The following is a 71,134-nucleotide window of genomic DNA, read 5'->3' as shown; positions in this document are numbered from 1 at the left end:
ACTTTATGCAAGATATTTTCTCTTAACTATTTTTTTTCAAACCTAAATGCAACTTTTTTTAACTTACCGGATATGAAAATCTAATAAGTTATATCTAGATGCTTTAAAATTAAAATAAGATGGGTAAATAAGTAATTTCACTTGAAAATTAAAAAAAAATGATATAGAGAAACAATGATGATATATTTAGAATCACCCATCACAAAATTATGCTTTATAAAAAATTTGATATTTTCATTTTGGACTCACGAAGAAAATGATAGTATGAGATCTTTTTATTAATATTTAATCTTTTCTTTGTTTTATACTTTTAAGTCTTCCCATCATACAAATGTCTAAGTCGTCTTGCCCCATCATTACTCTGCGAAAATAATCTTCTTAGCAATTGGCTTAAGTTAAGTTTGCCTTTTAAAAAAGACAAAAAAAGAAAAAATCAACAATTTTCTCAATGAAAGTTGTCTTTTGTCTTCTAGTTAAATTGGCACGCAAAGGATGGATTTTAAGTATATTAATTATTATTGTTATATTTTAGTCTTTTTAATGACTTAGATTGAAGCAACTGCTAAGATTATTTTTGTGAGGTAAAGATGGGGGCAAAAGGATCGACTTATTTGCATGCTTGATGCCAAAATTAAGTATAGAGCAAAGACTAAGACTTAGACCAATACATTCCTCTAGTATCTATCATTTTCTTTCTTAATCCACCATTATAAAATCACAATTTTCAAAATAGACAAGCTTGAGAAGTGAGAATGAATATATTCTGTAGATTTTTTTTTTCAAACCTTTCAGCAAAAATAAAACACAAGTTTTTAATTTGTTGATTTTTTTGGCCAATCAATTTGTTGATTAAGCAACTTCTTTCTCATGCTTTTGTTCCTAATGTACTATTAGATTTCATGGTGTGTGCATTTTTTTAGTTTTTTATTGTTAATATATTTTAAAGATATCCTCTAATTTAAAAATTCAATGAGCTAATAATTATATATTCTATTAGTAAAATGTTAAACTCTTAGTTTCAATATTTAAAATTCAAATCCTAACAATCTCACATATTAAAAAAAAAAAGACAATATTCAAATGAAAAAATTTCTTGTATACAAGATAATTTATATATATTTTTTAATTTCTTCACATATGATTAATAAAGTTGTTAAATTTTATAAATAGTATTAAAATCTCATACTTTTTGTAAGATATTTTCTCTTAACTATTTTTTTACAAACCTAAATGTAACTTTTTCTAACTTATTGGATATAAAAATTCTATAAGTTATATAACTCATCAGAAATGCATATTTAGAAGTTTTAAAATTAAAACAAGATAAATAAATAAGTAATTTCACTTAAAAAATTTTTAAACAAGGTGGATGTAGAGAAAAAATGATGGTGTATTTAGAATCACCCATCATAAAATTATACTTTACAAAAAAAATTGATATTCTAATTTTGGACTACCAAAGAAAATGATAGTATGAGATTTTTTTTATTGGTATTTAGTCTTTTCTTTACTTTATACTTTTAAGTATTCTCATCATGCAAATGTCTAAATCTTCTTGCCCCATCATTACTCTATGAAAAATAATTTTTTTAGCAGTTTGTTTAAGTCAAGTCTATCTTTTAAAAAAGATAAAAAAAAAATAGCAATTTTCTCAATAGTGGTTGTCTTTTGTCATCCAATTAAATTGGCAGACCGAGAATGGATTTTAAGTATATTAATTAATATAGTTATATTTTAGTCTTTTCAATGACTTAGACTGAAGCAATTGCTAACATCATTATTTTTTTGAAGTAAAAATGGGGGCGAAAAGATTGACTCATTTGCCTGCTTGATGCCAAGACTAAGTATGATGCAAGGACTATGATTTAGACCCATGCATTCCGATAGGATCTATCTTTTTCTTTCCTATTCCACCATTATAAAATCATAATTTTCAAAATAGACAAGTTTGAGAAATGGGAATTAATGTGTTGTTTGGATTTTTTTTTCAAACTTTTCAGTAGAAATAAAAGATAGGTTTTTAATTTGTTGATTTTTTTGGCCAATCAATTTATTGATTAAGCAACTTGTTTCTTATGCTTTTATTCCTAATGTATTATTAGATTTCATAGTATGTGCATTTTTTTTTAGTTTTTTATTGTTACTATATTTTAAAGTGATGCACTGATTTAAAAATTCAATGAGCCAATAACCATGTAATTTGTTAGTAAATTATTGAATTCTTAGTTTTAATAGTTTAAAGGTCAAATCTTGATAACCTCATATGCAAGAAAAAAAAAAGACAATCTTCTATTTTCACAAATTTCATATATATGAGATAATTTATATATATTTTGATTTCTTTACATATGATTAATAGAGTTTTCAAATTTTTTAAACAGTATTAGAATCTCATACTTTCTATAAGATATTTTCTCTTAACTATTTTTTTTTCAAACCTAAATATATCTTTTTTAACTTACCAGATATGAAAATTTGAAAATGTTATATAACTTATCAGAAATGCATATTTAGAAGTTTTAAAATTAAAATGAGATGGGTAAATAAATAATTTCACTTAAAAACTTTTAAAAATTGGATGCAGAGAAAAAAAATAATGATGTATTTTGAATCACCCATCATAAAATTATAGTTTATAAAAAAATTGATATTCTAATTTTGGACTCACTAAGAAAATGATAGTATGAGATTTTTTTATTGGTATTTGGTCTTTTCTTTGCTTTATACTTTTAAGTCTTCCAATCATGCAAATGTTTAAGTTTTCTTACCATATCATTACTTTATTAAAAATAATCTTTTTAGCAGTTTGCTTAAGTTAGCTTTATGTTTTAAAAAAGACAAAAATATATATATGTAACAATTTTCTCAATGAAAGTTGTCTTTTGTCTTCCAATTAAATTGGCACATAGAGAATGGATTTTAAGTATATTAATTATTAGTGTTATATTTTAGTCTTGTTAATGACTTAGACTAAAGCAACTGCCAAAATTATTATTTTTGTAAAGTAAAGATGGGGGCAAAAAGATTAATACATTTGCATGCTTGATGCCAAAACTATGTATAAAGCAAAGACTAAGACTTAAACCAATACATTCCCATAGTATCTATCATTTTCTTTTTTATTCCACCATTATAAAATCACAATTCTAAAATAGACAAGTTTGCGAAGTGGGAATGAATGCAAAACTCTTAGTTTCAATAGTTTAAGTTTAAATCCTAACAACCTCACATAAAAAAAAAAAAAAAAGACAATCTTCTTCTTTTGCAAATTTCATTTATATGAAATAATTTCTATATATTTTGATTTCTTCACATATGTTTAATAGAGCTTTTAAATTTTATAAACATTATTAAAAAATTATCACATATCTTACTTTTTTTATATAATTTTTTAATATATTTGTAAAAGGGTTTGTGATAGCCCTCTAACTTGTATAATCTAAAAATTTCGCTAACTGATTGCATTTTCTAAGTTATATGATTCAACAAAAACTAACCAAGTCAATTAATAATTTAATTGTTTGATAAATTTGAAGGAAAAATGAATGAAAATTTTGCAACCAATAAGGAATATGCTTTTATTACTAGAATCAAACCAGATGAAATAGATGGAGGTGAAGAATGAACTATTTTTTGGCAAGATATCACTAATATCTGGATTTCTTAAGCATCATAACATCAAGAAAATCTGACTAGAACAACTTCACATCATGGCAAAATTTCTAAGAAAAACCACTATCTTCCCAATTTCATTCCTTCTCTCTCTTCCCCAAAATTACAAATTATCTGCATCAAGTTGCATATTTACATAAGATGTTGGCATATATCTTTCCAAAAAAAAAAAAAGTAGTAGAATGAAGTCAACAAATAAAACCAACCCTGAAACCTGAAAATGTCAGTATATTTCCACCTCTATGTTGTTTGACAGTGTTCAATGTCCAATATTATTAACATCAGCACCACCTCTGTATTTCATCCTCCAAAAATCCGAAAATCTTTAGATAAGTAGGCTTCAAGTGAATCTATTAGCCATGATTTGCATCAACAAACCTAAGATTCACTGATGTTGTTAGCTGCCATATTCAAAGCAAACTCGTTATATACTGGCATTTCTAGAACATGGTCAAGAAGTCTGGTAAGTTCCCAATGAACATGGATAAAACGTATATACTTTACTAGAAAGGACAAGCAAAAGGTAAAATATATATATATATATATATATATATATATCATAACTGATCTAAAACACACAAAAAATTAAAATATAAAATCGATTATAATACAATTAGTATATATAGAAGTAGAATGATGTACTTAACCATAAAAAATTTACATATTTTGTGTATAACTCTTCAATATTTTATTGCTTATGGAAATGTAAATTTTTGTTTTTTTAATTTCCGAAGCAAAAAGAAAATAGCAAAAATCCAATCAAACAAACTCTAAATAAGGCTAAACAACCATGAACTTCATATGGTTTGCTAATGCATTAATTTTGCACAAGTAATTTTATGTTCTCGGTAGTTCCTTTTTTAGTTTTATTTATTTTTGGTCATTAAGTTATACTCTAATTTTATTGAATTTAAATTTTAGAATTTGTTTAGAAATGATTTATGTATGCATCGTACTTGAAATTTACATTTTATTTTGCAATTACACGATTTTTTTATAGAAACATCATATGTAGCATACTTTTTAAACCTATGTTTACGTATACAATATACATACATACATATATACATCCATATACACTAATATAAGTGCTATTTTTATCTCTCCCATAGACCCTCTCCCTCTAAAAAAGGGGGTAAAACAAGGCTTACACAAGAAATCAAAACTTTAATCAAAATTTAACACTTGAAAGTTGAACCTAAAATTCAACAGCTTGAACATAGTGTTAAGTATGCTTGTAATACACTATAACAACCAAGGCTCTAGAATGCAATTTCAAAAGCTAAAGAGGAAGGAGAGGAATAGTGAGGGCAAAGGGAAAATGGGAGAGAAGGAGATCAAACTCTACCATAAGCAAACCGACAAAATACTGAGACCTAGGAGGTGAACAAAGACAGGGCAAAAAATCTTTGCAGAATATGGATGCCACAAAAAAAAGATTAGATTTTAAAAACCTTTTCACATAAACATTCAATTCCCAATTTGCAAGAACAACCTGTTATGTCATATATATTAATTCATTTTGAAAACAAAAAACACTGACGAAACTTATCTAAACCAAGATACTTGAATGCAATGAAATGGAAATCCGAAAAACTCCCTCCATTCAATTGTTGGAAAATGCAAAATGTACAATTAAACAAATGATGATTGCAAGCTAGAACTCCATAAAAGGTAACACTTTCCACCCAAATATTTCATTTTATTTTATTTTTCTTTCCCTTTTCAGCCCTCCCATTCTTCCCATAATAACAAGAGATTCAAACTGCAATAATCATTCTTTTGCAGCAAGTTTAACAGCTAGCAATTGAATGACAAATTGACAATTATGTACAGTAATAGTCAGAGAAAATACTACTTGGCATAACTCAATATTCCTTTTCACGTAGTAGTTCAATTCAAATCATAAAAGTAAATTAAATATGGGTAAAACAGAAAAGACCGAACACATGATAAAGCCTAAAAAAACACAAATAATTGAAAAAAAAAAAGTTACGCTTAGCTGAAAATAGAATCTTTCTACACAGAGAAAGTCTAACAAAGATCATAGAAAAAATATTAAAAAAATTCTCAGGCTTTGCCAATGTGGGGTTTCCAAAATTAGCTACAATTGCTCCAGCTCTCTAATTACAGTGTCACTATAGAAACAGGAGATAAAATCAATTAAAAAAAGACCCATATTTTACAGTAAAAAAAAGAATTTTTTAAGATTGAAAATAAAACTGGGCATGAGGAATTTTTACCTGGAAAAAGGAAAAAAAGGGAGGGGGATTTGATTAAAACCCCGGAACTTTAAACCCCTTTTGACAACATGTTTTTTTTTTTTTTTTAATTTTACTTTTCTCAGTTAATTAATTTTTGTCTTTCTTCAATCAGTTTATGATTCCTAAAAATTGCCCAATTGTGTTTTAGTGCAAAAAATCAAAGGGAAACCCGATTTCAGTCTTAATAGACCCAGCCCATTTAAGGCCTATCATATTGTATCACAAATATGATAAATCATTTTTAAAATTAATTATAAATAATATATATAATAAATATTTTTTAAAAAAATATTATGCATATTCTCGGGATTGAGTGATTAATGAATATAAAAAAAATATAACGATTTTTCAAACTCCTAACATATTTTGTTTTCAAAATAAATTATATTTAATACATTGTCAATATATAAATATTATATGGTATAAGTGAATCACAAAATTATATTTTATAAAAAATTAATATTCTAATTTTGAACTCACAAGGATAATGAGAGTATGAGATTTTTTCTATTAGTATTTTGTCTTTTCTTTGCTTTATATTTTAAGTTTTCCATCATGCAAATGTTTAAGTCTTCTTGTCCCATCATTATAACTACATGAAAAGTAATTTTCTTAACAATTTGCTTAAGTCAAGTCTTTCCTTTAAAAAAGACAAAAATGTAGCAATTCACTCATTGAAAATTATCTTTTATCTTCTAATTAAATTGGTAGATTGAGAATGGATTTTTAAGTATATTAAGTATTATTATTATTATATTTTAGTGTTTTTAATTGCTTAGAATGAAGCAACAGCTAAGATTTTTATTTTTGTGAAGTAAAGATAAGGAGCAAAAAGACTTGACATATTTGCATGCTTCATGCCAAGACTAAGTATAAAGCAAAGACTAAGACTTAGCTTTTTTTTTGTTTTTTTTTTAAACTTTCCTTTAATTTCTATGATAAACTCATTAAATTTTGAGTAAATTACCCCACTAATCTATATTTTTGTATAATATTTTATTTTTATTCATAACTTTAAAATTTTAATTTTTGAATCACAATAAATTATTATCTTTTACATGAATAATTTGTTATTTGATCCTGATTTCTCTTATCATATTAATTGATCAAGGTTTAGCCTAACCCATAAAACTAATATATACCATACACTTAAATTTCCAATTATTTAAAAATAATAAGGTGAAAGAAAAACTTTGAGGATTTGCAAATTGACTTTACTTTTTTTCAAGGTCTATAAACCAATTGAGACGACATGGAAAATTTGTGTTCTTTAGATTTTTTTTTTCTTCAAACTTTTCAACAATAGTAAAGCACAAATTTTCAATTGGTTGATTTTTATTCTGTCAATTTGTTGATTAAGCAACTTGTTTCTCGTTCTTTTATTCCTAATGTACTGCTAGTGTTCATGGTATGTGCCTTTTTTTAATTTTTTTATTGTTAATATATTTTAAAGAAATCTTCTCATTTAAAATTCAATCAGCTAACAACTACGTAATTTATTAATAAAATACTAAACTCTCGGTTCCTATTATTTAAAGTTCAAATTTTGATAATCTCACGTATAATAAAAAAAAACAATCCTCTAATTTCATAAATTTCATGTATGCGAGATAATTTTTATATATTTTGATTTTTTCACATATGATTAATAGAGCTTTGAAATTTTATAAACGGTATTAAAATATTAACACATATCCTAATATTTTTTATATAATTTTTTAATATATTTATAAAAGGATTTGTGACAACCCTCTTGACACTTATAATCTAAAAACTCTACTAACCGAGTGCATTTTCTAAGCTATATGATTCAACATATACCAATCAAGTCAATTATTAATTTAATTGTTTGATAAATTTGAAGACAAAATGAATGAAAATTTTCAGGCAATAAGGAACATTCTTTTATTCCCAGAAACAAACCAGATGAAATAGATGAAGGTGAAGAATGAACTATTTTGGGGCAAGATATCACTAGTATCTGGATTTCTTAAGCATCATAACATTAAGAAAATCTGACAAGAACAACTTCACATCATGGTAAAATTTCAAAGAAAAACCACTACCTTCTCAATTTCATTCCTTCTCTCTCTTCCCCAAAATTACAAATTATCCGCATCGAGTTGCATATTTACATCGGATGTTGGTATATATCGTTCCAAAAAAACAAAAAAAAACAGTAGAATGAAATCAACAAATAAAACCAACCCTGAAAACTGAAATAGGCTGTGAAGAAAAAAAAAGCCGGTATATTTCCTCCTCTATGTTTTTTGACAGTGTTCAATCGTCAATGTCCATTATTATTAAAATCAGCACCACCTCTGTATTTCATCCTCCAAAATAGCTTTTGAGTTTAAATATTCCTGTACGATCAGTTGCTCTGTTTTAGAATAATTGGTCGAGGATCTTTGAAAAATAATAAAAAAAAAAGTATCCGAATTTTGTATCTGTGTGGGCTTTTGTAGATCACCAAAGGTTGTGTTTTAACTTAGGATTACATTTGTTACCATGTAGGCTTGAACCCCTGTGTGTGATTGTGTGTGGGTTAGTGAGTGCAAGGTAAACAATAGTTTTGCTAGAATATTGAGTTTATGGACATTGCTCTCTCCCTACATATGGCCCATTAAAGCATGTTGTTGTTCCACAATACATGGCCTCTAGTCAGCTTTTTAATTTGACCATGTGATTTTGAATATCATTCCATCTCTCCAATCCAAAAAGGCTTTTATATCTCCACAGAGCTGTTTTTGGAGCAATGCAAGCAGTATGACCAGCCAATAGGTTCTTTCTTTGCCCTTAAGTTTTGAAGGATGTATTAAATTGGATACTTATATGCAAGTTTGATTTCCTTAAAATTGAAGTTTAACAGTTTTAAGAAATTTTTTCATGCCTTTCTGAGCTCATATACTCATTAGAATTGATCAATATTGTAATTGACGGATTCTGGACGTCTATTTGTGTCCAATTTTACATGCTCATAATTGGATTACGGGTAAAAAAAAGTTATGCCTCGTTTTTAATTTGTGCTCCTCTGAAATGAAGAAACCTTTTGTCACCTGTTCGACGAATTAATTTGCAAAATGAAGAAACCTTTTACGCACAATATGTGCTGGATCATTTTATTAATTCTGGATCCTTGGATAATGTTTTTGAGAATACATTTATTTATTTGTTTATGACAGTAAATCTTCTTTTTGCTGAATTTTGATGATGTCCTGGTGCCTGCTGATCATGTAAGCAGGAGCTATAATGATACATACTATGTTGACTCTCAAATTACATTGAGGTGTCATACAAGTGCTCATCAAGCAGAGCTGTTGGGAAGGGGATACACTCATTTCCTTGTAACTGGCGATGTTTACCGTAGAGTTTCTATAGATTCTATTCATTAGAGTGTGTTTTATCAGGTTTCATTTTGTTGAAAATCTCTTTAATTTTGACTAGCTTTTAAAAATTTTCTTCGCTTCAGAAATTATTCCGAGTACATGTGAATTTTGCATCCCATGCTGCATGCGTAGCACAGCCATCGATATGTTGGGCCTTACAATGGGCTCCTTCGTGGGTTCACATGATGAACAGCTGTGGTTTGACATGTAACATTTGTTGTAAGATGGCCATGTTTCATAAATTAAGGTTCCTTATTTTTTCACTCTGAAGCATATGCCCTTTTACCATACAGATGGAAGGGGTTCGTGTTTTTACTCCAAATAATTGGGAGGCATCTGGTCTGGATCCCACATCATTTGCAGCCTAGGACTTGAAGAAAAGTTTACAGGGCCTGGCTTGTCACCTATTTGGTAATTTTTAGAGTCAAAGCTTTGTTGAAGGTCAACAAATTACAATTTTGCAAATGTTGAGATATAGGGATTAAGAGATCATATTGAGTCCAGTTTGTGCTTTACATCTCGAATGCACTAATTGATTTGGCAAAGAGTGGCAATTTCTGTAACAAGAAATCATTACAGATTTGCAAATTTTTTTTGGAGATACCATGGAGATATATGTACCAATGTGTAAGACATCCAGTCCTATGTGCAATAGTAAAACTTTTGGAAAAATACATCTAAGTTTTTGAGTTTTAAGTATAATTCAACTAAGGTCTATTAATTTGAAAAAAAGACATTTCATCCCAAAAATTTGCAATTAATAACATACTAAGATTTTTTTTGTTAATTAACTCCATTAAAAAACTCATTAAAAGATCATTTTACACCTAAAAAATCAATATCTTAAAGGACTCACATAAAATAATTATTTATAATAATAAATTTTTTCTTAAAATATATAAAATATATTAATAATATATAAAAAAAAATTAGGTGCAAAATATCAAAACAAAATTCACAATCATAAATAACATTTTTTTCAATCAAATATTTTTTCTTATTATATGTTACATGTTTTTATTATAACATTTTTTTGTATTATAATTTTGAATTTTATTTTTATATATTGCACGCAAAATTCTATTTATATATTATTAATAAATTTTATAAATTTTAAGAAAAATTTATTATTTTTATAAATAATTATTTTATGTGAGTATTAACTTATTATATTTACATGCTCTTATAGGAGCAATATATGAAAACAAAATTCACAATTATAAATAACATTTTTTTCAACCAAATATTTTTTCTTATTATATGTTACATGTCCTTGTTATAACAATTTTTTTCTTATTATAATTTTGAATTTTATTTTTATATATTGCACCTAAAATTTTTATATATTATTAATATATTTTATATATTTTAAGAAAAAATTATTATTATAAATAATTGTTTTATGTGAGTATTTGCTTATTATAAATAACATTTTTTTCAACCAAAATTTTTTTTTATTATATGTTACATGTTCTTATTATAACATTTTTTCTTACTATAATTTTGAATTCTGTTCTTATATATTGCACCTAAAATTATTTTCTATATATTATTAATAAATTATTATATTTTAAGAAAAAAATTATTATTAAAAATAATTATTTTATGTGAGTATTTGCTTATTATATGTTACAGTTTCTTATTATAACATTTTTTTCTTATTATAATTGTGAAGTTTGTTTTTATATGTTGCACCTAAAAATCTTTTTATATATATATATTATTAATATATTATATATTTTTTAAAAAGTTTATTATTATAAATAATTATTTTATATGAATATTTAAGGATATTGATTTTTTAAAGGTAAAATGATCTTTTAATGAATCTTTTAATGGAGTTAACTGACTGAAAGATCTTAGTGTCTTATTAATAAAAAAGCAGGATGTCCAATTTTCAAATTAATAGACCTAAGTTGAATTATATTTAAAACTCAAGGATCTAAATGTATTTTACTCAAAACTTTTTATTATGAGAAGTATCTAACCAGCTGCTATAAATTCATATCACTTGCAAAATTTTATAAAGTTAATCATGATGTGTTAGCATCAGGGGTTGATAATGTACTTTGTAAGGACTGCTATACGTGGAAGCCAATTAGCCTCACTCTGTTAACATTCCAGGTGCTGTGGAGATGCGTTGTATCAATGCCTATTTCCCATTTACCAGTCCTTATGAAGTTGAAATCTATTTCAAGGTATTCTCTTTATCCTTTTTAGAGGATATTGTTAGTATTTTCTTTAAGATCGAGTTATTCAGTCGGAAGAATCTTGATTCATTTTTTTGCCTTTTTCCTTGCTTTATTGCAATGCTTATGGTCATTTTGTCAAAAAATTCTTTTATGATTGTTGACGGCCAAATTTAGGGGTGAACACTATGCTTATTATTGTAATGATAAATTCTATTAAGATAAATCAAGATTTGGACGTTTATAATACCTTACCTACATGTTTGTACTCTGTGTTGTTAGCCCTCACTTTTATTTTTATTGATTCCTGTTCAATATGAATCTTTTTAAATCAATGGTTATTGCATGTGATAACTTTAGCACCGAGTATAACTTAGCAGTGACCTACACAATTGTCAGGAGAAATGGATGGAGGTTTTGGGTTGCAGGGTAATGGAGCAAGAAATATTGAAAAGTAATGGTAGATTAAACAGTGTTGCTTGGACTTAGATTGGAGCGGCTAGCAATGGTTTTATTTGACATACCAGATATTTGTCTTTTTTGGTGAACTGATGAGCGATTTAACTCACAGGTAGCCTCTGAATGTAGCTCCATGATTTGAGTGTTGAAGTTGATCGATTCCTAATTTAATATCTCCGCGTAAGTCTGATTAAGCTACTTGAATGCTGTTTTCCGAAGGCCAAATGGGGGTAAAGTTTAAACCCTTTTCGAAGGTATAAATTAAGCAAATGGTTTCTTTTAACCTTTCCACTGTATATTACTTTTGTTATTTAATACCTATTATAGAAGCGTGACCTGACTCCTCAACGGTTTTTGCAGTATCCTCCCTGTTGCAAAGACATGAGCTTTTGGATCAATGAATCATTTACTAAGAACAATTTATGTGAAATTATAAGAGGTTCTTACCCCACAGGTGGGCTATATGAAACAATTTAGGAGTAACCAGTGGAAATGGATATGCATGCTGATTGAGCTGTTTTTACATAGAAAAAAATAAAAAGAAATTGTCAGCTAGCCATTGTTGTGTCTCAAGAGACAGTTAAAAGGAATTTGTTCACCTAAAATTTAATGAAAATGACTAGGACTCTAACCTTTGGATATTGGAAAAATATTTTCTCTGAATCTGTGATACCAATTGTAACCATTTAAGCTCACTTAAATATTGAAGGCAGGTGTGGATGGCTGGTTTGTTTCTTAAGGTGTCTTAGTGATGTAGTAAGCATATTTTAAATTCCACACAGAAAGATCTTATGCACCATATCAACAAGTTAATATTGTAAACGTTTGGAAGTTTTGTACATGTTTAGCTTTAATTAAACCGAGGATTATCATCTTAAATCTTTCAACAATCATAATATGAAGAATTTGAGGGTCTTTGTTGATAGGTCTGTTTGACAGAAAATATTTGTCTTGTGGCTACCAGGTGAGTTTGATAGATAACTTTACCAACAAGAATGGAATGATAAGTCATTGTTATTGGATTGCACATTGCTCCATGGAGCGTTCACTTGAGATGCAGTTTGGGAAATTGAGGGTCAGAGATCAAAGACCGCCGTGGCTTGCATTACACATTTGAATGTTTAAGAGAGATTTGACTGGTATCTTCAGCAGTATATTGATTATAATATCATCAAGGAGTTGAAAGCCGGTCAATTTGATTAACTTTCTCTTCTTGATCTTTGTTTACCCTTAAACACATTGCAGCACAGAAGGTTGAAACTTACAGCAAATGCTGAAATAAAAGATGTCAATGGGACGGGTATAACATTTTTTATTTTCATTTTTAATTTTTTTACATTATATCTATATTTTATATATATTTTAAATTTATATCCATTTTTATTTTTGTGGAGATTTAATGGGTTGAACAGCCCATATTTATAACTTAAAAAAATTAAAAATTTTCGTTATTATGTTTGATAAAAATTTAAAATTATATTATTTTCGTTTGTATTCTTAAATTTTAAATACATATTTTTATTCTTATTCAGATAAAAAGATTAGATTTTTCATCGAATTTGAATAAAAAAAAAGTCATCAGAAACGAAAATTCTTTAATTGAAGAAATTTAGCAGTTTAGAAGAAGCAATTTTTTTGCGTTTCGGTCAAAGCTGGTTTGAAAGGACAACCAACGCAAAGTCCAATTGGTGCAAAAGATTATTTCGATAGGCATTGCCAACATGGGGGAAAATTATTCGCGTGTACTACACGTGCTTTTAATTGCTGAGCCAGAATATTATGTAGAGGACGTGTAATTTTCAGTGGTGAGGTGGCATTAACGTAGGCATGGCTGTTGTCTACTGTACAATTTGGACAAAAAATTGACTGATTTTCTAAACAAATAAGAGGGCAAAAAAAGAATCCGACAGCCTGATAAAAGAATTGTGGGCTTTAGGGTTCCTCCGATGCTCCTTCGTTCTTTCATCTTTCATTCGATTCATACCCGATTCTTCCATCCTTCAGTCGATTCCTACCCAGTTCCAATTCCGATTTCAAAAAATCACAACTCCGATGACCGAAAGGTATTAATCGACGAAGGACGATCTCTTCTTGTTCGTTAATTTCAATTCGATTAGCCAATCGTGGGTAAAAGTTAAATGTATTGGGCATTGCGTTTTAGACTTCTTGTTCAGGTGAGTACTGTAAATATTTTGTTCTTTGGATAAAAAATTTAATTCCTTCACTTTCTTGCATGAATAGAAATTTATGACTTGGGTAAAATATTGTGCATTTAGGCTTTTCATGAGAGAATGCTTGATCGTATCTATGGAAATTTAGTTATGACACCAGTTAGTGTGTTGATCATGTTTCATTCATTACCTTAATTAATAGTAATAAGGATTTTCACTCACTTAGTTTAAAGCCTTCTTTCAAGTGATTGAAGCAACAGTTGTAAACGATTTGAAGTTCATCTTGTTTAAGGCAAGGAACCTATAAAACCTTTGCTCTTGGTTCTGTTAAGATGACATATTCAAGTGAGCCCCAGTATCCAGGAATAGAACCTCAGCAATCTGAAACAGAACCTCAACAATCTGAACAAGGTAAAATTTGTTCCTTTTTTTGTTTCATTCTTTTTAAAGGTGTATATGTATATTTACTTATATAGCTAACTCTGTGATTTTTCTGTCTGCAATTTCTTTAGGAAGCCAACAAAGGGCAAAAACATAAGGAAAAGGACAATAAATGAAGATGAAGTTGAAGATGAAGACTCCAGAAATGCCATATCTCTGTTGCACAATCAGAAAAAGGCTTTGACAATATGTTATAATTTTCAAGTGGATCCTCCAATAGTGCCGCTTCCACTGAATCAAATACAGAATCTGACAAACCGATTTTTCAGTTTGAGTCTTCGAAGGAAATTCAAATTCAAAATGATAGCAGAGCTACAGCAGCCTTAGAAACTGAGACTGAGTTTACAAAAGATTCTTGCACTATACGTGAAAAAGTTCTTAAACGAGTGGAGGAGTCTTTGAAGGGGAAAAAGATAAGCTCTGGGGGAGAGAAGTTGTATACAGGAATGCATGGCTATGTGAATCATAAGGCTGGGTTTCGAAGAGAGCAAACAGTTTCCAGTGAGAAAACAGGTGGCTCACATGGACCTCTTAGGGCTTCTGCCCGCATCAGGTTTTCCACAAGATTTGATTATCAGCCTGACATCTGTAAAGGCTGCAAAGAAACTGATTGCTGTGGTTACGGAGATTCATGTAAGTTTATGCATGATTGTGGAGATTACAAGTCCTGATGGCAGTTAGAGAAGGACTGGGAAGAAGCAGAGAAATCAAGGAAGAGAAATCTGGCTTTGGGTGGCGATGATGATGATGAGGCAGGGGTAGACCAGAGTGATGATGACGATGATGATTCATTGCGCTTTGCATGTTTTATTTGCCTGCAGCCTTTTGTGGATCCTGTTGTGACTAAGTGCAAGCACTACTTCTACGAGCATTGTGCTTTAAAGGTACCCACATATGCCTTTTCATGTAGATTGATTTTTTTAGTGTCTTTTTTGTGCTAGGTTAATGTCTATTAGTTTTTGTTACATTTGTTGTTAATGCATTACTGAGGTGCAAAACTTTTTTTGGTTACTTACATACAAAGAATATTTTATGCGGACCAACTGTTTTTCAGCTATAGAAATAGGACATATTTTAACTTTACATTGTAAACTTTTGGTGCCTCATGTCAGTATAGATTACATTTTTATTCTCGTTCCAATGTAAAATAACCAACTGCATCTTTTGGTTTTTCAGCATCACTCAAAGAATAAGAAATGCTTTGTATGCAAGTAACCCACCCTTGGCATTTTCAATACTGCTCATGAGATACGTAGAAAGATGGCTGAACAGTGTAAACAATAAATCCATTGATGCTTTGTTACAACTCCTGCAGCCTTGAACACTTTTATTTCTTTGTTTAGTGTTGTAGTGGAAGATTCACTTGTCTGAATACCTTATTAAATGAAATCATTTCCCTGCTTGAGCTTGGGGGAATTTTGGATTATGCAGTGCTGAGCTCTTTAAAATCATTGTTGTTGCAGGCATGTGTGTTACCATTTAGGTAAGCATTCTTTCTGCGTCATTCCACAACTGACTTATGAGTTGAGTGATAGGATTTAGCAGAGTAAGACTTAGGTTTTTACATGAAGTTCCCAGAGTTGTCGAAATCAACTGAATGAGTAGACAATTGTAAACTTGTAATGTATATACAAAATTGGCGTTCCTGAGATGCCAACAAACCCTACTGCTGCCTTTTACCCATGAAGTAGCATTTCTTCTACCTAGAGATAGCAGTGCAATCCAGTATTAATTTTCCACGAATCAGCATCCAACTTCACAACCTTCATAATGGCCAAGAATTCAGCTTGATCAGATCAGAATCCAGGTCTCAATGACACATACTGGTAGGATCTAGGATGTTACTTCAAAGAGTTTAAGAATGTTGGATTGATGGTAGTTTCAATTGGGTAGGGACGGCTAACAGGAGCTGTGATTTTTGGTGTTGTCCAAGTCCAACGCATAGAAAACATTAATTATCGGTTTTCTTCCTGGAAAAATATGGTTCCTGCATTCAAAAAAAAAAAAAAAAGTGAAATTAGCTGGCAAACCTAAAGTTAAACTCAAGAAATAGTAATCTTTTTTGTTTCCTTTTTTCCCTCTAAAATTTTCCTTTTCAGCATGAGTTTTTGTTTTCATTTATCCCTGTAAAATTTTCAAATGACCGAATTCATAAGAATAAAATATTTTTCTTGTTGATACCTACATTTCTTGTTAGAGAAGGATTCAAAGAGCAAGAACCTAGGGCTGCATGAGGACAGTTGTAGAAGAAAACCTCTAGCGGCAAAGTCTTCATAGATGCATAATCACTCTGTCCAATGTGGCTTTTGTCAATTCCAAAGTTATCAAATATCTTTTTACCTGCACCAATCTTCAAAACATAAATTCTGAGGTAATACTCAAAATAGGCTAAATATCAGAAGGCTTGACAACCTTCCTGGTTTACAGCATCAAGCTGACTACTAGAGAAAAAAACTACCTATAAAATGACCAGTGATTGAAACATAGCGTGTCTTCTATAACTTCGTCTTTTAATTATGGATTAGTGGCTATATCAGAACACTTAGCACATCAATGTTTGAATACTGGCTATTTAGTTATGACGCTTTATTTCTATTAGATAGAGAATAAGTTATGGAAAGGATTCACTGGAATTCTAGAGAAGTGAGTATATATAAGTTACTGAATGTATTGTCCTCATGTTTTTGTTTAGTCAAGGTCTGTTCTACATGCAAATCAATCATATAGCAATAGAACTTACAACAAACCATTTTTTTTTGTCTGTGGGAGTGCTGAAGCAAAGAAACAAAGGATGATATGGGATTAAAGTTGAAGAAAATAATAAAGCAAATATTCAATCTTTCTCGCCATAGTCAAATCTATAGTTGTTAGGGACAATAAAATACTATCGAAGTTAGTTTGGAATTGTTGAGCTTGATACCTGGAACTGGAAGCTTTGCTCTTTTCTTTTCGTTGTTTTTCTATCTGTAGTGATGTAGCAGGTAATACAGGAATAAAGCATCTTAGCTTGAGCTTGGTCCGTGAAGATTTTTCTGTGTTCGGAGATGTAACTTCTAGTTTTGGCAGTTAAAGTGGTAGGCATAGTCATTGTTGTACATGCCATGGCTTATATCAAATTCCTGCACTGCAAATAGTTGAGTTGAATAATTGATAATTGTTGATGTAATTCCTGGTCTGATAGTCGAAAGTTTAACTGAAGGTTGAGAAGGAGAGTTTGTGTGACCTGTCACAGAGTAGAAAGTCAGTGTGCCAAAAATGTTATTTTGAGGTATTCCCCGCTCAAGTTAAGTTAGTAAGGTATACCAGAAGCAAGTAAAGGGAGAGTAAGAAGCAGTTAAAAGAGAGAAAAGAGAATTCAGTAGTGAATCACCTGTCTGGTCTGGTTGTACTTTTTTATAGCTCTTAGATGAAGGCGTGGCAAACTGGGCTTTCATGCGTAAGACCTACTATGTGGCTGCTGACATAATCACTTACGTATAACAATAATGAAGAACTTAAAAGATTATAAGATTTTCTTTAAGAATTTCTTTGGATAAATTATTTTTATTGACCCAAAGAAAGCAGTAGACTTGCTGCAAGTAAACAGTAAGCTATCAAAATGTTACAAATGTCCAAGAACAATCTTACTTTTGCAAAGTAATCAAACTAAGCAACATTAAGGAACCGATCGCCAATTCAGACACATTTTTCTTTTGCTAAGCCAGAAATTATTAATAAAAACAGAGTTATACAATAGGGTCAACGACAGGGTAACCCCATAACTCAGCAGTAAAACACCACCCCATAGACAGAACAGAAGACAAGTACAATACAATCAGACATACTGCCAATCATCTTAGGTGAGCAGAAGAGAAAGAACTGAGACACAAGTACCGTAACACCGAGACACAAGTACCGTAACACCAAGCCACAAACATTCAGACAATTTCTGTTGTTGAAGACAGAGTGCAACCGGAGACTGCAATCTTGTTATTGAACTAAGCCAAAAGGAACTTACGATGGTTGAAACAATAGCTTCTATATCTTTAGATGGCCAGACAAACTTCCTTAGATTGTGCTCCTGCCAAATAAAATATATATGAGCATCCCAAGCCAATCTAATTAAGGACAACAGATGCCAAAGCTTTGCTTTGCTCTTTGGATGGCCGACAGCTCAATCTAACTCAAAATGCCAGTCACCCAAGTCTTTTACAAATTACTGACTTGAAAACTCATGATTGTCATTTATAAAATGAAGTTAGGAATTCAAAGGACATATACTAGTTTGCATGCAATTCTTGTTTCTAGTTTTAAAAGCAATGCCAAGTTTAAAAAGGAAATGAAACATCTAAAGTTGAAACCTTTTTTAATTAAATTTTAAATGTAATCATTTTAGTCAAATATCAGTTAGTGCAGATATATATATATGTATATATCACACTTATAATGCAAGAAAGTATTTAAATAATTCTATTTGTTTAGGCAATTAACTACAGCTCAAAGAATCACCAAGAAAACTTTTGAGTTATTAAGTATTCTAAAATGCTTATCAAATGGATTTGAAACTTGAATTTTGATGGAATCACCTAGAAGATCTTCTCCTTTTTTTATTTCGATTCCATGTAAACCTACCATCCATTTGTTTCCCATCTCATTCAGCACTGTATATCCAATAGATAACCCAATCACCAAACCACATCCATACCTAATCAATAAGATTTTCCAAACAGATATACCATCTACCCATGAATCTTCGTCTTCCTTAAGGGGGTGGCATTCCAAAACCTACTTCATTGCATTTCTTTGTCAAAGGCGGCCCACACAATCTTGGGTTCCCTTTGTAAGAATCGTTTGGAAATGTACCAAATTGGTAGCTTTGTGGTATGCTTCCCTCAAGTTGGTTGTAAGAGAGATTCAATGCTTCAAGAAAAGTTAGGCTTGTAAGCTGTGGAGGAATCTTTCCAGAGAGTTTGTTCTGGGAGAGGTCCAACGACTCAAGCTCAGTTAAGTTTCCAAGTGCTAACGGAATTGGGCCAAGGAAGCTGTTGTAGGACAAGTTTAGCACTTTGAGTGACTTGAGCTTTTGTATTTCTTCCGGTATTCTCCCATGGAAACTATTATTGGAAAGGTCAAGACAAGCAAAGATGGTTAAGATTTTCTCGTAAAAAAGTTCAAACCCTTTATTCACAATTGTCACAGAGTCCTGGTAGTAATTATCTCCAATATAATCTGGCTTAGCTTGGTTGCCAACAATCATCATCCTCATTGCCTTCAAAGATTGAAAAAATCCAACAGGTAACTCACCTGAAAAGTTATTGGAAGCAAGGTCCAGTATGTGTAACTTTAGAAAAACATTTTCATCCTCAGAAATTTTAATCGGACCATAAAATCTATTTGCTCTTAGTACAAGAACCTTTAAAGAAGGCAATTTCACCAACCAAAAAGGAAATGTGTCTTGTATCATATTTTTTCCAACGTCCAAAACTTCAAGCTTACTGCAATAGGCTAACGACCTCGGCAACTTTCCTTTCAGTTTATTCCCACAAATTTTGAGTGACCTTAGTTGAGGGGCTTGAAAGAATTCAATTGGTAATTGACCAGAAAAATTATTAAAAGCAATGTCTAGTACATCCAAGTCTTGAAAATAATTTTTCACATGTTTAATTGGACCATAAAACATATTTGCTTGCAATACAAGGACCATCAACGCAGGCAATTTTCCCAGCCACAAAGGGAATGTATCATACAGAGTATTGTTTCCAAGGTTTAAAACTTGGAGCATTGTGCAATTAGCTAATGACCTTGGCAATTTCCCTTCCAATTTATTGTCATTGAGTTGAAGCCAATTTAATTGGGTTGCTTTTGCAAAATCTGGTATGTTGCCACTGAAATTATTTTTTTGTAGATCCAAAATGCTGAGAGAACTGATATTGCCCAAGCAACTTGGGATTGGCCCACTTAATTTGTTAAAGGATGCACCAAACCTCTCAAGTTGACTCAAATTGCAAAAAGGTCTTGATAAAAAGCCTTGTGAAGAAGTTAGAGATTGATTTAGTGAAAATTGGTCCCAAGATGAGAGAGAATTGTTAGAAAGATCCAGATACAACAAACTTTTCTTCCACATCCAGTTTGGCACAAAACCATGGATTTGGTTATCAGAAAGATCTAGATGAGCCAACTTGTCTTGTGTTTTGATGAATTCTGGAAATTCAGTAAGGTTGCATAAGCGTAGGTATAGTGTCTCTAATTGGTGAAAAGCAAGGCTTGTGATATTGCTTTCAATTGATAAGCTTGTATTGGAAAGCCAAAGAGACCTTAAGTTCTTGAGTTGGAAGAACATGTCAAGCTTCATGGAACTAAAGCTATTGTAGCCTAAAGACAGTATTTCAATCAATGAAGAAGATGCATTGAGGAACTCATCAATTTCACCAAACAACTGATTTTCACCAATATCCAAGATCTTTAATGATAGGAGAGCAAATAACGAAGAATGTATTGATCCAGAGAGGTGGTTCAATGACAAACTAAGAAACGAAAGATTTGGAACTCCAGATCTATGAAATGGAGGGATTAAGCCACTAAAATTATTAATTGCTAAACTCAATTGCACAAGATTTGTAAGATTTGCAATTGATGATGGAATTTGTCCAAAGAAACTGCAATTGTAGAGACTTAAAATTGTCAAGAATTTGAGATTACCAATTGATTCTGGTAGTTTTCCACTGAACTTTGTAGAAGAAATCCTCAAGATCCGTAAAGTATTGTTTAATGGAAATTCTGGCAACTGACCTTCAAGATTGTAATTTTTTGAAATGTCAATGCTTTGTATTTTTGGCGATGAGAAAGCTTTTGTTGGAAAATGCCCACTCAAATTGCAATTCATTAAATTGAGAGAAACCAAACGAGAGGAAATTTTCAAGAAATTGGGAGGCAAATAAGAGATCGAATTCCCATCAAGGAAAAGTTTGGAAAGAAAAGTAAGTTTTGAGAGTGAAGAACAAAATGGCCCTGTCAAACCACAGTTTGATAGACTTAACACGTGCAGGTTAGGAAGTGCTATGGATGTGGCTTCACACCATTTAGTACATTGAGTTGAAATGCTCACACTATCCAAGTAGAGCTCTGTAAGAGGTTTCAAATTTTGGATTAATGTCTTGAAGTTTGGGTTTTTTAGTTTCAGAGGTTGTTCAAGTTCGAAAGGCAGATGGTTTGGATCAAGAATTTGCAAATATCTTAGATAGCAAGAATCTTGATTAGATAGATCAAGAGAGACTAACCTTGTTAAGTATGAAATCCCCACTGGAATTTGGTCATGGAAACATGAGTTTGAAAGGTTGAGATGAGTTAAATTTGGGAATCTATCAAACTCATATTGAAACAGAGTAGTATTAAATTGTTTCCAGCAAGATTAAGACGTTGAAGATGACGGAGATTGAAAATGGAGTGAAAGTTGCCTGAAAGGCTTTTGTAACTGAGATCAAGCCCAATCACATTACCTAGAGCATCACAGGTAATTCCATTCCAAGAGCAACAATCGGTGTTAGGAACCCAAAGATTGACTTTGGAAGAGAAAGTAAAATTTGGGGCATAGTAAAGATCATGGTGCAATTGCAACAGAGCAGATTTTTGGTCATCAAGGCACTGGTTTTGGAGATCAGTAGGAGAAGAGTAAAAAGATAGAACAAGAGATAAAAAGCATGAAAAGAGAAATAAGGTAGGCAAAAAGAGTGAAATCAGGATGTGAAGATTCTTCATGTTTTGTGGAGTTTCACATTTCCATACAAGTATTTATAGACAAGTACTTCAGCTTACGATTATGCACTGTTATTATAGCTAACTGCTTTTATCTCAAAGGACAGGTTTAGTTCCGGATTCAAGATTTTCTTTAAGTGTACACTTATTATAAATATATATATAATGTAAACAAAAATATGAAATGATCAGAAAAAAATGTCTAATTAATTATAATATTGGTGAATAATAATTAGTCATTTTGAATAATTAGCAATTAATCACTTTAGAAAGTCTTGTCTATAAGACTTGAGAAAGCACATCGAATGTCATATTAAATTACAGATTTAGGTGTGAGAAGGAGTGATCATTAGTCAAAGAGTCTTGTCTATCAAATGACATGTACCATTTGATTTCCTTCATTATTACCTTAAAAGTCAATGGAATTTGACAACAATTCTCATTGCTGCTGCTTCTGTCCATTAACAAAATATGTTTATTCTTACATTACATTGCATTCACATTTTCTGCCCAACACACGGCAACAATATCCTGAATAATGTTGCAGACAAATGGACAAGAGGATAATCTTCAAACTGATTTGTCTGTTCTTTTGGTTTTTTCAATGATTATTTATTTAATTATCATTAATGTCAATGTACCAGCATATAATTAAATCTATTAAGAAGAAGTTTTGGATTTTATGTACGTATTTCAAAGGTATTTGAACCAGAAACAAATTTTTAAAAAATGGTGCAAAGACAATAGCTTTAAACAAATGATAGGTTCAAAATTTAGGGCACTCAAATTGGAAATTGATCAAGCAATTCTGAAGAAATGCACTCTTTGAATATTTTGTGTATCTACCAAGTACCACATTTTTCCATTGGAGACAAGAGAGAAGTTCCAAATCAATCATAATCAAAACTTGCTGACGCTAATGATCACCTAAATAAATCTTGTTAAATTTTGTGGAAGTCAACAAGCAAGTTCTTTCACCCTTTTAAAAATAATAAAATATAACCGCGTAAAGTTTTTCCAATACTTTTAATTCTGAAAAAAAAAACCCAATGTTAGCATATTTTAGATGTATACCATTATTTCAGTTGCCCTCTTGCATCAACAGGCATGGTTTCTTGATTTTGCAAAAGGATGGAGCTCCTCATTTCTTTTTTTATTGGAACTGTCAAAAATAGAATTTTAATATATGAAGCATAGAATATTTTATCGACAAATTACATTGCTATTGACGATACACATTGTTTCAAGGTAAATTAGTAATCTAAAAAAATATGTTTTTGTTGATTTCAAAAACCATAATATTCGTTTTTTTAGCTTAGTACTAAGAAAATGATTTAAATGCGCATAAAAGGGTTAAATATGCAACCTATTCACTCATCAAAATACCTAATTAACTAATTTGATGATTACTTTGTAGAATGGTTAGCCACACGCAATATTTTTAGTCTCACATTTTGCTTTAAATGCAGAGATTATGATTAAACACTTGCTAGGAAACAGCCAATGAATAAACTAATCAGAGCCCGTCAAGATAAAAAAATCTGGCCGGTCGATTAAGTAACTTGTAATGAATTTGGTCAATGAATTTTTTTTCTTATTTTTTAAGTGCAAATACTTAATTATTATATATTAATAGATGATAAAATTTAAATATGACAATGTTAAACATAATACAGTAATATAATTTAAAACAAGTAATAAAAGTAATACAATTTAATATTTTAACAAAAATAGTATGAGTTTGATAAAAATAAAAAAAAAAATTATTTTATATTTCATGTGTTGATATAAATTATGACATAATAATTTTTATATTTTATATATATTTAATATAAAATAAATACGACATTAATGCATAAATGAGCAAATCTAATAAAAAAGTCAATTAACATGGTAGTTTTCACACCTTTTGGAATAACGTTAATTTATAACACTATAGTTTGATGCAAATTATCTAAGCAATTCTACACAAGAATATCTATACTTAAAACAGATTCCTGGAACATATATACACAATACATATTGAACTGCCGAGAAAGTCATAATTGGGAAAAAAATAATTTGTTTTTCGTTATCATTTTCAACATAAAAATTTTGCTGTCATTATTTCTTTTTTTTTTTTTTAAATGAAGGCTTTAAAAGATAAAAAATTGACAAGTATGATATTTAAATGATTTAATAATTATAGGGGAGCTTGAATGATCCAACAGATTACAACTTGTTGCTTTCATATAAAGGAAGACTATTACTTGATTTACCATTTATTATTGAAGTAAATAAGTGTTATATTTGCAATAAATAATTGATTTAATTAATACGTCTGCCTTTTTTTTTTCTTGTCTATCAATGCATTTTCCTTAAAGAACAAAATCACTAAGGTAGACCTACGGATCCCAGGACGAATAATATATCACATAATAAATGTTGTTCAGTGTTGATTCGTTGCATCAACAATAAAGCATATTCTATTCCTTTTCAAGGAAAAAAGGGCATGCAGCTGTCATTAGAGTTGGGTTTGGCTGCCGGCTATTGAAACTCTATCTTCACTTCCATGAAGTTTCATGAGAGCAATCCAAGAAGATAAAAAAAAATACAAAATAGCAACATCATCACTGCATCAAATATTGAGATTAGGGAAGGAAATAGGAGAAAATGACATACACATACTTTTTTAATCATGCGACTGCTAATCTATACAACTAATTTTGTAGAGAATGAAAGAAAGAGAGTGTGTTCACATGCCACTCCTCCTTTCCTCCAACACTTTAATTTTTTCTTTTTTTAATTTTTATTAATTTTGTAGAGAATAAAAGAAAGAGAGGGTATTTACTTTTTATTTTATTTTTTTGTGAAATAACTTTTATAAAAAAAGTCAATAGAAGTAAGGATGATAAAATAATATGTATTTGACTGATTTTGTTTTGTATCAATCCAGCATAGGTGTATACTTTTTAAATTAAGATTGGGTCAGGGTTTTTCTTTTTTTTAGAAAATAGAATTGGTTTAAAAATGAATTTAAAGTGTTTTGCTTCATCTTGTTCGGATGATACCTCTCTTTCTCTTTTTTTTTAAAGCTTCTAATTTTTGGGGTTTCCTTTTTTCTTTTAAAATTTTTTTACTTTTAGTTTTTTATTAGATAAATTTTGTAATAAAAAAAGTCAATTGAAATAAAAATGACAAAATAACCTATATATGATGGGTTTCGATTGGTTCCAATTCAATTGGTGAACATTCTTTTAATTCAAGATAATTGGATAGAGGTTTTTTTTAAAAATCGAACTCAAAAAAGAGTAAGATTTTTGGTATTATAGTTCATCTTTGGTATATATAAAAAATAAAAAATTTATTATTTATTTAATTCTATATTTATATATGTGTTTTATTAAAGATATTTTTTTAATATTTTAATTTAATAAATTTATTTGTCATCCCATTTGGTTTTTTAGTCATTTTTTTAATTTTTTATGAGATAAATTTTGTAAAGAAAAAAGTCAATAAATATAATGATGATAAAATAATTTATATTTGATAGGTTTTATAAAAATAACAATTGAGTTAATTTTTATCTCTTTAAACAATTTAAGTCAAGTCAGGATCAGATTGATATGTTCTATCCCGATTGTCATTTGGATATATAAAAGAATATATTTAATTATTTATTAAATTTATATTTATATATTATATTAATAAAAATATTATTTAATATTATAATTTAATAAAAACTATATTTATATAATTAAGTTGTAATATCTATTAAAGAATAAATACACCTACATTTATCTATATATTATCATTCATTAAAATTTAATATAAAAACTTTACTTCTCTTGTATTTAAAATATAATTAAAAAAAATAATCTTGCGAAAAACGCAAATCTAGTTCTAATGGAAGTAAAGATTATATAAAAAAAAAAACACACAAAGCTTCTTCGCTCTTTGGAAACTTCAATGGTTTCAATTAACTATTGTAATTCAAGGTTAAATGATTCCTTTCCAAGGCTATTTTTCGCCATATATTTCCATTACCTAAACTTGGTATGTTGGTGTGAAAGGCACCATGCAAAGATATCCTCTCTCTATACACAGTAATGGATTTTTTTTCCGGAGTGTCCACTCATAAATATATATAAATTATTAATACAAATTTAAAATATTATAATACTATATTATTACAATTGTCTAAAATTCTCATATTTAAAAAAAATTATAATTACATCATTATAATATCATCAAATACATAATTTTTTAATTATATATAATTAAATAATCATTCAGTCAATAATCATTGTTAGTAATATTAAATTTTATTTTGACGGATTTATCAAATTATATCGATAAAAATGATGTTAAGGAAAAATTTTGGTGATGTCCTTAGAAAATTTTTCTTTTAATTTCTTTTAATATTTGAGGTGTCTCTGAACACGGCAATCTAGCCTTTGCGTCCGTATACAAAACCAATTTATACCCATGTATAAGATGATGATCAGCTATTGGTGTAGGGATATCCAAGAATTCTTCCCTTGTTAGATCAAAAGCAGTGATGCACTCATGTTTTTGTTTTGAACCATTTACAATTCCTTTTTAATAATATGATTTTAATACATCTTAAATTACAATATGAATAAAACTAAGTTATTAAATCACATAAAATAATAAATAAAATTAATAATTTTCATTGATCCCATTCTTTATTTTGTATGCCCTGCATAGAAAATATAATCTTTTAATAAAGTTAATTTTATGAATAATTTTTAAATTATAGTGAAATGTTTAATATGATATTTAAATTTTAAAAATTTTTAATATAATATTTAAATTAATTACGTTAAAAATAAATCTTAAATTAATTAATAAATTTATAACTTAAATATCAAATTAAAAAATTTTAAAATTTAAATATAATATTAAAATTTTATTATAATTTAAAATCATTCATAATATTATTTTTTGATATTATTTTTATGGGTATGCTCTGCTCGTACTTACACCACAACTTTATATAATGGGACCTTTCTCCACCGTTAAAATGTTGCGCAAAAAAAAGGTTGAGTGTGAACTAAACTTTTTTTAGCGAAAGATTAATTTACGTTGATGACAATATTAGAGACAGTGCCTCAAAAGGGCAGTTTTTTTTTTTTTTTTTAAGTTTTCTAAATATTTTCTGATTCTACCTTATTTTCCCCTATTTTCTTGAAAACGCTTCAAAAATTAATTATGGATGATGTTGGATCCATCAATCAAACCAGTCAGACAGATTAAATCAGTGACCGGAGGTTTTGATTATTGGTCCGATTTCAAATACTGTGTCTAGCAAGTTGGACTGATAAGAAATCGGATTGATTATTTTTATTAATATTTAGTATTATTATTTTTCAAAAGTTAATCCAAATTTGAAATGATTTTTTTAAATTGAATTAATTTGCATTGAATTTTATTGATTAGGTTTAATTTACTGATTTAAAATTTTATTTACTATTATTTTCATATATTGTTTAAAGAGAATGATTAACTTGTATCACTATAAAAATTTTTAATTTTATATATTTTTTTAATTATTGATTTTAATTGATTTGAAAATTGAGATTAAATTATTTATTTATTTAATCTTTTGGATCAATTGAAATCAATTATTAAAAAAATATAAAACTTTTTTGGTGTAACTTAATCTCTCTTTATTTTAAAATAAAAATTATATTTATTTTATAAAGAATAAAATTTGTATAAAAATTAATAAAAATATAATTAAGTTTGATTTAAATTTTTTTAATTTAATGAATCAAAAATCATTTGAGTCGAATTAAAATATTCAATACTTGATCTGAGTCAAATAAAAATATTCATTATAATTTTTAATGGATTTTTTATTTCTCAATTCTTTAAATAGTTTTTTGGTTTATTTATTTTGTTTCCCCAGCCTTGCTGGCAGGAGCTTTGCTCTAACAAAATATATGTTATATATTTTGATAAAAATTTGAAATTAACTAATAGTTAGGTTGCTGGGGTCGAACGCGCGTCCCATGAGTAAAGTTTTTTTTACTTTACATAATTAGCGTATTTTTTATTTTTTCGCGCCTTTGAAACGAATCAGGCCCAAACTGACTAATCCTTGTTTCTTCTCTTCACTGAATCCAGTATTCTGAAACAGAAAACAAAGGCTTTATGGCAGTAGTTTCAACTGCTCATTCAACTGCCCCCCTTTTTCGCCACATAAATGGTTTAAAACGCTTCACTTTTTTCTTACCCTTTTTTTCTTCTTCTGTTGCTGCTTCTCTTTCTACTATGAAAAAGTGGAAACAACCAGTGGCTTCCTCAATGCTAGAGCTTGGTGGAATCAGAATTGCTAAAGATGGTAAAAAATTGCTACTTTTATGAACATGGACTTTGCTGTTATTGATTTTATTGACTTTTTTCACGAACCGAGCCATTTCAGTATTTGCAGATATAGCATTTTGACTATGACTAGTAAATTGTTAAGAGTAATGGGTATTTTATCCCGTGTTTAAATCTGGGTTGGCAAAAGTTAATTGCATTTATACGTTGATGCTTTTTTAAACATGCCCTTTGTGTGTGTTCAAGTTGTATTTGATAAGGAAGTTCAATTTATGGTGTTTCGATTTGGTATGTTTTGGAATGGAAGATATATATATATATATATATATTTATATATAAGATGATTAGTCGAGGTAGATCACACCTTTCTTGGAATATCATGAATTGATTGAAAGCATCGGCAATCAAAATCTATTATTTAGTTTTTTGGTTTGAATATTTGCATGGTATATGCTTTGATATTTTGTTATTGGTGAAATTTGATTCATGACTTTCTGTGTTTTCGTAATTTAGGAATGATTTAGTTTTGTTTGGATGGTGGGATTGTAGATGTGGTGAGGGATGATCCAACAAACAATGTTCCGGATACAATTTCTTCAAAACTGGGAATGTAACTCCACATAAGGAATAAACACCCTCTTGGGATTCTGAAGAATGGAATATATGACTATTTCGATGCTAGTTACCCCAACATGTTCGATAAGTTCGATAATCTCTGCTCAATTGTTTCAGTAAAACAGGAATAATGTTTTTGCACTAGTGCTGTTATTTTCTTTTCCTCTTTTATGTTCCTTTGAATTGTCAAATACTATTGGATAGCAAAGGAACAGCTTTTGAGTTTAAATATTTTTGTGAAATCAATCTTATGCTCTGTTTTAGAATTATTGTATCTGAATTTCTATCTGTATGGACTTTTGCAGATCACCAAAGGTTGTGTTTTAACTTAGGATTGCATATGTTACCATGTAGGCTTGAACCTCTGTGTGTGAGTGTGTGTGGTTTAGTGCAGGGATTCAAATAACGGTTTAATAGCGGAATAACGGCCACAAAATTGCGGTAGTGTCACCCTCCGCCACCATTACTAGATAAAAAGCGATTGAGAAATTCATTCACAGCAAAAACGGAAAGTAACGGTCGCAAAATAACGGCGTAACGAGCAATAGCGGCAATAACGAACTGTTATTGTCGCTATTCCGTTTTTCTACTCACGGATCTAATAGTTCAAGAAAAAAATAAAATTTTAAGTTTGCAGAATAAAACAATAAACCTACAAAAGTAAAAGTAAAAGCCAAAGCAAAAAATAAAGCTCACAATCTCAGATCTTTATCATCAAAATAAATTTAAAAACGAGCTAGAAAACAGATCAATTATTTCAAGTTTCAACCATTCAATCGGCATTTTCGGCATTCAAATTCAAATCAGCCTCAAGTTTTCAATTAATATTCAAAATCAAATAAGGTAAGAAAAGAAAGTTAAATTACTTTTTTTTTTGTAAAATTTCTATAAAATGATCTATTGTGAGAGTTTGAAAGACGAATGAGATATCTGTAGATACTAGGCAAGTCAGCAAGTGATAGTGATAAAGGAATGCGAGAGAAAATGAGAGATGAAAAAAAAAAGATAAGAAGAAAATTCTGGAAAGCCAAATAAGGCAGCACGAAGAAGAAGATGAACAGAAGAGAGTATTAGCATTTCTAGAAGGTTTGCCGTTTGCTAGAAAGAATTAAACAAATTTGAGATATTAGGCACGTGGGGAGAAATTGGATGGGGTGGGGAGGATTGAGTGTGGTGGGGTGTTGGAGGGGAAGGTGGGGAGGGATTGGGTGTGGTGTGATGCTGGGGGAAGGTGGAGAGGGATTGATGGAGGTGGGGAGGGATTGGGTGTGGTGGGGTGTTTGGAGGGTGGGATTGAATTTTTTTATTTAATTTTGTAATTAATTTTTGAAAATTTTTTAGATAAAATTTAATTAGTGATTTTGAAAATTTATAATTAAAAAAAAAGATTAATAATTTAATATATATAGAGATTTTAAATGAAAAATTTAGATAAATTTTTTTGTATAAGTTAGATGAAAAATAATTAAAATTAAATATTATATTTTGATTGTGTTATATATTAATTTATAATTTTGTATCTGAATTTTAATATTTTTTTTATTGTTTTGATATTTATATTATTGTCAATTCTTTTGATATTAGATTAATTCTTGTTATTTTTATGTAATTATTGAAGATTGTGTTTATTATATAATTATTAAAAGTTGTTTGTGATAAAAAAAAATTTATATCAATTAGTGTATCAAAAAAATTAAGTTACTTAACAAATTTAGCATTTTATAATCTATTACTCTTATTAAGATTAAAAACTAAAAAATAAAAAATATAGGTTTGAAAATTTTATTAAAATATAAGTTTGAAAACTTTTAATTTTTGAAATTTTTTTAGATAAAATCTAATTAGAGGGATTGAAGATTTATAATTAAAAAAAATTAAGAGATTAATAATTTAATATGATTTACATAGAGATTGTAGATGAAAATTATTGATAAATTTTTTATATAAGTTAGACGAAAATTAATTAAAATTAAATATTATATTTTGATTGTGTTAGATATTAATTTATAATTTTGTATATGAAATTTAATAATTTTTTTTGTTATTTTGATATTTATATTGTTGTCAATTCTTTTGATATTAGATTAATTCTTATTATTTTTGTGTAATTATTGAAGATTTTATTTATTATATAATTATTTGAAGTTATTTGTGATACAAAAAATTAATATCAATTAGTGTATCAAAAAGATTAAGTTATTTAATAATATTCTTAAGATTAAAAACTAAAAATTAAAAAATTTAGCATAAAATCAATTTTTAATGATGTAATAAGTAATATTAATATTTCTAAATATAAGTTTATTTTGTTTTTATACAAAATAATAAGTATGCTACTACGTGAAGAGTTTTCGAGTAAAGGAGTAGAGGGCACGCAAAGTGATGATATAGGTTAGCATTTTGGAACACCTGTATCAAATACAAGAGGAAATGTTTCATGTAAACTTTGTGGTAAAGTTGTAAAAGGAGGAATAACATGTTTCAAAGAACACATTGCTCATAAAACTGGTAATGTTGCACCATGCCCTAACGTTACTGGTATGTTATATTTTTTTAATTTCTTTGAAAATATTATTGTTAATTTCTTAATAAAAATTATAAAATTACATAAACATGTGCAACTAATTTTCTCTTTTTTTTTAACTATATTATTAATAAGTATAGTAAGAGAAAGTATGATGAAACTCCTTCAAGAAAGCAAATAAAAAAAAACTGACAACAAAAGGAGAAAAAATGAATTTTTATCACAGTTAAGAGGGAAAGATGATTATGAAGGATTTATTGATAAAGACATTGCTACTAGACAAGCCGTGCGATATAGTATCCAATCACAACATGAGTGGCACATAAGACAAGAATTCAGACAAAGAACTAGTGGTTGGAGTAACATATATGAAGAAAGACGAAGCTCTCATGGTTCAGTTGCTGAATATTTTGAAGAAAGAATAATGAAATCAACTCCAAATGAGTCTGAATTTTCATTAAGGGGAGCTATTCTTGAATTGGTTAGAAGTAAAAGTTTAAGACAACCAAAAGTAAGTGATTCATTTCTAAAGACATTAAGAAGAAAAATGGGTGAATCGGTATCAAAATTTTTGATATATGATCGACTTCCTTTTCAATTAGCAAATTCTCCATGGTTGCATAATTTGATTTCTGTGGCAGCAGAAGTTGGCCAACATGTAAGACTTCTAACACCTTATGAGGTCTCAGATGTGTATTTAGAGTCTAAGTATCAACAAGTTCATGAATGGGTTAATGGAGTAAAAGCTTATTGGAATGAATTGGGTGTCACTTTGATGTGTGATGGTTGGACCAATAGTTTGAATCAAATGCATATCATTAATTTCCTTGTTTACTGTAGTAAAGGGACCATTTTTTGGAAATCTGTAAATGTCTCAAGTGTTCATAGTAGAGATGCAAACTTTTACTACAGATTATTAGGTGAAGTTGTGAAAGAAATTGGAGAAAAATACATTGTTCAAATAGTCGCTGATAATGAGGCAGCACTTAAGGCCGCAGGAAAAAGACTAATGGAAAAGAGAAAACATTTGTATTGGACAGCATGTTCGGCTCATTGTTTGGACTTGTGCCTTGAAGATATTGGGAAGAAAAAAAATGTGGCAAAGGTTTTGGATGATGCAAAGAAAGTGACTTGTTTTATATACAATCACATTTGGACTGTTAATTTGATGAAGAAATATACACAAGGGAAGCAAATACTTTGTCCTGCTCTTACTCGATTTGCCACTCATTTCATACAATTAGAAGAAATAATGAGGCAAAAGCAAAGTTTAAGAGAGATGTTCAATTCAAAAGTTAGTACTTAGTAATTAGTACAACTATTTAAATCTAGCATTTTTTTATGATATTATTGTTTTAAAATATTAATTTAAAATATATTACTCTAAAAATTTATTAATGAATATATAGGAATTTAAAGATTCAAAATGGGGACAACAAAAATCATGACCTGCTTATGAAGCCAAGAAAATAATTTTGGAAAAATATTTTTGAAAAAAAGCAGGCGATATAATAAAAGTTTATGAGCCTTTGGTAAAAGTGTTGCGCCTTGTGGATGGTGATTAAAAACCAACAATGGGCTTATTTACGATGCTGTGGATAGAGCTAAACAAGCAATTCAACAAACTTGTCGTTATTCTGCTGAATATGAAAAGATTATTGACAATAAATGGAGTTTCATGCACTCTGACTTGCATTCAGCTGGTAAGTAAACCAAGAATATAGATGATATTTAAAAAATATGTTTATTTTTTATACTTAAATTGCTTATATATTTATTTTTTATTACTTTAATATAATATTGTTATAAATTATGTTTAGGTTACTATCTAAATCCACAATTTCAATTTGGAGTGGAACATTCTGCAAATGTATTTAAGGAAACATTAGAAGGTATAAAAGCAGTTATTGAAAGATTAGAACCTTCGATAGATACTCAAATCAGAATGATTAATCAGATTAGTATTTAATATTATTTTATAACTTTAACATTTATTTTATGTATTAAAAATTAAATTATTTTTTATTTATTCATTTATTATTGTATTTTCAATTGACGTAGTCGTTATTATTTTGAGACAAGCATGAAACATTTGGTAATCACAAGCACAAAGAGCTTGGAAGCAAATGAATCCAAGTAAATAGTAAGTTAAATAATTATAATTTATTTATATTATTTAATTGTATAGCCTATTGAAATTTAATTTAAATAATTTTATACAGCTGAGTGGTGGATGATATATGGCACTTGTGTTCCTGAATTACAAAAACTAGCAATCAAAGTGCTTAGTCAAACAATATCTACATCAAATTATGAATGTAATTGGAGCACATTTAGCTATATTCACATCAAAGCAAGAAACAGATTGAAGTTTGAAAGACTCCAGAAACTTGTATATACCTATTATAACATGAGGTTGAGGATGAGACATCAGAAAAGAATGAGCATTGATGAAATAAATAATAGTTTTAATCCTATTAGCCTTGACCATATTTTTGAAGATGATGATCCACTAACAGAATGGCTGCAAGAAAAAGAAAATCCTCTATTAGATGGTCAAAACTCTGATTGGTTGCCTGCAGATAATTCTGATAATGAAATGAATGTTGAACGATCATGTCAATCTCAAGAAAGGAATGTGTCTCATTCAAGTTCAAGTCCAACACCAAGTCAGAGTTATGATGGTGGTGGTTTAAGTCCAGATGATGACGGTGATGGTGATGGTGCGAATTTTGGTGATAATATGGATGCAAATCGACCTTACAGCCCACTTGGAGGAGAATTTGGGCTTGCTGCTATTGGTGGACTTTTCATTAATATGGTAAAATATGGAGGAAATCCATTTGCTAAATCCAGTGAGGGTCAAAGTGCATGTATAGCTCGATCAAAAGGAAAAGCAAAGAAGCACCACTATGAAATTTCTAGAGGTTCTTCATCTTCAGGTGAGAGACCAAATTCTAGTAACTTTGAGTATAGTGAATCATCTGCTAGTACTCAAAGACATTACTATCCACCAGAACAACTTAATTTTCGACCTCCTCATGGTTATCCACCTCCATATGATTATCATCCACCTCAAATGTATCCTCCACCTCCTCAAATATATCCTTCACCTCAAATGTATCAGTTACCACAAATATACCCTCCACCACAAATGTGTCATCCTCAAATATATCCTCCACCTCAAATGTATCAAGAACAAAGGCCTCAGGGATGGAGATAGAGTCAACTTGGCTCTCAAAGTGAAGATAGAGAATCTGATCCTCCTCGTCATTCTACCATGTGGTAAAATTTAAAATATGTATCAATAATTGTAGTTGATGAAATTTGAAATTATTATATTTTTAAGTTTGTAATTTTATTAAATTAAATGCTTGGTATTTAACATATTATGTTTTGTTAATATTTGATTTGTCTAGAATTAATATTGAATATGAACTTGGCCAAGAAAAATTTTATGGATAAACCAAATATGAATGCTTTTTATAATCTAAATAAAATTGTGAATAATTTTTTTAGAAAATAAAAAACATAGAGTGTCATTAACTATTTTTAAAATCATTGAATAAGAGTTTTTATAATTATAATTATAATTATAATTATTACATTTTATAATAAATTATGCAAAAAAAAAAAATTCACGACTGTGATGACCGCAGTGACCGCAATTATTTCCGTTATATCCAAAAACATAACAAATGCTACGCGATCGAAAACGTGACCACGATTGCTATTTAAATCCCTGTTAGTGAGTGCAAGGGAGAGAATAGCTTCGATCAAATACTGAGGCTATAGACATTTACCTCTCCCAAGCCATTAATGCATGTTGTTGTTCCACAATATATGGGCTCTCTAGTAAATTGACCATGCGATTTTGAATATCATTCAATCTTTCCAGTCCAGAAAGGCTTGTACATTTCTGCGGAGCTGTTTTTGAAGCTCTGCAAGCAGTATGACCAGCCAATAAGATCTTATATTTCTCTTAAGTTTTGAAAGATGTATTCAGTTATTATTTTAGCGTCATTTCATTTGTAAGTGTTGGAATGGTGAACGCAATATTTAACGAAGGACGATCTCTTCTTGTTCAGTAATTTCAATTCCGATTAGTCAATCATCGGTGAAAGTAAATATATTGGGCATCGCACTTTAGACTTCTTGTTCAGGTGAGTACTGTAAATATTTTGTGATTAGTATAAAAAATTTAATTCCTTCACTTTCTTACATCAATAGAAATTTATGGTTTGGGTAAAAAATTGAGCATTTAGCCTTTCATGAGATAAATCTTGATCTTATCTACGGAAATTTAGTTATGACACAAGTTAGTGTGTTGATCTTGTATCATTCATTACCTTAATTAAAATTAATAAGGATTTTGACTCAGTTTGGAACCTTCTTTCAAGTGATTGAACAACAGTCGTAAATGATTTGAAGTTCATCTTGCTCGAAGCAAGGACCCTATAAAACCTTTGCTCTTGTTTCTGTTAAGATGACAGATTCAAGCGAGCCCCAGTATCCAGGAAAAGAACCTCAGCAATTTGAAACAGAACCTCAACAATCTGAACAACGTAAAATGTTCCATTTTTTATTCATTTTAAAGGTGTATATGTGTATTTACTTATAAAGCTAACTCTTTGATTTTTCAGTTTGCAATTTCTTTAGGAAGCCAACAAAGGGCAAAAACATAAGGAAAAGGACACTAAATGAAGATGAAGACTCCAGAAATGGCACATCTCTGTTGCACAATCAGAAAAAGGCTTTGAAGCCTGACAATATGTTATGCTTTTCAACTGGATCCTCCGGGAGTGCTGCTCCCACTGAATCAAATACAGAATCTGACAAACCGATTTTTCAATTTGAGTCTTCGAAGGAAATTCAAGTTCAAAATGATAGCAGAGGTACAGCAACCTTAGAAACTGAGACTGAGTTTACAAAATATGCTTGCGCCATACATGAAAAAATTTCTTAAACGAGCAGATGGGGCTTTGAAGGCAAAAGACACAAGTTTTGGGGCAGAGAAGTTGTATAAAGGAATGCATAGCTATGTGGATCATAAGGCTGGGTTTTGAAGAGAGCAAACAGTTGCCAGTGAGAAAGCTGGTGGCTCACATGGACGTCTTAGGGCTTCTGCCCACATCAGGGTTACAGCAAGATTTGATTATCAGCCTGACATCTGTAAAGACTACAAAGAAACTGGTTACTGTGGTTATGGAGATTCATGTAAGTTTATGCATGATCGTGGAGATTACAAGTCTGTATGGCAGTTAGAGAAGGACTGGGAAGAAGCAGAGAAAGCAAGGAGGAGAAATCTGGCTTTGGGTGGCAATGATGATGATGAGGCAGGGGTAGGCCAGAGTGATGATGACGATGATGATTCATTGCCCTTTGCATGTTTTATTTGCCTGCAGCATTTTGTGGATCCTGTTGTTACTAAGTGCAAGCACTACTTCTGCGAGCATTGTGCTTAAAAGGTAGCCGCATATGCCTTTTCATGTAGATTAATTTTTTTAATATCTTTTTTGTGCTAGGTTAATATCTATTAGTTTTTGTTACATTTGTTGTTAATGCATTACTTAGGTGCAAAACTTTTTTGGTTACTTACAAGCAAATAATATTTTATGTGGACCAACTGTTTTTCAGCTATAGAAATAGGAATATTTTAACTTTACATCATCAACTTTTGGTGCCTCATGTCAGTATATATACATTTTTATTCTCATTCCAATGTTAAATAGCCAACTGCATCTTTTGGTTTTTCAGCATCATGCAAAGAATAAGAAATGCTTTGTATGTAACTAACCCACCCTCGGCATTTTCAATACTGCTCATGAGATACGTATCCATTGATGCTTTGCTTCAACTCCTGCTGCCATGAACACTTTTATTTCTTTGTTTAGTGTTGTAGTGGAAGATTCACTTGTCTGAATACCTTATTAAATGAAATCATTTCCCTGCTTGAGCTTGGGGGAATTTTGGAATGATGAGCTCTTTAAAATCATTGTTGCTGCAGGCATGTGCATTAGTATTTAGGTAAGCATTTTTTCTGCGTCATTCCACAACTGACTTATGAGTTGAGTGATTGTATTAAGCAGAGTAAGAATTAGGTTTTTACATGAAGTTCCAAGAGTTGTCAAAAACAATTGAATGAGTAGACAGTTGTAAAACTTGTAATTTATATACAAAATTGGCTTTCCTGATATGCCAACAAACCCTATTGCTGCCTTTTACCCATGAAGTAGCATTTCTTCTACCTAGAGATAGCAGTGCAATCCAGTATTAGCATTTCTTCTACCTTCGTAATGGCCAAGAATTCAACTTGATCAGAGAGGAATCCAGGTCTCGATAACACATACTGGTAGGATCTAGGATGTTACTTCAAAGAGTTTAAGAATGTTGGATTGCAGGTAGTTTCAATTGGGTAGGGACGGCTAATGGAAGCTGTGATTTTTTGTGCTGTCCAAGTCCAAAGCATAGAAAACATTAATGATCGGTTTTCTTGCTGGAAAAATACGGTTCCTGCCTTCAGAAAAAAAAAAGTGAAATTAGCTAGCAAACCTAAACTTAAACTCAAGAAATAGTAATCTTTTTTGTTTCCTTTTTTCCCTCCAAAATTTTCTTTTTTAGCATGAGTTTTTGTTTTCTTTTTTACCTGTAAAATTTTCAAATGACCGAATTCATAAGAATAAAGTACTTTTCTAGTTGATGCTTACAATTCTAGTTAGAGAAGGATTCAAATGAGCAAGAACTTAGGGCTGCATGAGGACAGTTGTATGAGAAAGCCTCTAGCAGCAAAGTCTTCATATATGCATAGTCACTCTGTCCAACGTGGCTTTTGTTAACCCCAAAGTGATCAAATATCTTTTTACCTGCACCAATCTTCTAAACATAAATTCTGAGCTAATACTCAAAATAGGCTAAATATCAGAAGGCTTGACAACCTTCCTGGTTTACAGCATCAAGCTGACCACTAGAGAAAAAACCTGCCTATAAAATGACCAGTGATTGAAACATAGCATGTCTTCTATAACTTCATTTAATTATGGATTAGTGGCTACATCGAACATGTAGCACATCAATGTGAATATTGGCTAATTAGTTATGACGCTTTATTTCTATTAGATAGAGAATAAGTTACTGAAAGGATTCAATGGAATTCTAGAGAAGTGAGTATATGTAAGTTACTGAACGTATTGCCCTCATGTTTTTGTTTAGTCAAGGTATATTCTACATGCAAATCAATCACATAGCAATAGAGCTTACAACAAACCATTTTTGTCTGTGGGAGTGCGGAAACAAAGAAACAAAGGATGAGATGGGATTAAAGTTGAAGAAAATAATAAAGGAAATATTTCAATCTTTCTCGCCATAGTGAAATCTATAGTTGTCAGGGACAGTGAAATACTATCGAAGTTAGTTTGGAATTGTCGAGCTTGATACCTGGAACTGGAAGCTTTGTTCTTTTCTTTTCAGTGTTTTTTTCTCTATGGTGATGTAGCAGTTAATACGGGAATAAAGCATCTTAGCTTGAGCTTGGTCTGTGAAGATTTTTCTGTGGTAGGAGATGTAACTTCTAGTATTGGCAGTTAAAGTGGTAGGCTTATATCAAATTCCTGCACTGCAAGTAGTTGAGTTGAATAATTGATATTGTTGATGTAATTCCTGGTCTGATAGTCGAAAGTTTTACTGGAGGTTGAGAAGGAGAGTATGTGTGACCTGTCACAGAGTAGAAAGTCAGCGTGCCGAAGATGTTATTTTGAGTCATTCTCCAACGCTCAACTTCAGTTAGTAAGTTAGACCAGAAGCAAGTAAATGAGAGAGTAAGAAGCGGTTAAAGTGAGTAAAGAAAGTTCAGTAGTGAATCACCTGTTTGGTTTGGTTCTACTTTTTATGCCTCTTAGATGATGACATAGCAAACTGGGCTTTCATGTGTAAGACCTACTATGTGGCTGCTGACATTACCACTTAGATATAACAATAATAAAGAGCTTAAAAGATAATAAGATTTTCATTAAGAATTTTTTTTGGATAAATGATTTTTATTAATCCAAAGAAAGTAATAGACATGCTACAAGTAAACAGAAAGCTATCAAAATGTTACAAACGTTCAAGAACAAGCAAATAAAGCAAACTAATAAACAAAACAATCTAACTTTTGCAAAGTAATCAAACTAAGCAACATCAAGGAACCAGTTCCCAATTCAGACACAATCTTTTTTTTGCTAAGCCAGAAATTTATTAATAAAAACAGAGTTACACAACAGGGGAACCCTTTAACTCAGCAGTAAAACACCACCCAATTGACAGAACAGAAGACAAGCACAATACCACTAGACGTACCGCCAATCATCTTAGGCGAGCATAAGAGAAAGAACTGAGACACAAGGTACCGTAGCACCGGGCCAAAAACATTCAGAGACGATTTTTGTTGTTGAAGAGGCAGAGAGGAACTGGAGACGGCAATCTTGTTATTGAATCTAAGCCAAAACGAACTTCTAATAGCTGAAACAATAGCTTCTATATCTCTAGATGGCCTACCAAACATCCTTTGATTGTGCTCCTGCCAAATAAAATATATGTGAGCATTCCAAGCCAATCTAAGGAAAATAAATGCCAAAACTTTGCTCTTAAAATGGCTGACAGCCCAATCTAACTCAAAATACCAGTCACCCACAGGTCTTATACAAATCACTAACTTTGAAAATTAATTTTCATTTGTAAAATGAGGTTAGGAAATTCAAAGGAATCCTAGTCTGCAGGCAAGTTTTGTTTTTAGTTTGAAAAGCATTACCAAGTTCAAAAAGGGAACGAGACATCAACAGTTGAAACGTTCTTAAATTAAATTTCGAATGCAATCACTTTAGTAAATTATTAGTTAGTGCATATAAATGACAATATAAGATAGCATTTAATTAATTTTATTTGTTTAAGCTACAGTTCACAGAATCATTAACAAAACTTTTGAGTTATTAAGTATTCTAGAATGCTTACCAAATGGTATTGAAACTTAAATTTTGATCGAGTCACCCTGAACTTCTCCATTTTCGATTCGGATTCCATGCAGACCTATCCAACCATTTGCTCCCCAATTCATTCAGCACTGTATATCCAATACATAATCCAATGACCAATCCACAACCATACCCCATCAACACAATTTTCCAATCACAAAAACCATCTACCCATGAATCTGCATCTTCCTTAGGGGATGGCATTCCATGGATTCCGTGACCAACTTCATTGCATTTCTTTGTCAAAGGAGGCCCACACAATCTTGGGTTCCCTTTGAAAGAATCGTTTGAAAATGTACCAAATTGGTAGCTTCGTGGTATGGTTCCCTCAAGTTGGTTGTAAGAGAGATTCAATACTGCAAGAAATGTTAGGCTTGTAAGCTGTAGAGGAATCTTCCCGGAGAGTTTGTTCTGGGAGAGGTCCAAAGACTCAAGTTGAGTTAAGTTTCCAAGTGCTAAAGGAATTGGGCCAAGGAAGCTGTTGTAGGACAAGTTTAGCACTTTGAGTGACTTGAGATTTTGTATTTCTTCTGGTATTTTCCCATGGAAACTATTATTGGAAAAGTCAAGACAAGCAAAGATGGTTAAAATTTTCTGGTAAAAAAGTTCAAACCCTTTATTCACAATTGTCACAGAGTCCTGGTAGTAATCATCTCCAATATAATCTGGCTTAGCTTTGTTGCCATCAATCATAATCTTCATTGCCTTCAAAGATTGAAAAAATCCAACAGGTAACTCATCTGAAAAGTTATTGGAAGCAAGATCCAGTATGTGTAACTCTAGGAAAGCATTTTCATCCTCAGAAATTTTAATTGGACCATAAAATCTATTTGCTCTTAGTACAAGAACCTTCAAAGATGGCAATTTCACCAACCAAAACGGAAATGTGTCTTGTATAATATTTTTTCCAACGTCCAAAACTTCGAGCTTTGTGCAATTGGCTAATGACCTCGGCAACTTTCCTTCCAGTTTATTCCCACTAATTTTGAGTGACCTTAGTCGAGGGGCTTGAAAGAATGCAGTCGGTAATTGACCAGAAAAATTATTGAAAGCAATGTCTAGTACATCCAAGTTTCGAAAATTATTTTTCACATGTTTAACCATAAAACCGATTTGCTCTCAATATAAGAAACATCAACGAAGGCAATTTTCCCAACCACAAAGGAAATGTGTCATACAGAGTATTGTTTCCGAGGTTTAAAGCATTGAGCATTGTGCAATGGGCTAATGACCTTGGCAACTTCCCTTCCAATTTATTATGATTGAGTTGAAGCCAATATAATTGGGTTGCTTTTGCAAAATCTGGTATGCTGCCGCTGAAATTATTCTTTTGTAGATCCAAAGAGCTGAGAGAACTGATATTGCCCAAGCAATTTGGGATTGGCCCGCTTAATTTGTTAAAGGATGCATTAAAGGCCTCAAGTTGACTCAAATTGCAAATAGGCCTTGATAAAGAGCCTTGTGAAGAAGCTAGAGATTGGTTTAGTGAAAATTGGTCCAAAGATGAGAGAGAATTGTTAGAAAGATCCAGAACTCGCAAACTTTTCTTCCACACCCAGTTTGGTACTGCACCACTTATTTTGTTATTTGAAAGGTCAAGTTCTTCTAAACTATTTTGACTCTTTAAAAACTCTGGAAACATCCTTACGTTACAGAATCGTAAACGCAAGTAACTCAACATTGGAAAAGAGGAGTTTGCATCACCAAAAGGAAACTCTTTTGAAAAATCAATCGCATTGAAAGAAAGGTCTAACCTCAAAAGAGTAGTCTTCCACAACCAATTAGGCACAAAACCATGGATTTGGTTGTCAGGAAGATATAGAAAAGCCAACTTGTCTTGTGTTTTGATGAATTCTGGAAATTCAGTGAGGTTGCATGAGCCTAGGGATAGCATCTCTAATTGGGGAAAAGCAAGGCTTGTGATGTTGCTTTCAATTGATAAGCTTATATTGGAAAGCTCAAGATACCTTAAGTTCTTGAGTTGGAAGAACATGTCAAGCTTCATGGAACTAAAACTATTGTAGCCTAAATGCAATGTTTCAATCAATGAAGAAGATGCATTGGGCAGCTCACCAATTTCAGCATCCAATTGATTTCTTGCAAGAAATAGGGTAAGCAATGATGGGAGAGTAAATAGAGATAAATGAATTGAGCCAGATAGCCGGTTCCCATCCAAATAGAGTTCAGAAAGATTTGGAACTCCAGATCTATGAAATGGTGGGATTAAACCACTGAAATTGTTATATCCTAAATCCAGTTTCACAAGGTTTGTAAGATTTGCAATTGAAGATGGAATTTGTCCATAGAAATTGCATTCAAGAAGATTTAAATTTGTCAAGAACTTGAGATTACCAATTGATTCTGGTAGTTTTCCACTGAAATTTGTAGAAGAAATCGTTAAGATCCGTAAAGCATTATTTAATGGAAATTCTGGCAACTGACCTCCAAGAGCGTAATTATTTGAAATGTCAATGCTTTCTATTTTTGGTAACTTGAGAATTTCTGTTGGAAAATGCCCACTCAAATTGCAATTCACTAAACTGAGAGAAACCAAACGAGAGGAAATTTCCAACAAATTGGGAGGTAAATAAGAGATCGGGTTCCTACCAAGGAAAAGTTTGGAAAGAAAAGGAAGTCTTGAGAGTGAAGAACAAAATGGACCTGTCAACCCACAATTCGACAGACTTAACACATGCAAGTTAGGAAGTATTGTGGATGTGATCTCACACCATTTACTACTTTGAGTTGAAATGTTCACACCATCCAAGTAGAGCTCTGTAAGAGGTCTCAAATTTTGGATTAATGACTTGAAGTTTGGGTTTTTTAGTTTCAGAGGTTGTTGAAGGTAGTCAGGAAAATCAACGTACCAGTCAAGAATTTGGTAATTGTGTAGATAGCAAGAATCTTGATGAGATAGATCAAGAAAGACTAACCTTGTTAAGTACGAAATCTCCACTGGAATTTGGCCATGGAAACATGAGTTTGAAAGGTTGAGATGAATTAAATTTGGGAATCTATCAAACTCATATTGAAACAGAGTAGTATTAAAATTGTTTCCAGCAAGATTAAGGTGTTGAAGATGATGGAGATTGAAAATGGAGTGAAAGCTGCCTGAAAGGTTTTTGTAACTGAGATCAAGTTCAATCACATGACCCAAAGCATCACATGTAATTCCTTTCCAAGAGCAACAGTCAGTGTTGGGATCCCAAAGCTCAACTTTGGAAGAGAAAGTAAAATTTGGGGCATAGTAAAGATCATGGTGCAATTGTAGCAGAGCAGATTTCTGGTGATGAAGGCATTGGTTTTGGAGATCAGGAGGGGAAAAAGATAACACAAGAGATATAGAGCATGAGAAGAGAAACAAGGTAGGGAAAATGAGCGAAATTAGGATATGAAGATTCTTCATTTTTTGTTGGCTCTCTATAAAGAAAAAATGAAGGGAAAACTATGGAGTTTGAGATTTGCTTACACGTTATTTATAGACAAGTACTTCATATTAGGTACTGTTATTGTAGCTACATATCTCCCTTGATCTCAAGAGATAAGTTCAAATGCGTTTTTCCAACCTCGTGTTTGTACAAATCATGAGTTTGAGCTATTTCTATAAGAGTTAAATCAAAATAGGTGGAAGACAGACATATATATTGCTTGTCCAGTTTGAATTTTAAGGAATGAATAATGGGTCAATGGTGATAAGGCTTATAGTTTTGCTTTTGTAAATTAATCTTTATCATTATATCTTTTCTTTTCTTCCACTTTTTATTTCATATTATGCATTCGTACAAATAACAATTAAATAAAAAATTAATTTTCTCAAAAGAATGAAAATTTTCACTAAACTTTGCTCATCTATCAACTTGTCTGAAAGAATAATCTTACAAAGATTTATCAATCAAATCAATTCTATTATTAAGGACAAAGGAAGATGCAAGGCTATGGGTGAGTTGTTCATGAACCCCTCCAAACATGGAAGGAGAAGAAATTTCGAAAGAGAATTTTTCAACATCTCTAATTTTTTAATTTTTTTCATCCATGAAATTAATAAATACAATTATATAATAAACACCGTAAACTCAAAAACGATAGAACTTCCGATGTTTTAGGCAACACAACGACAGATTTGCAAGAAAAAAAATCAAAGTTTTAAAAACTGCTAACTGCTTTTTTTTTTTTTTTATGAGTAGACAATTTTCAATTGAATAAAATCGTGTAATATGAATAATATATTATTTTAGTTTTTATATATAATTTTTTATATATTTTAAATGAATATTTTTGAAAAAAAAAATTGATTTCACAACCGATTATGAATTTATACGAAATTATTTTTTTGAAAATTCTAAGTTGTTTCTTCTTTTTAATGGATTCGATTCAAAGTCTGAACCTCCATTTGGTATCCTCGATCAACTTCTTCATATATATCAATTTTTTTTTTCAAATAAGCATTAAAAGAAAAGGGGATATGATCGTTTGGTGCATTTTTAATTTGTTGGAATCCCACCTAACATCTTGTAACATGGCAGCACATATGTTGCAATTAAGAACATTGCCCACCTAACCTGAAAATCTAAAGCAAAAGTATATATGAATGAAATGAAACAAGGGTAAAAGATGAAAGCAAGCAGGAAACATCCAGCCAACAAAGTGCAAGTGCTGAAACTGAGTTTTCATGCATTCAGTTCCCTGGTCTATTGATGTCAAATCAGAGAAAATAATGGGAGACAGGAGCTCAGCTTTACCGTCCTTCACCTTCCCATCCATTCTATTAGATTTGATTAATTGCTTCTCTCTTAGACTTCATTTAGAGATGGCAATATATATTATATAATCATATATTTGGTATTACCTAATTTCTTTATGTTCTGATAAAAAAAATTATAAATGGATAATTATAATTTTTGATAGTAAGTTTAACTTCTATGATGAATTTAGATAAGATTTATATAATACTGTTTAAATATCAATACTTGAAGTTATTTCAATTTTAACAGATAATATTGAATATCCAAATTCATTATCCATTTTCATAAGCAAAATAAGTAAAATTTTATAGTTGTGAAAGCTTTTAAACCTTAACAAACAATCTTTACTTGTTATTTATTAAAATTGAACTTGAATTTTTAATTTAATTTGTTTATTTTATATTTAACAAAAAAACTTAAATAATAGACTATTTTAACGATTCAAATATTTAACGGATAATATTTATTTAAATTTATTTAAATTTGATTATTGAAACTAAAGTTAATCAAATATTTAATGGATTCAAACATTATGAGAAATAAATAAATTTAGATACAAATACTTCAAAAATAAATATATACTCCGTGCCATTCCTAGTTCTATTCTTACACATACAATAAAAATAATTACTAAAGAATTCTCCACTCTCTAAAATTAGTTAATATACTATTTATCATAATAATTTTATATTAAATGTAATGGTTGATATAGTTAATAATTTTATATCTATTATTTTTAATGTATTACATGAAGATATTACTTCATGTAATCATCTTGAAACGTGTTTTTTAGATTTTTTTTTTTGCAAAATCTTTTTATTAATCATTGAGAATTCAAAACAACATATTAATAACTTATTACTGAATTTATCATATGTATAGTACTTTTTATTATTTTTGTTTTTAATATTGTTAATGAATATTGTTTTGAATCGTAAGAAATTAGAATATAAAGATTCATATTTGCAATATTTCAAATAAAAATATTAACCAATATTATATTTAATGGTAATGAACCTTAATATTAATGAATAAGTGAAAGTTACGTATGTGGAAATTACAAATATGAAAGGGACAGCATGATTGTTTTTCCATAGAACAAAAATTAATGAGATTTTCTATTAATGAATTAGTCTTCAATTCATCATGCATCGGTTTTTCTTCTTCTTGCCTCGTACATACATGTTTCTTGCTTTGCTTTGTCTAATGTTGTTGGTCTAAAGTTGTTTCCTTTTCTTTAAAAGAACTTTAGAATTAGTCTAAAGTTGCTTTGTCTAAGGTCAGAAATTTCTCTCTTCCTTCCATCAATTACCTCATAAAAAAGAATAAATAAAATAAACATTTATAAAAAAAAGATTATCAACAATACAATAATTTTTTGAATTCAAAATTTATCAGTTAATTTATAAAATTATCATTAAAAATAATAAATTTAAGTTAATCTAACTCCAAACTAATGTTTGGCTTAAAAAAAAATTAGGGTTCAAATTCTCACGCTTCACTTTTCTTAGATCAAAGTCTCTTTTTTAAAAAAATTATAATAAAATTTTTTATACAATATTATTTGTTATCTTAGCATTGGTGTTGTACTGTTGTTTTATGCTAATCAAACTTTATAGCCTTTGGAATTGCTTACCAGCTAAAGTCATTCCGAAGACACTAGTGGAGTCAGAAAAAGGACATCGATCGTTTGGTGCATTTTTGCTTCAACCCATTGTCACGCTACACAAGCAATTACTAGTAACTTTTTTTTCTAAATTGTTCAAAAGGGAATTTAATTTAAATTGTTCAAAATTAAATAACAGGCGTTCAACTTCAATGTCTAATTAGACTTACATTACCATCTTTACATAATTATACTTATCTTTTTAACTATCTTCAATCATCACTTCTAAGTTTTTTATTTTCTGCTATTTGTTTCTTATTTTCAATTCATTTTCTAATTAGTAATTAATTATACTCTAACTATCTCATTTTCTTTATCTATCATTCCCTATTTGGATATTTCAAAATTATCATCTTTGTTTTTCCAACACAAAATGCTATTACTTTTTTATAGGAGTATATTCCAAAATCATTTTGATTTTTTAATTACATTTTTATATTTAAAGCCTCAAAATATAAATTTTATATAATAAATTCAAGTTTTTAATATAAAATACACCAAAATCTAATGAGTAATTTTCTTAAATACCATGAAAATCGGATGGAGAAAATGAAAATTTGAAGGAGGGAATATAAATAAAATTTCAATGTGAAAAATTAAAATAAAAGAATATAATATGATTATATAATTTGAATAATTTCTGTAATTGTAAGGAACCTTAATATTAACAATATCTAAAAATTAAAAATGTGAAATCATTCATATATATATATATATATATAAAAGGGAGAAAATGATTGTTTTTGCATAGTACAACAATTAACGGGATATTGTGCTAATGAATTAGTCTTCAATTCATTATTCATACATGCTTTTCTTGTCTCTGCGTCGTACACATATGTGTCTTGCTTTGCTTTATGTGTCTCATGATTCATGAAACCACTCAAGTCTCAACGAAGACTTGACTCTTCAATATGTTTCTTGCTTTGCTTCATGTGTTTCATGATTCTTGAAGCCACTCAAGTCTCATAGAAGACTTCATCAAAGAAGTGAGGAGACAAAAGCAAACTCATAATATTAGTATAATATAAATGTGAATCATAATTATTATTAATTAGCTCTCTTATTACCATTTTCATTGATGATGATGAATTATAATTACCTGCACAATGATATATATATATATATATAAATATATATTATTTGAATACAAAAATAGAACTTTACTCAAATGGTTTATTTACTTCTCTTAAAAAGTGAATACTTATAAAATAAGGTTTAATTTTCAGAACTTATAAACTTATGCGAATGGCAAATTGATAATTTTTCAATTAGGTAAAATCCAATTTAACCCAAAATCATATTTAGTAAACTTATTTTATTATTGTATTATACAACTTAAAAGTGATATTTCTATCATTAATCGTAAAAATTTATAATATAAATATATACTTATAATATATAAATATATATAAACACACATTTATATATATCAATTCTATAAAAAAGAAAAAAAAAAAATATATATATATATATATATAATAGGAATCCACTTACACTAATATAACTTTACACTTTTTAGATTCTTAGATTAAAATTAAATTTATGACTCATTTGAATAGTAATAATATTTTTAAATTTTGATCCAAGTATAAAAAAAATGTATAAAAATTATACTAGTGTAAGTAGATTTTTTACGCACACACATACATATATGAAAGGTATTAGAAATTATGAGTCAACGTGTCATTATCTAATTTAAGTAAATCTCTTTTGATTCATTTAAAAGATAATTATGATTTAATATTTATTGCTTGTTAAAACTCCTATTGATCAAATAAAAACTAAAAAGAGAGTTATTTTGTTAATAACTCGTACATTAATAGAGTGTATGAATAATAATTATTAATTAAAGAAACAAAAATTATTCCTCTCTCTACCTATAAATTAATGTATTCTATCTGATGATTAAAATGTTATTTTCGGGTATCTGCTTCAATGCTCAAATTAGTAAGGTATATCAGAAATAAGTAAATAAGAGAGAGCAAAAAGCAGTTAAAAAAAGTAAAGAGAGTTGAGTAGTGAATCACATGTCTGGAAAGATTCTACCTTTTCTACCTTGTGGGTGGCAACGTCGCTAAGACCTACTATGTAGCTATTGAAATGACCACTTAAGTGTAACACTAATGAAGAGCTTAAAAGATAATAACATTTTCGTTAAAGATGAACAAAGAAATGAAACGGGAGAAATGCTACATTTAGATGTTATCATTAGAATGATTAATAAGTTCTCTACTGTAAAAGATGATAAAAGTTTATTATAAATTTAACTATAAATAAAAGGATAAACTTTAAAAAAAGTTATATATATATATATATGTCAAACTTTGGATAATTATAAGCCACAAAGTAAAAGTTTTTTAAAAAATCAACATGATTGTTACATTGAAATAGGTATTATAATTTGAGAATGTAATATTGCATATCATATTGTATCCTAAATATATTAAATAATTTTTAAAATTAATTATAAATAATATATATAAATATACAATAATTTTTAAAAAAAATATTATACATATTTAATGAGATTGAGTGATTAATGGATATAAACAAAAAGATATAATTATTTTTCAAACTCCTGACATATTTTGTTTCAAAAAAATATTTATATTTGATACATTGTTAATATAGAAATATTATATATAATAAGTAAATCATGAAAATATATTTTATAAAAAATTGATATTTTAATTTTAGACTCATAAAGATAATGATAGTATGAGATCTTTTCTATTGGTATTTAGTGTTTTCTTTGCTTTATAGTTTTAAGTCTTCCCATCATGAAAATGCTAAGCTTTCCTGCCCCATCATTACTTTATGAATAATAATCTTTCTTGTAGTTTACTTAAGTCAAGTTTGTCTTTTAAAAAAGACAAAAAAAATAGTAATTTACTCAATGAAGGCTGTCATTTATCTTCCAACTAACTGGGAATGGGTTTTAAGTTTAGTAATTATTAGTACTATATTTTAATCTTTTCAATGACTTAGACCAAAGCAAACGCTAATATTATTATTTTTGAAAAGTAAAGATGGGGGCAAAAAGATCAATACGCTTGCGTGCTTCATACCAAGACAAAGTATAAAGCAAAGAGTAAGACTTATCATTCTTTATATATCTGTAGGAAAAAATCTCTCCACTACTAAAAAATCAACTTTCTCAAAATTAGCTAATAGTGTTATTTATATATCTGAGGGAAAGAATCTCTCCACTACTAAAAAATAATGAAATTTGTCACTAAGCTTGACGTCTGAAGGGAAGTAAAACTTGCAAAGATTTATCGGTCAAGTCAACTCTGTTATTATGTTATTAACTGAAACACTTCTATTTTGAAAATTCTAATTAATAATTTTGTTTATTCTTCTTCTTCAATTCAAAGTTTGAATCTCCATTTGTTCCCTCCATCAACTTCCTCATATTTACCATTTATTTTTTTCTAAATAAGCATTCAGAGAAAAGAATAATACCGTAACAATTCTGTCTTTATAGTAGTATGCGTTATTCTTTGATCTGTAATAAAGTTTAGTCATCCTGGCACCGTACCATTAGATTAATTATTAAGAAAAAGGGATAAAGTTTAGTCTTATGGATATCGTTTGGTGCATTTTTTTTGTTGCAAAACCTGCTGTAATAGGGCATCACATGTTGTAAAAATATTGCCCACATTAACTGAAATTCTAAAGCAAAAGTATGAATGAAATGAAACGAGGGCAAAATGTGAAAGCATGCCGGAAACATTCAGCCAACAAAGTGAAAGTGCTGCAACTGAGTTTCCACGCATTCAGATTTCGCTTGTATATTGATGTCAAAGTCAGAGGAAATAATTGGAGACAGGAGCTTAGCTTTAGACCGTGCTTCACCTTCCCATCCATTTCATTAGATTTGATTAATTGCTTCTCTCTTGGACTTCATTTACTGATGACAATATATACTAAATAATCATATGTTTGGTATTATCTAATTTGTTTATATTCTGATAAAAATTTATAAATTGATAATTATGATTTTGGATAGTAAGTTTAATATCTGTAATGGATTTGGATAGGATTCTGATAGTATTCTTTAAATATCAAATATCTTATCCGTTTAAATTTTAATAAATATTATCGAACATCGGAATCCATTATCCGTTTACATATATAAAATTTTTAAATCTTAACAAACAACATTTATTTGTTATTTATTAAAATTGAACTTGAATTTTAAATTTAATTTAATTTATTTTATATTTTTACAAAAAAACTTAAATAATCAAATATTTTAACGATTTAGATATTTAGCAGATAATGCTTATTTAAATAGATTTAGATTCGGAAATCAAAACTAAATTTAATTAAATAATGGATTCTAATATAATGAAAATTAAATAAATTCATATACAAATACCTCAAAAATAGCAAAATCTTTTTATTAATATTGAAAATTTAAAACAACATATTAATAATATAATATTGAATTTATCATAAGTATAGTACTTTTTATTATTTTTGTTTTTAATATTGTTAATGAATATTGGTTTGGATAGTATGAACTTAGAATATATAGATTCATATTTTATATTTTAAATACTTCAAATAAAAATATTAACCAATATCATTTTTAATGGTAATGAACCTTAATATTAATGAATAAGTGAAAGTTACAAATGTGAACATTAGAAAAATGAAAGGGACAAAATGATTGTTTTTTCATAGAACAAAAATTAATGGGATTTTCTATTCATGAATAAGTCTTCAATTCATCATGCATGAGTTTTTCTTGTTCTTGCCTCGTACACATATGTTTCTTGCTTTACTTTGTCTAATGTTGTTGGTCTAAAGTTGCTTTGTCTAAGGTCAGAAATTTCTCTCTTCCTTCCATCAACTACCTCATAACAAGACAAATAAATAAAATAAGTACTTATAAAAAAAAATATTAATAATAAAATAATTTTTTAATTTGAGATTTATCTCAATTGATTTATATAGTTACTGTTGAAACTAGTATCTAACATATTTAAAGTTCAATTTCTCATGTCTATAACACCTTCTCTTCCCATAGACCACAAAATTTTTCTTTTTTAAATTCTGATAATTTTTTCTATACAATATTATATGTTATCTTAGCATTGGTGTTGTTTTATGCTAATTAAAGTTTATAGCCTTTGTAATTGTTTACAAGCAAAGTCATTCAGAAGACAAAAATGGAGAATGAATATTGGCATACCAAGCACTAATAGTGGAGTCCGAAAAAGGGCATCATTGGTGCATTTTTTGTTTCAATCCCATTGTCACGCTGCACAATAAATTAATAGGAACTTTTCTCTTTTTTTTTTTTTTTTGAAAATCGTTCAAAAGGGAATTTAATTTAAATTGTTCAAAATTAAATAATAAGTATTCAACTTCGATGTTTAATTAGACTACATATTATTATCTTTACGAGATTATACTTATCTTTTCATATGTCTTCAATCATCAGTTCTAAGTTTTTATTTTTTGTTATTTATTTCTTATTTTCAATTCATTTTCTAATTAGTAATTAATTATACTTTTATTATCTCATTTTCTTTATCTATCATTTCCTATTTGGATATTTTAAAATTATTATCTTTGCATTTTGCAACACGAAATGCTTTTACTTTTATGTACGAGTATAATCCAAAATCATTTTGATTTTTTTAATACATTTTTATATTTAAAACCTCAAAATATAAGTTTTATATAATAAATTTAAGTTTTTAATGTAAAATACACCAAAGTCTAATAAGTAATTTTCTTAAATATCATAAAAATCAAATAGAGAAAATGAAAATTTGATGGAGGAGATATAAATAAAATTTTAATGTGAAAAATAAAAAAAAGAAAATGATATGTATATATAATTTGAATAATTCCTGCAATTGTAATGAACCTTAATATTAATAATATCTTAAAGATATGAAATCACTCGTCTGTGTTTGTGTGTGTGTATCTATATATATGTGTGTGTGTGAAAGGGAGAAAATAATTGTTTTTTGCATAGTACGACAATTAATGGGATCTTTTTCTTGAATTCATTATTCATGCATGCTTTTCTTGTCTTTGTGTCGTACACATGTGTTTCTTGCTTTGCTTTATGTGTCTTATGATTCATGAAACCACTCAAGTCTCAGCGAAGACTTGACTTCTTCAAATTATTGAGGAGACAAAAGCAAACTCATAATATGTTAGTATAATATAAATGTGAATCATAATTATTATTAATTAGCTCTCTTATTATCATTTTGTTGATGATGATGAATTATAATTACCTGCATAATGAAATATTTATTGCATGAATAAAAACATAGAGTTTGATATAAATGATTTATTCATCTCCTTTAAAAAGTGGATTCTCGTAAGATAAGATTTAATTTTCATCATTTATAAATTTTGTTTATCTAATTTTTCCTAAATCTTGATCTCTTTTGTACTTAAACTTAATTGGCAAGTTTTCAATTAGGTAAAATCCAAGTTAACCCGAAATTATCTTTATTAAACTTATTTTATTATTTTATTACATAACTTAAAAGTGATATTTCTATCATTATACTTACTTGAAAAAATTTATATAATCGTAAAATTTTATAATATAAACATATACTTGTTATATATAAAAATATATATAAACACACATGTATATATATCAATTCTATGAAAAAGAACACATATATAAATAATAGAAATTCACTTACACTAGTGTAATCCTATACTTTTTTGGATCCTTTGATCAAAATTAAATCCATAACTCGTTGGAATCATAATAATAATTTTAAATTTAGAAAATTTGATCTAAGTATCCAAAAAAATTATAAAGATTATACTAGTGTAAGTAGATTTTTTGCACGCGTGCGTTTGTGTATATATATATATATGTATATGGAAGTGTTAGATATTATGTAGTCAATGTGTAATTGTCTAACTTAAGAAAATATCTTTTGATTCATTTAAAAGATAATTATGGTTTAATACTTAATGTTAGCTAAAACTCCTATTAATCAAATAAAAACTAAAGAGAAAGTTATTTTGTTAATAACTCATTCGTTGATAGAACAAATGAATAATGATAAGTGATTAAAGAAAGAAAAATCGCTACTCTCTCTACCTATAAATTAATATGTTCTATCTAATGATCGAAAAGTTATTTCGAAGCATATGCTCCGACACTTTAGTAAGGTATATTAAAAGCAAAGAAATGAGAAAGAGCAGGAAGCAATTAAAGGAAGTAAAGAACGTTCGTAATGAATCACATGTCTGGTATGATTCTACCTTCTCTATCTCGTGGGTGACAACGTGGCTAATTGGGCTTCCAAGTGTAAGACCTAATATGTGATTGTTGATATTATCACTTAAGTGTAAAATAATAAAGAGTTTAAAAAGAAATCCTACATTTAGACGTTGTCGTTAAAATTATTAATAAGTTCTCTATTGTAAAAGATGATAAAACTTTATTGTAAATTTAATTATAAATAAAAGGATAAACTTAAAAAAGTGTTACATATATGTCAAACTTGGATAATTATAAGTCATGAAGTAAAAGTTCAAAAAAAAATATCAGTATAATTGTTAAATTGAAATAAATATTATAATTTAAAAATCTAATATCAAGTATCATACCGTATTGTAAATATAGTAAAATAAGTTTTAAAATTAATTATAAATAATATAAATATAAAATAAATTTTTTTAAAAATATTATATACATATTAATGGGATTGAGTGAATAATGAATATAAACAAAAAGACATCATTATTTTTTCATCTCAACATATTTTGTTTTATAAATAATTTATATTTGATACATTATCAATATATAAATATTATATGCTATAAGTGAATCACAAAATTGGACTCACAAAGATAAGATAATGATAGAATGAGAATTTTTTTTTTATTGGTATTAAGTCTTTGCTTTGCTTTACACTTTTAAGTCTTCTCATCTAGTAAATGTCTAAGTCTTCTTGCCCCATCATTATGCTATAAAAAATAATATTTTTAGTAGTTTGCTCTTAAGTCAATTTTATCTTTTAAAAAAGACAAAAAAAAAAAACACAATAATTTACTTAGTAAATGTTATCTATTATCTTTCAATTAAATTGAGAAACTCAAAATAGATTTTAAGTATATAAATTATTATTACTATATTTTAATCTTTTCAATGACTTAGACTGAAGTAAACGCTAATATTATTATTTTTGTGAAGTAAAGATGGGGAAAAAAATCTGACGCATTTGCATGCTTTACCGCAAGACTAAGTATAAAGAAAAGACAAAGATTTATCATTCTTTCTTTGGTTTTACTTTTCTTTTTAAACCTTTTCTTAATTTCTATAATAAGTCTTAATCTTCGCTTTATACTTATTTTTGTAAAGTAAAGATGAGGACAAAAAGACTGATACATTTGCATGTTTCATGTCAAGACTAAGGATAAAGCAAAGACTAAGACTTATCATTCTTTCTTTCTCTTTTGTTTTTTTTTTTTTTCGTCCTTTTAAAAACTTTCCTTAATTTCTATGATTAGGTCTTAGTTTTTGCTTTATACTTATTTTTGTAAAGTAGAGATGGGGGCAAAAAAACTGACACACTTTCATCTTGGAGTAACACACATCATAAGAAAATTGGCTTTCCATGATTATCTATACAAAACCATATCCAAGAGGCAATCCGTAAGTGATAGAACAAAATGTAGTGTCAAAGGTAACAGCACACCAAATACTGTATACGCACGAATAGAATCTGCATATGACCATGAAATATTTTCAACCTTACTATTTTCATCTGTAGTATAATCATAAACAAAATTACAATCCCTCTCTGCCATAGCCTTGCAGGCCTCAAGAAGTTCCAATGTATCATTTTCTGTATTCTCGGTAAGCAAAGCATCACTTTCTTGAACAGTCTTTTCACGGAGTCCGTACAAATTTCCTAGCATCCTTCTTGATAGAAGGCAACAGTCCGGGCTGGACTCCTTTTTCTAATTTCCAAACTTTCATGATACTGTTGACAGGAAACCCAGCTTTGGAGAGTAAAAGAATTCTTTTCTGATCTGCTTCCTGTATTTTCCGAAATGCAGGAAGCAAACTTACTTGGTCATCTTCCAATAATTCATGGTTATTGACATTACTAAATTGTGAAACACACCATTAACATCATGGATGATTTCTTTTGTCGAATAAAATTTTGCATCACATCCACATCGCACTGAATTCCAGTCTCTTGAATGCTCCACATTGGCCTTTTTTCTTGGTTGATTAAACACATATCTATAACAGATAAAATCTCGATGGTAGATCCCTAAATTCTAGCTTGCCGTGGAGCGTGCTTTTGTTATTGAAAATCCATTCTTCCATGCAAAATTGCTATAGTACTAAAAACCATCATCATCACTTTTGAATATTTGACCAACATATGGCATGAAGACAGCTTCTGATGATAAGGATGTTGAAGCTGTCTCATTCTTTATTACCTGAGAGTGCTGAGAGCTTACTGATATCTGATCTTCTCCTTCATACTTAACATAACACTTCCAATCTCCACATGGAAACTGCTGATGTCGAATCCAAACGTTATTTGACGGTTTCATTGTCATTTTGTGGGAAAAGAAGTGATAAATTCCCAACCTTGATGCTCTTCTTAGTACCTGGAGAAAGAGAAAGCCTAACTTTTCCGATAGGGAAGTGAAGGGGCTTAGCAGAAGTCCTGAACACCTTCCAATTTCAGTAAGGATATTTTTCAGTATAACTTTACTCACATTAATAATATTTTGGCCCCTGCATGGGTGAGAATATCGTTGCCTTTCCACATAAAAGTCCTATAAAATGGAAACAATTTTGTACCTGAAAATCTTTTATTCATGGTAATTTTTTAACAAAATTTTAATTGGTAAATGATTAATTTGTTTGTAATGGATACTTATAAATGCAATACTTCATGCACACCAACTTTTGACTCCATACCAAAAGATTAAAGTTTCAATGTCTCCCACCTGCTTAAAAGAAACAACTAAGAGAATAAAAGAAACTATAAGAACCCATCTAGTTGGAGCTCCTACTTTTTGCTTTTAGAAGAATTACTAGAGAGGAAAAGCCAAAGGTAAAAAAACAATATCATAATTGATCTAAAACCAAAAAACAAAAATTAAAATATAAAATCAATTATAACACAATTAGTTTATATAGAAGTAAAATCATGTAGTTAATCATAAAAAATTTACATATTTTGTGGATAACTCTTCAAAATTTTATTTCTTATCGAAATGCAATTTTTGCTTTTTTGCTTCCAGAAGCAAAAATACAAATAGCAAAAACCCGAACAAAGAGACTCTAAATAAGGCAAAACAACTAAGAACTTCATATGGTTTGCTAATACATTAATTTTGCACAAGTAATTTTATGTTCTCAGTAGTTCCCTTTTTTGGTTTTTTCTGTTTTTGGTCATTAAGTTATATTCTAATTTTATTAAATTTAATTTTTTGAATTTTTTAAAATTTATGTATGTACAGTGCTTGAAATTTACATTTTATTTTGCAATTACACAATTTTTTATACAAATATCGTATATAGCATATTTTTTAAAACAATGTTTATATATACCGTATACATACATACATTTGTATGCAATACTATAAATGCTATTTTTATCTCCCCAAACCCCCTCTCCCTCTAAAAAAGGGGGGTAAGACAAGGCTTATATAAGAAATCAAACTTTAACACTAGAAATTTGAACCTAAAATTCAACAGCTTGAACATAATGTTAAAGTATGCTTTTGATCTACTACAACAACCAAGGCTCTAAATGCAATTTCAAAAGCTAGAAAGGAAGGGGAGGAATAGTGAGGGCAAAGGGAAAATGGGAGAGCAGGAGATCAAACTCTACCATAAGCAAACCAACAAAATACTGAGCCCAGGAGGTGAACAAAGAGACAGGGCAAAAGATTTTTGCTGAATATGGATGCAACAAAGAAAAGATCAGATTATAACCACCTTTTCACATAAACATTCAATTCCTAATTTGCAAGAAGAACCTGTTATGTCATATATATTAATTCATTTTGGAAACAGAAAACATGGACGAAACTTGTCTAGACCAAGATACTTGTAACCAATGAAATGGAAATCCAAAAAACTCGCTCCATTCAGTTGTTGGAAAATGCAAAATGTACAATTAAACAATTGATGATTGCAAGCTAGAACTCCATAAAAGGTAACACTTTCCAACCAACTATTTCATTTTATTTTTATTTCCCTTTTTCAACCACCCTCCCATTCTTCCCCATAATAACAAGAGATTTAAACTGCAATAATCATTCTTTTGCAGCAAATTTAACAGCTAGCAATTGAATGACAAGATCGACAATTATGTACGGTAATAGTCAAAGAAAATACTAATTGGCAATACTCGATATTCTTTTTCACATAGTAGTTCAATTTAAATCATAAAAATAAATGAAATATGGGTAAAACAGAACAGAACCAACATACAATAAAGCCTGAGAAACAAAAATAAGAAAAAAAAGAGTTATGCTTAGCTAAAAATAGAATTCGTTCTACACAGTGAAAGTCTAACAAAGATCATAGAAAGAAGAAATTAAAAAAAAAAAAAAAGATCAAATACTCTGCCCTTGCCGATGTTGGGTGTCCAAAAATTTGCTGCAATTGCTCCAGCTCTCGAATTATAGTGTCACTGTAAAAACAGGAGATAAAATCAATTAAAATAAGACCCATATTTTACAGTAAAAAAAAAGAATTTTTTAAGATTGAAAATAAAACTGGGCATGAGGAAATTTTTACCAGGAAAAAGAAAAAGAAGAGGGGGAAAAATTGATTGAAACCCCATAACTTTAAACCCCTTTTGACAACATTTTTCTTTTATTTTGCTTTTCTATGTTAATTGCTTTGCGTATCTTTCTTCAATCAGTTTATAATTCCAAAAAATTACCAAATTGGGGAATCGATCATTGTGTTTTAGTGCAAAGGAAAGCCCGATTTCGGTATTAATGGACCCAGCCCATGTAAGAAAAACTGTGTCTTTTGACCCAATAGGCCTATCAATACCGGTAATTAATTTTGCTTTTTTTGTTGATTATTAATTTTATTTATATGTATGAATTTTTTTTTACTTTTTTTTTTTGAAAAACAAACAGTTTTAGAGCCCACTATTCGTATTTTTGTTTTCGAGGTATTAGGTTTTCTTTCCTCTATGATTGTTACTTTATTGTTTTTGTTTGATCAATGAAAGAGGATTTCTTTCATTGTGTTAAATATTGTGTTAAATATCTTTTTGTTTTCTTAATAACAATTTGGATAAGGAGTGAAATTAATTTTAGTAAAATTAAAAATAAAGACAATGATAAAATTACGACTAAAATTTTGTAAACATTTTGTGCGATGAGGTTAATGTTTTCTTGTTAATGCTTACGTTTTAGATTAGGCAGGGGATTTGAACACAAGAATCCATTCCAGGGAGCAAGAACACAGGCTAGATGATCAGGAGATGCTTCTAGCGGCAATGTCTTAAGCACTAACTTAAGAACACAGGCAATGAGGCTTTCATCAACCCCTAGTCATCAAATATCCCTCCACCCGCACAAAACCTCCAAAAATAAATGCCGAACTAAAACTCAAAACAGGCTAAATTGAAAATTGCAGAAGGCTTGACAAAATGACCAGTGATTCAAAGCATATCATGTCTTCAGAGGTCCATGATTTCTGACATGAATTGTTCAAAGAAGAGGATTGGCTGCCAAGATGCATGGAGTTTAGTCCCTGAAAAATTAGATGTTTTAAGAGAAAGTGGGGAAAATCTAATCAAGATTTTATCATTCCTTTATGTCCAAAAAAAGATTCAATTATTTGAATTTTATAACTTCATTTATTAATTATGGATTAGTAGTTATATCAGAACAATGCTTGGCAGATCATTTTGTATATTTGACTGTATATCTAGTAATGAATGACCATTTCTCCTATTAGATAGAGAACAAATTACCGAAAGGATTTACTTGAATCATGAAGATGTGAGTATATGTAAGGTCATCATCCAAGCAACCAAGGTACTCTCTTGGTAGTGGTCCATGGTGGATACCTGATGCAAATTTTCAGTCCTACCTTGGGTGGTTTTCACTCCTACCTTGGGTGGTTTTCACTTTCAAATGTGAGTCATTAGTACCTCTTTCATGCAACGACTTGAAGTTGAGAGGGAAAAGGCCATTTGCTTGTGCCTGGACATATGATGCAGCTAAAGCAGCAATTATGTAAGTAACATCTACGCGGAATAAGCCTTTATTCAGAAATCATATGCTTTTCCGAACTGTATTCTGGCAATCCATGCTTTCTTTTCCAAGAAATATGTTGGCCCTGGTATCTTCTCAAACCATTGGCCTGAAGCTGAGAAACAAAAAATCAAGGCTTTTATACTCATAAGCTCTATTTTATAGAACTATAGCTTACAAGAAAACATTTAATTTTTTTTTTTTTTTTTACTGTGTGTTGTGAGTGCGGAAGCAGAGAAACAATTGATGATTTTGGATTAACATGAAGAAAATACTCCAAAGTAATTAGCTATAAAATGTTAGGGAAAACCTATCAATTGGCAGTACAGATGCATACCTGGATCTCTTATATGAAAATAAGCCACGTCGGATAAAAGGGCAGCAACAAAAATGATTTTGGCTTCGAAGAATAACACCTACACCAGAAATCTTGAAAAGGACTCACACTTCATCTCCATTTGCATCATGATCAAGGATTCTGTCTCAACAAATTTCCCAACAAATCTTGAGATTTCCACCCAATTCTCTATTCTCTTGTTCATTATTTCAGGCTCAGTCATTGCTCTACATGCCATGTAGCTTGGTTTAGACTTCAGATTCCTAAACTAAAAAATGGTAAAAAATTACTGATAATGAACGGCCTAAAAGAAAGTTGATGAAGAATGACAATGCTACAAGAACAAATATGACATGATAATGAATAATTAGGCAATCAGATAGAACTTTTTAGATAGACCAACCATGCAAAATCGGAAATATACCACAATTAGTAACAACACATTTGGGTTATTAACTATTCCAAAATGCTTACCTGTTGAGACTGAAAATTGAATTCTGATGGAATCACCTTGATCTTCTCCTATTCCTTTTGTAGCAGTCAAGCCATTTGTTTCCCATCTCATTCAGCACTGTATATCCAATAGATAATCCAATCACCAATCCACATGCATACCCAATCAATACGATTCTCCAATCAGATAAACCATCTAGCCATGAATCTACATCTTCCATTGGAGGAGGCATTGGAACAGCAGCTCCATTGCATTTCCTTGTCAAAGGTGGCCCACATGATCTTGGGTTCCCTTTGTAAGAATCGTTCGAAAATGTACCGAATTGATTGCTTTGCTGTATGCTTCCTTCAAAGGGAAGCATTGACATTTCAAACAATGACCATCTGATGGGAGAGTAAATAAAGAAGAATGTATTGATTCAGAGAGGCGGTTCCCCTACAAAGAAAGATGCAAGATTTGAAACTCCAGATCTATGAAATGCAGGGATAAAATCACTGAAATTGTTATTAGATAGATCCAGTTGCACAAGGTTAGTAAGATTTGCAATTGATGATGGAATTTGCCCAGAGAAATTTGTAGTCAAAATCGATAAGATCCGTAAAGCAATGTTTAACAAAAATTCTGGCAACTGACCCATCAGATGGTCATTGTTTGAAATGTCAATGCTTTGTATTTTTGGCAATGAGAGAACTTTTGTTGGAAAATACACACTCAAATTGCAATTCACTAAACTGAGAGAAACCAAACTAGAGGAAATTTCCAAGAAATTAGGAGGCAAATAAGAGATTGGATTCCAACCAAGGAAAAGTTTGGAAAGAAAAGATAGTCTTGAGAGTGAAGAACAAAATGCACTTGTCAAATTACATTTCGATAGACTTAAAATATGCAAGTTTGGAAGTGCTATGGATGTGGCTTCACACCATTTACTACTTTGAGTTGAAATGTTCACACTATCTAGACGTTTGCAAGGGGTCTTAAATTTTGGATTAATGTCTTGAAGTTTGGGTTTTCTAGTTTTAGAGGTTGTTGAAGTTCAAAAGGCAATGGATAGTAGTAGAAGTTATTGTATGGATGGAGAATTTGGTTATACCGTTGATAGCAAGAATCTTGATTAGATAAATCAAGAGAGATTAACCTTGTTAAGTATGAAATCTCCACTAGAATTTTGCTATGGAAACATGAGTTTGAAAAGTCAAGATGAGTAAAATTTGAAAATCTGTCAAACTCATATTGAAGCAGAGTGATATTAAAATTGTTCCCAACAAAATTAAGGTATTGAAGATGATGAAGATTGAAAATGGAGTGAAAGCTACCAAAAAGGTTTTTGTAACTGAAATCGAGCTCAATCACATGACCAGAAGCATCACATGTAATTCCTTTCCAATAGCAACAATCTATGTTGGGATCCCAAAGCTCAACTTTGGAAGAGAAAGTAAATTTTGGGGCATAGTTTATTCTTACATTACATTACATTCACATTTTCTGCCCAACACTTGGCAACAGTATCCTAAATAATGTTGAAGACAAATGGAAAGGTGATCATCTTCAAACCGATTTGTCTTTTTTTTTTTTTTTATAATGATTATTTATTTAATTAACATTAATGTCAATGTACCAGCATATAATTAAATCTATTAAGAAGAAGAAGTTTTGGATTTTATATATGTATATGAAAGCTATTTGAACCAGAAATAAATTTTAAAAAATAGTGCAAAGAAAATATGATTAAACAAATGATGGGTTCAAACTTTAGGGGCATTCAAATTGGAAATTGATCAAGCAATTCTGAAGAAATGCACTCTTTGAATATTTCGTGTATCTACCAACTACCACATTTTTCCATTGGAGACAAGAGAGAAGTTCCAAATCTATCATAATCAAAACTTGATGATGCTGATGATCAGCTAGATATATCATGTTTAATTTTGTGGAAGTTAACAAGCAAGTTCTTTTTAAAATTAATAAAATATAACCACATAAAGTTCTTGCAATACTTTTAATTCTAAATCAAAAAAGACCCAATGTTAGGATATTTTAGATGTATACCATTATTTCTGTTGCCCTCTTGCATCCACAGGCATGGTTTCTTGATTTTGCAAAAGTATGGAGCCCATTTTTTTAAACTTGAAACTATTAAAAATTAAAAATTATTTTTCACTTAAAACTGTTAAAAATTAAAATTTAATATTTAAAGCATCAAATATTTTATAAATAGATTACATTTTTATTGACGGAACACATTATTTCAAGATAAATTAATAATCTAAAAATATGTCTTTGTTGATTTCAAAAACCATAATATTCGTTTTTTTAGCTTAGTACTAAGAGAGTGATTTAAACGTGTATGAAAGGGTTGAATATGCAACCTGTTCACTTATCAAATCTTATTTAACGAATTTGATGATTACTTTGCAGAATGTTTAGCCATACAATATTTTTAGTCTCACATTTTGCTTGAAATGTAGAGATTATGATTAAAATCCTGTTACGAAACAACCAATTAATAAACTAATCAACCTGTCAAGATAAAAAATCTGACCGGCCGACTGACTAACTTGTAATAATGAATTTGGTCAATGCATTTTCTTTTTCTTATTTTTAAGTACAAATACGTAATTACTATGTATTAATTGATGATAAAATTTAAATATGATAATACTAAATACAATACAGTCATATAATTCAAAATAAAACATAAAAGCGATACAATTCAATATTTAAACAAAAATTATATGAGTTTAATAAAAATAAAAATATATATTTTATATTTGATTTATTAATATGAATTATGACATAATAATTTTTTTATTTTATATATTTAATATAAAATAAATACAACATTAATACATAAATGAGCAAATCTAATAAAAATGTCAATTAGCATTGTAGTTTTCTCACCTTTTGGAGTATTTTAATATATAACAATATAGTTTAATGCAAATTATCTTGGCAATTCTATACAAAGAACATCTATATCTAAACCAGATTATTCTAGAACATATCTACACAATGCATATTGAACTGCCGAGAAAGTCATAATTGGGAAAAAAAAGATATGGTTTTCATTATCATTTTAAACATATCATTTTTTAATGAAGGCTTTGAAAGATCTAAAATTGACAAGTATGATATTTAAATGATTTACTAATTAAATGGGAGCTTGAATGATCCAACAGATTATAAATTGTTGATTTCATATAAAGCTGTTTTAGTATAAAGGAAGACTATTGCTTGATTTATCATTTATTATTGAAGTAATTAAGGATGATGATGCGATATTAGCAATACATAATTGATATAATTGATGCATCTTTTTTTTTTTTTTTTTTTCTATCAAGGAGTTTTCTTTAAAGAATAAAATAAGGAAAGTAGGCCTTCGGATCCCAGAACGAAAAAAGGAGAGGGTGTTTTCACCCTGCCCTTCCTCCAAAGCTTTATTTTTTCTTTATTTTTTATTTTTTTTACTTTTTATTTAGTTTTTTTAATTTTTTTATGAAATAAATTTTGTAGAAAAAATAAAAGTACGGATGATAAAATAATTTGTATTCGATTAATTTTAATTGGCATGAAGTGCATTCTTTTTAAATTAAGATTGAATCTTTTTTTTTTTTTTGAAAATAGGGTTGTGTTGAAGAAGGATTTAAAGTGTTCTACTCTGCCAAGGTGGTACCTCTCTCTCTTGTTTTTTGTTTTTTTACCTTTTAAAACTTCTGATTTTTTGGTATTTCTTTTTTTCTTCTAATTTTTTACTTTTAGTTTTTATTAGATAAATTTTTTAATAAAAAAATTAATTGAAATAGAGGTGACAAAATAACTTGTATATAATAGGTTTTGATTTATCCCAATTCAATTGGTGTGTTTCCTTTTTATTCGAGATAAATGAGCTGAATTTTTTTTTTTAAATCAAGCTTAGAAAAAAGTAAGATTTTTAGTGTTACACTTCGATTTTGGTATATATAAAAATATATATTATTATTTATTTAATTCTATATTTATATATATTTTTTAATAAAAAATATTATTTAATATTTTAAATTAATAAATTTATGTGTCACTCCAATTGACTTCTTTAGTCATTTTTTTGTTTTTTTAAATTTTTATTAGATAAATTTTATAAAAAAAAATAAATAGATGTAGGAATGATAAAACAATCTATAGGTTTCGATTCGCTAAAATCTATAAGTTTTTTTTTTTAAATAAGAATTGAGTTAATTTTTTTCTCTTTGAACAATTTAGGTAAAGTCATGATTAGATTTGGAGTATTTAATTTCAATTCTCCTTTGGATATATAAAAGAATATATTTTATTATTTATTAAATTTATATTTATATATTATATTAATAAATATACTATTTAATACTTAAAATTAATAAAAAACAACATTTATATATGTTGTAATTTATATTAAAAAAATAAATATCCTTAAATTTGTCTATATGTTATCATCCATTAAAATTTATATAAAATTTTTACTTTTTCATATTTAAAATATAATTTAAAAAAATAAAAAAATCCAGATCTAATTCTAATGTATATAACTTTTATAGAAAAAACAAAGCTTCGCTCTTTGGAAAATTCAATTGTTTCAACTTACTATCGTAATTGAAGGTTAAACTTATTCTTTTTCAAGATTACTTTCTGCCATATATTTCCATTTCCCAAACTTCATATGTTGGTGCAAAATGCACCATGCAAAGATATTTTCTCTCTCTGTACACGACAAATGGATTTTTTTCAAAGCATGTACTTGTAATATATATTTATATATATATATATAAATTATAAACACAAATTTAAAACAATATATTGTTATATTATTATAATTATCCAAAGTTCTCACATTTAAAAAAAAAAAGTTATGATTACATCATCATTAATATTACTAAATACATAATTTTTTCAATATATGTAATTAAAAATTATTCAATCAAGAATCATTATTAATATTATTAAATTTTATTTTGATGAATTTATTAATTTTATCGACAGAAATAACATTAAGGAAAAAAATTTTGAGAATGTTTATAAAAATTTTTCTTTTAAATTTTTAAAATTTTTTTAATATTTAAGGTGCCTATGAACAACATACTCCAACCTTTGCATCTGACACTGTATACAAAAACAATTGATACCCATGTGTAGGATGATGATCAGCTATTTGTGTGGGGATATCCAAGAATTCTTCCTTTGTTAGATTAAAAGCAGTGATGCACTCATGTTTTGTTTTGAACCATTTACAATTCCTTCTTAATAATATGATTTTAATACATCTTAAATTACAATATGAATAAAACTAAGTTATTAAATCACATAAAATAATAAATAAAATTAATAATTTTCATTGATCTCATTCGGCCTACACAAAAAATATAATTTTTTAATAGGATTAATGTCATAAATAATTTTTAAATTATAGTGAAATATTTAATATAATATTTAAATTTTAAAAATTTTTAATGTGATATTTGACAGTCTAATCTAACTCAAAATACCAGTCACCCACATGTTTTGTACAAATTACTAACTTGGAAACTCATGATTGTCATTTGTAAAATGAGGTTAGGAAATTCAAAAGACATATCCTAGTTTGCAGGCAAATTTTGTTTTTAGTTTTAAAAGCAATGCTAAATTTAAAAAGGAAATGAGGCGTTGAAAGTTGAAACCTTCTTGAATTATATTTCAAATGAAATTACTTTAGTTAAATATCATTTAGTGTAGAGATATAATATATATATATGTATATATATCACACTTATAATGCAAGAGGGTATTTAAATAATTTTTTTTGTTTAGGCAATTAACTACAGCTCAAAGAATCAACAAAACAACTTCGGAGTTTTTAAGTATTCTAAAATACTTACCAAATGACTTTGAAACTTGAATTTTGATGGAGTCACCTAGAAGATTTTCTCCATTTTTGATTCCGGTTCCATGTCAACCTGTTAATCCGTTTGTTTCCCATTTCATTCAGCACTGTATATCCAATAGATAACCCAATCACTAAACCACATCCATACCCAATCAATACGATTTTTCAAACAGATATACCATCTACCTATGAATCTTCGTCTTCTTAGGGGGTGACATTCCAAGACCAACTTCATTGCATTTCCTTGTCAAAGGTGGCGCACACAATCTTGGGTTCCCTTTGTAAGAATCCATTGAAAATGTATAGAATTGTAGCTTTGTGGTAAGCTTCCCTCAAGTTGGTTGTAAGAGAGATTCAATACTTCACGGCAAGTTAGGCTTGTAAGCTGTGGAGGAATCTTTCCGGAGAGTTTGTTCTGGGAGAGGTCTAACGACTCAAGCTCAGTTAAGTTTCCAAGTGCTAAAGGGATTGGGCCAAGGAAGCTGTTGTAGGACAAGTTTAGCGCGTTGAGTGACTAGAGGTTTTGTATTTCTTCCGGTATTCTCCCATGGAAACTATTATTGGAAAGGTCAAGACAAGCAAAAATGGTTAAGATTTTCTTGTAAAAAATTTCAAACCCTTTGTTTACAATTGTCGTAGAGTCCTGGTAGTGCTTGTCTCCAATGTAATTATTAAGAAACGAAAGATTTGAAACTCCAGATCTATGAAAAGGAGGGATTAAGCCACTAAAATTATTAATTGCTAAACTCAATTTCACAAGATTTGTAAGATTTGCAATTGATGATGGAATTTGTCCAAAGAAACTGCAATTATGGAGACTTAAAGTTGTCAAAAATCAGAGACTACTAATTGATTCTGGTAGTTTTCCACCGAAATTTATAGAAAAAATCCTTAAGATCCGTAAAGCATTGTTTAATGGAAATTCTGGCAACTGACCTTTAAGATTGTAATTTTTTAAAATGTCAATGCTTTGTATTTTTGGCAATGACAAAACTTTTGTTGGAAAATGTCCACTCAAATTACAATTCATTAAATTGAGAGAAACCAAACGAGAGGAAATTTTCGAGAAGTTGGGAAGCAAGTAAGAGATCGAATTCCTACAAAGGACAAATTTGGAAAGAAAGGAAGTTTTGAGAATGAAGAACAAAATGGCCCTGTCAAACCATAGTTTGATAGACTTAACACATGCAGGTTAGGAAGTATTATGGATGTGGTTCACACCATTTAGTACTTTGAGTTGAAATGTTCACACTATCCAAGTAGAGCTCTGTAAGATGTTTCAAAATTTGGATTAATGTCTTGAAGTTTGGGTTTTTTAGTTTCAGAGGTTGTTCAAGTTGAAAAGGCAGATGGTTTGGATCAAGAATTTGCAAATATCTTAGATAGAAAGAATCTTGATTAGATAGATCAAGAGAGACTAACTTTGTTTCGTATGAAATCCCCACTGAAATTTGGTCATGGAAACATGAGTTTGAAAGATTGAGATGAGTTAAATTTATGAGTCTATCAAACTTATATTGAAACAGAGTGGTATTAAAATTGTTTCTAGCAAGATTAAGACGTTGAAGATGATGGAGATTGAAAATGGAGTGAAAGCAGCCTGAAAGATTTTTGTAACTGAGATCAACCCCAATCACATAACCAAGAGCATCACATGAAATTCCTTTCCAAGAGCAACAATCAGTGTTGGGATCCTAAAGCTCAACCTTGGCAGAGAAAGTAAAATTCGGGGCATAGTAAAGATCATGGTGCAATTGCAGGAGAGCAGTTTTTTGGTCATCAAGGCACTGGTTTTGAAGATCAGTAGGAGAACAGTAAAAAGATAGAATAAGAGATACAAAGCATGAAAAGAGAAATAAGGTAGGCAAAAAGAGTGAAATCAAGATACGAAGATTATATTGCTATTACCGAAACCTTTTATTTCGAAGTAAGTTAATAATTTAAAAAAAAAATGTGTTTTTGTTGATTTCAAAAACTATAATATTCCTTTTTTTTTTAAACTTAGTACTAAGAAAGTGATTTAAACGCGTATGAAAGAGTTGAATGTGCAACTTACTCACTCATCAAAACACCTATTTAACTAATTTGATGATTGCTTTTTTAGAATGATTAGCCATACATAATATTTGTAGTCTCACATTTTGCTTGAATTGTAGAGATTATGATTAAAAACTTGTTAAGAAACAGCCAATGAATAAACTAATCAGCCTGTTAAGAAAGAAAATCAGACCGGCCAATTGACCTACTTGTAATAATGAATTTGATGACTTATTAATTTTAAGTACAATGCATTTTTTTCTTATTTTTTAAGTACAAATACTTAATTATTATTTTTTAATAGTTAAAAAAAATTACATATGATGATGTTAAATATGATATGGTAACACAATTAGAAAAAAGACACAAAAACGATATAATTAAAATTTTAACAAAAGTCATTTGAGTTTGATAAAAAAAAAAACCTAAAAATTAAATTGTGTTTAATATATTAATATGAATTGTGACATAATAACTTTTGTATTTTATATATGTTCAACGTAAATATACGAATTTAGTAGATCTAATAAAAATGTCAATTAAAATTGGATCAAGATTTTTTTTTTTTTTTTGAAAATAGAGTTAGGTTGAAAATGGATTTAAAGTGTTTTACTCTGTCTTGTTATCCACATAATATTTCTATCTTTTTTTAAAAAAAAAAAAAACTTCCAATTTTTGGGATTTCCTTTTTTTAAAATTTTTTACTTTTAGTTTTTTATCAGATAAATTTTATAATAAAAAAATTAATTAAAATAGAGGTGACAAAATAACCTATAAATGATGGGTTTCAATTGGTTCCAACTCAATTGGTGCATATTCTTTTAATTTGAGATAATTGGATTGAGCTCTTTTTTAAATCGAGTTCAAGAAAGAATAAGATTTATAATATTACGTTTTCAGCTTGAATGTGTATAAAAAATATATTTTTTATTATTTATTCATTCTATATTTATATATATTTTTATTAAAAACATATTATTTAATATTTTAATTTAATAAATTTATTTGTCACCCCATTTGGTTTTTTTAGTCATTTTCATTTTTTAAAATTTTTTATGAGATAAATTTTATAAAGAAAAGAGTCAATAGAAGTAAAAATAACAAAACAACTTATATCAAACAGGTTTCGGTTTATTACAATTCAATTGATATGATTTTTTTAAAATAAAGATTGAGTTAAGTTTTGTTTCTTTATACAATTTAGATCAAGTCGAAATCAATTTTGATATATTCTGTCTTGAACCTCCTTTGGATATATAAAAGAATATATTTTATTATTTATTATATTTATATTTATTATATTAATAAAAATATTATTTAATATCATAATTTAATAAAAAACCATATTTATATAATTAAATTGTAATTTATATTGAAAAATAAATACAATTACATTTGTCTATTTGTATCATCTATGAAAATTTGATATAAAAATTTTACTTTGCTTACATTTAAGATATAATTTAAAAAATAAAAAAAAATATCGTGACAAAACGTGGATCTAATTTTAATGAAAGTAACAATTATAGAAAAAAAAAGCTTCTTCACTCTTTAGAAAATTCAATGGTTTCAACTTACAATCATAATTGAAGGTTAAAAGTGATTTGTTTTCAAGAGTATTTTTAGCCATATATTTCTATTATCCAAACTTCGTATGTTGGTGCAATATGCACCATGCAAAGATATCCTTTTCTCTCTCAATATCGTAATAGATTTTTTTAAAGTGTTTACTTATAATATGTATAAAAAATTATAAATATAATTTTGAAATAATATATTATTATATTATTATAATTATTTGAAGTTTTTATATTTTGAAAAAAAATTATAATTACATTATTATTAATATTATCAAATATAAAATATGTAATAATTAAACAATTAATCAATCAAGAATAATTGTTAATACTATTAAATTTATTTCGATGAATTTATCAATTTTATCGTAGAAATGATGTTTAGAGAAAAATTTTAAA

The 71,134-nt window shown here is 29.0% G+C and overlaps 1 protein-coding gene and 3 pseudogenes across 3 annotated transcripts; 1 reads left to right on the top strand and 3 right to left on the bottom strand.

Annotated features, from left to right (window-relative positions):
• Positions 1–13,826: 13,826 nt before the first annotated feature.
• LOC149511031 (zinc finger CCCH domain-containing protein 1-like) lies at positions 13,827–16,008 on the top strand (annotated as a pseudogene). Its single transcript, XR_016334512.1, has 4 exons — positions 13,827–14,144; positions 14,474–14,551; positions 14,637–15,466; positions 15,759–16,008. The product of XR_016334512.1 is annotated as a zinc finger CCCH domain-containing protein 1-like (transcript).
• A 277-nt stretch (positions 16,009–16,285) lies between these two features.
• Positions 16,286–22,316, bottom strand: LOC149511030 (receptor-like protein 7; annotated as a pseudogene).
• Positions 22,317–39,989: 17,673 nt separating this feature from the next.
• LOC149511029 (receptor-like protein 7) lies at positions 39,990–44,236 on the bottom strand. The gene is given in 3 exon segments (XM_089756040.1): positions 39,990–40,336; positions 40,768–41,886; positions 41,888–44,236. Coding segments are annotated over 2 exon segments (3,393 nt in total). The 5' UTR covers positions 44,194–44,236; the 3' UTR covers positions 39,990–40,336; positions 40,768–40,799.
• An 11,472-nt stretch (positions 44,237–55,708) lies between these two features.
• Positions 55,709–59,109, bottom strand: LOC111279510 (putative protein FAR1-RELATED SEQUENCE 10 pseudogene; annotated as a pseudogene). The gene is made up of 3 exons (XR_016334662.1): positions 58,981–59,109; positions 58,805–58,873; positions 55,709–56,831 (listed from the first exon to the last, which is right to left on the bottom strand). The product of XR_016334662.1 is annotated as a putative protein FAR1-RELATED SEQUENCE 10 pseudogene (transcript).
• Positions 59,110–71,134: the final 12,025 nt, after the last annotated feature.

This window comes from Durio zibethinus, chromosome 27, assembly GCF_047325235.1.
Source record: "Durio zibethinus cultivar Kanyao isolate XHJ-2024 chromosome 27, ASM4732523v1, whole genome shotgun sequence".
Classification (NCBI taxonomy): Eukaryota; Viridiplantae; Streptophyta; class Magnoliopsida; order Malvales; family Malvaceae; genus Durio; species Durio zibethinus.
This window is presented reverse-complemented; position numbering and strand designations above follow the sequence as displayed.